This window comes from Castanea sativa, chromosome 8, assembly GCF_040712315.1.
Source record: "Castanea sativa cultivar Marrone di Chiusa Pesio chromosome 8, ASM4071231v1".
Lineage (NCBI taxonomy): Eukaryota > Viridiplantae > Streptophyta > Magnoliopsida > Fagales > Fagaceae > Castanea > Castanea sativa.
The window spans coordinates 22324917-22383095 of NC_134020.1; the positions used below are offsets into that span (position 1 = coordinate 22324917).

The 58179-nt window shown below is 36.0% G+C and overlaps 4 protein-coding genes across 4 annotated transcripts; 3 read left to right on the top strand and 1 right to left on the bottom strand.

Moving 5' to 3' along the window:
* The first annotated feature begins 19873 nt into the window (after positions 1–19873).
* LOC142607433 (V-type proton ATPase subunit a1) lies at positions 19874–35560 on the top strand. Its single transcript, XM_075778926.1, has 18 exons — positions 19874–20252; positions 21388–21432; positions 21988–22110; positions 22303–22410; positions 23162–23272; positions 23432–23605; positions 23805–23942; positions 24328–24435; positions 24586–24693; positions 24830–24978; positions 25097–25250; positions 27069–27229; positions 30987–31193; positions 31282–31465; positions 31555–31638; positions 33032–33225; positions 33317–33376; positions 34843–35560. Exons 1-18 carry the CDS (start codon positions 20109–20111, stop codon positions 35045–35047), a joined length of 2457 nt encoding a protein of 818 aa, XP_075635041.1. The 5' UTR covers positions 19874–20108; the 3' UTR covers positions 35048–35560.
* A 532-nt stretch (positions 35561–36092) lies between these two features.
* Positions 36093–37145, top strand: LOC142606011 (uncharacterized). The gene is made up of 2 exons (XM_075777430.1): positions 36093–36100; positions 36461–37145. Exons 1-2 carry the CDS (start codon positions 36093–36095, stop codon positions 37143–37145), a joined length of 693 nt encoding a protein of 230 aa, XP_075633545.1.
* Positions 37146–39161: 2016 nt separating this feature from the next.
* LOC142606012 (putative F-box protein At1g44080) lies at positions 39162–40139 on the bottom strand. Its single transcript, XM_075777431.1, has one exon. The coding sequence runs from the start codon at positions 40137–40139 to the stop codon at positions 39162–39164; it is 978 nt and encodes a 325-aa protein (XP_075633546.1).
* A 2801-nt stretch (positions 40140–42940) lies between these two features.
* LOC142606013 (F-box/kelch-repeat protein At1g57790-like) lies at positions 42941–44107 on the top strand. The gene has a single exon (XM_075777432.1). It carries the CDS (start codon positions 42941–42943, stop codon positions 44105–44107), a length of 1167 nt encoding a protein of 388 aa, XP_075633547.1.
* Positions 44108–58179: the final 14072 nt, after the last annotated feature.

Here is a 58179-nt window from a genome sequence, read left to right on the forward strand (position 1 = left end):
CCAACAATATTTATAGTTTACAATTTACAAATGTCAATAAATAAATAAATAATTGGCAATTTTTGTTTTCTTTTTCTTAAAAAAAAATTGTTTGACATTTTTTTTTATGGGTTAGTTATAATAATAGTGTTGAGTATACATATATGTGAGTGAGTATGAATGGTTAATATAACATAATTGAATTCATACCCATTAAATTTAAGTCTTTTAGGTTAAATGTTGCCAGTGAAGTTTTTACGACAAGGGCAAAAAATGCAAGATTAGTCCAAATCTCCCATTGGATTCTTTAGAAATGTTTATTTTTGGAGAATCAAGTTCAAAATTCCAAATATATAATAAACAAAAGGCTAATGATATTTTAACAAGAGAGAAATCAAAATGTCATAACTGAAATACAAGAAATTGCAGAAAAAGTACACATATCCAAAATTTTGACTCGTAGTTAGCAAGAAGATAAAATTGGAAGATGTTGTGAGGAAGAAATGGAAGGTTCACCTATACCCATTTACCCCTAAACTTCAGAATTGTGAGAATGTTGGCTACCTGAATGGGCTTTCACTCTAAAGTTTTAGTTATGTGGGTAAAACGTGGTTGATTGGTTTTTGAGCTGAAGGGAGAGTTTTATTTTGAGTTTGGGGTATTGCTAATGACTGGCTTTTGGTCAATAGAAAAGGCTTCGGACCCCAAGGTGTTAAGCAAGTAGTAATTTTCAAGTTTGCTTTTGTTTTGATAAAAGAAATGCTTACTTTTATCATCATTAAAGGAAATGCTTGACTAAACTCTCATTGGCTCCCACTTTTCAATTGTTTCAAATTATTGGGAGGTTCACCTATGTGAGGGCTAGTAGTTGGAGTTGGCCAATGAGAGCCAACTGTGTTTAAAAACAAAAATGGGTTAGGATAGAAATTTTGGGCTGTAAACAGCCAGAGCATGAAAGCTCTTTTGGAGTGGAAATTTTAGGTATAAGACCTCTTCCATGAACCTAAAGTGCTACCAATGTCCATTGCGCACTTGGTAGCACACATGTGCTGTGCTCATGCAAAATGTCCGAAAGGAACCGACTCATACCTTTCAAATCACACTTTCTCAATTTTCCCAATATGTCGCATGGGCTTTGGCAATGCTTAAAAGAATAAAATAAAATAAAATAAAATATATACATAAATTAAGCCCACAAGGAAGTTGGGCTTGGTTGAATCAAGCTTGTAAAAAATGTGTCGCAGAAATGGATATTAACAAATGTGTAGAGATATGTAATATTAACCACTTAAGAAATCTTCCCTAGGTGTTTATCTCCTCAACAAATAGTTACAATAACATTGAAATTAGAAGAATTTGACACTCTATTTTCTCTTTTTTGTGTGGATATGTTCATGTGTATTCTTTTTGGTATTGTTTTAAATGGACCAACTAGTATAGGTAATAGGCTAATGTGTAACTTAATGGACTCGCCACGAAAAAATAGACGGAGGGGCTATCTATCAAAGTGACTCATAATGTTAGGGATGCTGATCAAAATTGTGAAATATTAGACATCAAAATCCAAAAACTCTCAAAACTATAGGAGCATGTTTTTCACTTTAGCTATAAAAATTTAAAAAAAAAAATTAAAAACCCAAAGTTTGCCATTGAAGATTGACTTTTTTAATTTTGCATTGTATATGTTAGGTGTAAGAACATTAGTATAAGATGTTCTAAAACTTATATTTTAACACACTAAAAAGTTAGTTTATTTATTTAAACATAGCATTTAACATTAAATCATACATCTCATCTCTTATTTTAAAACATCACCCATTAAAATAACCTAAAATAACACCCACTATCTATTTTTAAAAAAGTAATAAGGTGAGAGAGGAGGGAGATATATGAGAAAAAAAAAAGAGAGTTAGTAGAGAGGAGAGAGAAATTATTAAAAGAAATTAGAACATAGCTACATTACACTTCTACTAGTAGTAGTGTACAACATGTGTTAAAAATAATTTGACATATGATATATGTGATGAAAGTGTATCTTTGGTATTTGATGTGACAAATGCTAAAATTTTAGCATTTGGCACACCTTATGCCAATAATATATGCTAAGCAAAATTTTCCTCATATGATATAGGTTGTTACATTAATCATTTTTAATAGATGTGGAATGAGTCCTCAAATTATCATCGTTCTAGATTTAATTTATCACAAGAGGCAAAAAGTATACGGAAAATGTTGCCTTAATCCAAACACATCGAATTCCGTAACTTGGGAACAACTAAGGGTTAGATTTTTGTTAAGGTTGCCTTAATGGGTTGGGACCAATAGTATACGGAAAATGTTAAAGCTACAATGAATAGTTAAAAATACTAACAATTTTAGAATATAAAGTTATAAACTAATGTGATTAAGATTGTGATAAGTGTTATTTAGACAACATAATAAAAAAAATAGGTGCTACGTCCACAACATTTTTACAACAAATCATAGGTGGTTAGTTATTACTGGTTTAAATTTGAACCTAACACTAAGATTACTTTTTTGCCTCAACAATAACAACTAGTAACAACTTGCCACTTATGATTTGTTGTAAAAATATTGTGGACATAGTATTTCTCAATAAAAAAATATCTATTTATTTTATTTGTGATATTAAATCATTGTTTTTCTTTTGGGAGAAAGATTATAACTCATTGTTTTCACTATTTTTTTTTTTTTGATAGAATTGTTTTAACTAAATCAAATCTTCTTAATTGAGGAAGGTTCATAGGAAGCTTTGACTAAGCGATAACTACCATCCTGGTAACACATATTTATTACTTGGCTTATTTAATTTCTACTAGCTTTAATGGGCAATAATTTGAACTTACCCTCACGGAACACCAAGCGTTAAAAACTAGAACACAATTTATGGTTGCCCATTTTGCAGGCAATGTTGGTTGGTTGCAACTTGCAACTCAACCCCGCTACTTGAAAGTGCTTATCTGAGGGTGAGGTGATTTAAGGCTTATCATTCTAATAATATTTAATCTTAGGATCATTCTACCGTACCCCCTCTCAAAAAAGGGGGGGGGGGGGTACGGTGCCTCCTAAATCTGAACCCTTTCTTTAGAATTGTTTTAATCTTGACCGTTGATGTAATTTTAATGGGTTTTGGTTACCGGCAAAACAGGTTTTATATATAAACTAAAAATTATAACATTCATCAAACTTTTCTCCTCTCGTTTGCTTCTCTAATTCTGCTTGCTCTGTCTCTGTTTGCCTCTCTAAACAAAACCCTTAAATCACAGCTAAAACCATACAAGAACCAAACAGCCGCACACCCACAACCTCAAATTGGTGGCGCTTCTTCTCATCCAATCTAACTCGTCGGTGTCACTCTCTAATTTCGTCTATTCCAATCCATCCTCAAATCGGCGGCGCACTTATATCCAATCCAAAGGTGAACTGTCAAAAGATGATTATCCATGTCTGAATGACCCAAGTCAAACTTTTCATGGGACGTCTCAGATTGCTGTAGTAAATCATGCTTCAATTGCTAATCCAGCTCAATCAAACCTTCCCTTTTTGAAATTAAAATCATGCAATTTTCAACAAATTCCTAGGGCTGTCTCTTATTTAAAGACAAAGGTTAATGGGTCTTAACTATCCGATCTCATCACTAAATGAGAAATGCTTCTATTAGAATATTTTTATAGTCTTGGTTAACAGATGCCCTTATGGATAATATTAATTGACAATTTTATAAAAGTTTTGATATCACTTTTATGGAAAATATAAAAAATTATTAAAAATTAGGTACTTTTTTTATTTTCCCATATTAAAATGTCTAAAAATATTTCATAAACTAGTGTTGTTAGGGCATTTATATACTTTTCTAATTTTTATATGAGGAATGTAATCATACAATTATACCCAACAAGTATATTTAAAGCTCCGTTTGTTTTGAGGTAAAATATTTTACATGTAAAACATTTTCAAGAATATATTTTTAGATGTTTAGTAAGACAAGTAAAATTTTTCAAGCAAATTATCAAAACTGATGGCTCAACATTGAAGCTGTTGTTGGAGGTCCTGTGACCGGACCATTAGAACTGGTAGTTAGAGTGGTGGTTCTAGCGACCGGACTATTAATGACCACTATTGGAGCAATATTTCTAGTGACTGGACTACTAACACCAGTTGACAAAATGGCTTCTTTGGTTACCGGATTTTTGGCATCGGTTACGGTGTGATGTCTCTGGCTAGCCACCGCCACTGGTCGTCGGTGCGACGTCTCTGGCCATTGAACTGCAGGCACTGGTCACCAAATCGGTGTCTTTGGCTATCAGACTGCCGTCACTAGTTGCCAGAGCGGAGTCTTTGGCCATTGGGTCATTGGCACCAGTTGTCAAATCAATGTCTTCGACCATCGAACCACCGGCTCCGATCGTCGAATTGGTGTTTCCGGCTACTAGATCGGTGACCTAGCAACCAGATGAGAGAGGGGAAGCCGTTGTGTGTTTTTGGAAAATGTTTTACTAAATTTTAAAAGGTAAAATATTTTATAACTTTTTATAAAAAGATTCTATGGTCAACGGAAAATATTTTACAAGTTGACTATATTTTATCTACAAACAAAACCTAAAAATGGGAAAACATTTTATTTCAAAATAAACAGAGCGCAAATCTATATTATAATCAATCAAATGAGCATAATTTCAATTTCGTACAATCAATTAGTAACTTTACTAACTTCGTCTATGTTTATGTTTAGTGCCATATATTTAATCATAGTCGGTCTGAAGCCCAGGATAAGGAGAAAGGTTGCGGTAGATTGATGGCCAACGGGAAAATTTATTCGCTTTATTATAAATGGACCTAATACAATCAACTAGGCTTGGCTCAATACATTATAAGGCTTAAGGTGAAATATTTTAGTGAGCTTTTTAAATACTAAAATTAATATATGCATTTTTTCTTGTTTGAAAACAATTCTTGAATTTTTAGTGTACAGTTGCTAATTAAGTTTTTGTATTATAATTATATTGTCATATTTTTTTCACAAGTTGTAAGGAAAAATTTGTCAACAACTATTCAACAATACACATTTATAATTTTTTTTTTTGGTGAAATAGTTTGTACTATATAGTTTCAATTGAGTTAAACTTCTATTTGCTAAATATTTTGAGGGCCTTATAGGAGGTGGGAAAAAAAAAATGCAAAACCCAACTATATTTTTTTCTTAAAAAAACAATTATCATTTTACAATTTTGAGACTTTTTTAAAATACAATTTTGGGGACTTTTTGCTCATGTAATAGCCTAAGAGCATTCTCATCAATACTCTTAAATGCTATAAATCCTATTTTTTAGCATCTAAACCCCAAAAAACCATCTCCATCAAAACTGGTATATGCTATTGAATTTACAATCTTGCTACAGTGTCCTCTCATTTATGAGAGTGCACTGCAGCTGTATTGTAAAATAAAAAATAGTTTTTTATTCACCCAACGGCTCTTTCTCATTTCTCATTCTCTTTCCTCTCTCACTTCTTTCATCTCTATTCTCTGTTCTCTGTTCTCTCTCCGTGGTTCATGGTTTGTTGGGCTCGTCGCCGATCTCTACTTGTTGCTGGTCTCTGCACGTCGCCGATCTTTGCTCGTCGCCAGTCTTTGCTTGTTGCCGATCTTTCTGCTCTTAGTCACTCGATCTACTCTTTGGCCTCAACGTCGCCAGGTCGCCGTTGCCTCCGATTCGCCCTCCCACTCGCCCTCACCGGTTCAGATCTATGATTATCTCTATCTCACACCTTGGGTTCCGATTTGCAGGTTGTGGGTCTATACAGGGGTTCCGATTTGGGCATATTTTGGTGGGTTTGTGATTTGGTATTGGGTGGTGGGTTTGTGATTTGGTTTTGGATGGTATGGTTTGTGGTGGGCGGGGGGTGGTGGCGATGGTGGAGGTTTCTTCTTCTTTTTTTTTTTTTTTTTTTTCCTCCTGCTGTGGGTGGTGGTGGTGAGTGGATGTGGATGTGGAGGTTTCTTTCTGCTGTAATTTTTTTTTCTTTTTTTGTTAGTGGTGGTTGTGTTATGGGTGGGTAGTTGGGTGGTGGGTTTTGTGGTGACTGTTGGTGGTGTGGTGCTGCCAGTGCTGTGAGAAAGAGAGAGAGGAGAGAGAAACAGAGGAGAGAGAGGAAAAATAAAAAAAAATTATTGAAAAATAATAAAGAAACAATATTTGAATGAAATGGAAAAAAAATAGAAGTTTTGATATAGGTTGTATTGTAAAGTGATGTGTCATATGTTATAAAATTGAATTTTGAGATAGTAAATGCTAAATTTTTTAGAACCGTTGATGTAAATGCTGTAATAGGGACTTTGAAACCCTTTAAAATTTGTTAGGACAAGTGGGCTTAGGACTTTAACCGGCCTTGTAGTGACCCTAAAAATTTGGTATCAAGACTCGGTATTGTTGAAACAATAACTTTACCGTGAATATTGTGATGATGGGCATGCTTGGTTATGTGCATTGTCGACTGTCCACTAATAAGCAATAACAGTAAAGGGCCAATAGCATTTTAATGCAAAATGTTTGGTAAAGCTAATAAACAATAATAACTTTGAGGCCAAGAAGCTTGTTGGGGAAACGAACCTTGAGTGAACTTTAAGCTTGGATTGATGGATGCATTCACGGCAAAGCATCTATAAAATTTAGATTTTATTAATTCAAAATACTATTTTATCTATTTTTAACACTCCATTTAATAATACGCCCAATATCAAATGTTTTTTTTTAACATTCAACACATTAAAATAGTATAAAAAACACAATAAAATAATATATCCAATACAATAAACAACAATCACAATCATCAAAACATTAAAATACTACTTTTTTTAACAACCCACGTTAAAGAATTATTTTCTTTATTTTGAGTTTGAGCTACAATGAACTACTATCTCTAGCAGCTTCACTTTAGCTCAAAGTTAAATTGTTTTTAGTTTAGTTGCTTTGGTGTAGCCACAATTTTGGAGAATGGATTGCTAAATTGACTTTTTTGTCAATTTAGTGACCTCCTTAGGGATGCTCTAGAGAGAGAGAGGGGACCTCATTTGAATTGTTCATACAGGCCTTATATTGACTTTAGCTGTTAGGCAATCGCACCGAAATGCCCAAATTAAATTGTGTATTTTTTTTTTTTGTTGATAGAAAATTAAATAGTGTATTATTCATGAATTTCTAATTGCAGTGATAAGGATATCAATAATAATAATACTAATAAATCAATGATAACTCTGTGAACAAAAAATAACATTGATGCACACAAAGGAGCAAATAGTATGATTTTTTTTTCCTATAAAGGAGAAAAGTAGATTGAGTTTGGATTAGTTTCTTTTTTACCCTCTAAGTTTTTAACTTGTTAATTTGTGTGAAATAGTGCAATTTTTTAAGGGTCTATTTGGTAAGAGTATTTAAATATAATTTTTTGTTTTGCAATCCATAAAATGGTGAGTCTCATGCTTAAATTTATTGTTTGACTAATATTTTCCTAGTTAGAACATGATTTTGAAAATGGCTAAGGGGGTGTTTTCGGGATAAAAAAATGTTTTTAATGACATAGTTGTAAATAGATTGAAAACAATAGACCCCACATATTAGTCCAAACTCTTTTATTTCTTAAATTAAGTAGCTTATCTTTATCATAAAAAGAATTCTCACACTTCAAATTTGAAACTTATCATTAAAATACACATATACACACACACACACATGATGAGCATTATTCCCTTATCATTATCCACAAAAAAAAGTAATCTATAGATTCTGCATGTTACTTTTCGTAAATATATATATATATATATATATTTAAAAATCTCAAAAATAGAAATGGTCTTCTAAACAATTATTTTTTGTTTTTAGTATTTTGAAAATTGTTCTTAAAAGTGGGAGCCAAACATGTATAATATAAAAATTATTATTTGAAAACTAGTTTCAAGTTCAAATTTTTGAAAATTGTTTTTGATGATGCGAAGAAAACTAGTAGGCTGGATGCTTCGGACTTGAAAGGACTACTTGCTGTCTTGGTGGTCTGAAAAAAAAGAAAAGAAAGGCAATCAAAGGTGACCGAGGTTGCCGGCTAGAAACCCTCCGATGGCAAAGTTAGTTTTCTCTCTATAATTTCGGAGTTCCAACTTTTTGGGAAATGTAAAAACGTACCTTTGTTTGGTCTGAATGACCATTTATATAGTGTCCTAAAGACAACTATCAAATTTGCAACTTCCCCTGGATTTGAGGAGGTGTGAGGGTTCAAGGATCACTTCTCCAACCGTTTAGGAGTTACATTTTTCCTCACAAAACGGTCACTGGAAGTTATGCGTGTGATACAGAGCTGTTATATTCACTTAGGAATTTTTCTCAAGTGTCAAGGGCTCGTCCAGGGATCCTCCAGTTAGGTGCATCTTGCTCCCAATGCAAGGTCGTTCCCTTCTGGACGATCCCCCAAGACGAGGCTGATGGTTTTCTTTGGACGACATGGCATGGTTATAGGACTGTCCATGCAAAGCCCCATCTGCGCACCTTACTGCGTGGGCGACCTTATCCTGGACGAGGTTCTTGCAACCTTTACCTACTTGGTTTTGTCTAGGATGACCTCCATGGACGAAGCTGGAGTTGTATTTTTTATACCCCATCAGTTGCCCCTTGTCCATAGGTTGTCCAGGGAGTACATTAATTGGTGTCATTTTTTGGACGCGTGTCATTATGTAAGCTGTTGTGGGTGCCACGTGTCATGATTTAATTGGTGATTGGTCATGTCAGCTCGTTTTTCGAGGGACGTGCCATTTGTCACATTTTGGTTGGTTGCGTCGTTTCGGGTATTAGGGTTCATTGCCTATAAATAGTGGAATTCCTCCACTACCCTCCTCATTTCTGAAATTTTCTTCTTTGACATCCCTCGTCCTAGCACCTCGTCTAGAAGTTTCTTGCTTCCATAGTCCTTCTTCGTCTAGATCCAGGTATTTTCTCCATCTTCGTCCTCAGGTTTTTACCTTTCTTTAAAAAATGTCTGAGGTAACCTTTTCTTCGTCTAGCGATAGTGTAGTCAAAGCCATAAACGAGTATCATGACCCTAGTAGTTTTAGTGGGTCTAGCGATAGTAGTAGTGATTGCAATAGTAGTAGCGAAGGAAACACTACGGATGAGTATACGTCTGGCATCCCTGGGGTTTCCATAGAGGTACTTCAAGAAAGCCTTAGGACGAGGGCTGAGTCTGGGTCTAAAGCTTGTACTAGTGCTCCGTCGTCTTCTGCTCAGGACGAGGAAGAGGTAGTGTATAGTTGCGCTGTCGGGGTTCCTTCTAAGACAGACGAGAGAAAGTTAGACATTCTTAAGACTTGGTATCAAATTCCTGAGAACTTGAATCCCAGGGTACCTGTGTGTGGTGAGTGGTGTTGTCAACCCCGTTTTGGTGTTGGTATTTATGAGTCTTACCTCCTGGGAAGTTTGAGGTTGCCCTTTAATGCCTTTGCCAGGGAACTGCTTTCTAGGTTGAGTTTAGGCATATGTCAGTTTAACCCTAATGCATGGAGGCTGATTGTCACCATGCAAGTTTTATGGAGGGGAGTATTTGAGGGGGATCGTCCTCTTACCTTGGACGAGTTCCTCTTCTGCTATAAGCCCTCCGAGATTAATCAATCCCTTGGCGTTTATCAATTCACAGCCAGAGGGAGAGATTATAGACTGATTAAGTCCTTAGTCACCTCAGATAGGAAATGGAAGATGGAGTTTTTTTCGTCTCTGGCTTTTGGGCTGGACGCCCTCTTGAGGCTGACAGAGATCCATTTCCTCCCTACACAGAAGAGATAGGGAACCTTCGTCCTGAAGGTATGTCTATGGCTAAAACTTTATTTTTTGTTACTTTTGATTGTAGTAGTCTAACCACTTTCCTCTCCTTTTTTTTTTTTTTTGTAGGTGCTAGATGGCCTCAGTTGAGTAGGTTTTACCTTGGACGAGTCCAGAAAGCTCGTCTTCACCCTGAAAGGGACTTCCTTCTTTAGTCACTTATCAACGCCTTGCTACTTAGGGACTTGGTCCTGAGTCTTCCCCTCAAGCTACTGCCCACGAGCGTATAGTTCGGAGACGTAAATTCTTACTTAGATTAATCCTTTGTCATTTCTAGGAGTGATTCTAACAAACTTCTTTGCAAGAATGACTACCATGAAGGAGAATAAAGGGAAGGAGGTTATAGACGAGGATGTGGGGCCTAAGGTTCAGCCTCAACCTCGTCCTGCCCTTGGTGAGTCTCCTCGTCCTGTCCTAGAGGAGTCTCAACTTCGTCCCTCCACTGGGGACAAAAGGAAGAGCTTATCCCTTGGGGTGGACTTGGAGAACCTTCCAAGCAGACGCAAGGAAAAAAGGGCTAAGCATAGGTCGTCTAAGGCTAAAAACGCCCAAACCAAAGACGACCAAGCCGACCCTGTCCTCGTCCCCCAGGGTCATTCCGTCCAGATAGTGGATGTTGATTCTGAACCCAAGGACCCCTTATCCGCGCAAGTCCCATCCAAGATCGTTGCTTTTGCCTCGTCTCAACCTGCTCAACAGGTGCCTCAGAACCTTCTCAAGGACGAAGATCTCGCCTGGGAAAGGTTCGAGAAAGCAGTGACAGACGAGGACGTGATGGCATGCTATGACATGTCTTTGAAGGATTTTGAACATTCTGGCGTTCATATCTCTTCAAGGTACACCTTTCTCTTGTATGTGCCTCGTCTTGTCAATTACATATATACACATTCTAATAAAATTTTAATTGGTGTAGGCAATGTCAAAGTTTATCGCCGCGTCTAGGCAAGCAACTGAACTAGACAAGACGAGGATTCCGCTAGAGAGGACGGTCCAAAAGGGGAAGGACGAGTCCAAGAAGTGGGCTGAAGCGGCTGCCAAGGCCAATGAGGATGCAAGGAAGTTGAAAAGCAACGTTGAGGGGTTGAAGACAGACGTCAAAGAAAAAGACGCTCGTCTGGAGCTTCTCCAAAAGAAAAATGACGAATTAAGTGCCCTTTTTGCAAAGGCTAGAGAAGACGCAGTTGCGGATTTTTAGTGGTCCAAACAATTCACTGATTTATTGGATTCCAACTACACAGCTGGGTTTGAAGATTTCAGGATGGAAGCTGTGGAGAAGTTCCTTGAAATTGACTTTAGCCTTGTTAAGCTTAACCTTGGTGGGGCTGCTTCAAGTTCCCTCCTTCAAACAAGCTCAGAAGACGTGAATATTAAGGACGATGCCTCTACAAGGCCAGCTCAGGACAACCCCAATGCTGATACCCCTCCTGCCTGAAGACGAGATTTTTTATGTTTATTTATTCAAAGTGTTTATTTTGTTTCTTTGTTTTGGTCCTCTGTTTTTAAGACCTTCTTTAAGATGTATTTAAATACAATTCTCTCGTCCAAAGTATTCTGGACGAGTTTATTAACAATTGCATTTTAAGGCTTACTTTGTAAGGGTTTTTGGGCGGTGGTCGTCTACCATTTTTAATTTTTAACGAATGTCTATTTTCATATGTTATTGTTGTTGCATGGACGAGATTATGCTTTGTGATGATGCCAAGAAAATCAGTAGGCTGGATGCTTCGGACTTGAAAGGACTACTAACTGATGATGCCAAGAAAATCAGTAGGCTGGATGCTTCGGACTTGAAAGGACTACTGGTTCTTTCTACGGCCTGAAACAGAAAGAAAAGCGTATCAAAGGCGACCGGGGCTGCCGGCCAAAAATCCTCCGATGGCAAAGTTAGTTTTTTCCTCTAAGTTATTCGAATTCCAACTTTTTTGGAGTAAAAACTCAACCTACCTTGGCCTTGTCTGAAGCAGCCTTTATATAGTGTTCTTGTAGACGGTTATTGAGACAGAAACCTCTCCTGGATTCAAGGAGGCTTAACGTAACTGCCATAACCGTTAGGAGTTACACTTCTATTCCACAACGGGTACATGACCGTTATGCGTGGGATAAGGGATTGTCACATTATATTCGGAGATTCTCCTAAGTATGATACCCTCGTCCTGGAATTCCTTCATCGAGCGCGCCTGTTAATTCTAAGTGTAACATCCTAGTCCACGAATCTTTATATGGACGAGTCCTCATAAGGTAGGCTGTGCGCATCCCATGGACGAGGGATGTAGCTTCGCTATCACCCTCTGGACGTCCTTGTCTGTTACTCTCGTCTTGAGGATAACTTCTGAACGGCTGCGAAGGTGGTGACCGTCCAAGGACGGGTTGAGTGTTTTCATCCCACATCACTTTGTTTTCTCCATTAAATGTTATTGGCTTTTAAACAGTGAGCATTCCAAGTGTTGTATGGTCGTCCATGCATTTTTCTTATGGACGACCTACCTATGCATGGACGTCTTCGTTAGCCATTTTAATTTTTCTAAGTGTAACTCGCCTTAGAAATGACAATGATGATCATGCGTCTTTTTCCTTGTCCATGGGCCAGACAGTTGGCATTTGTCTTTCATCTAGATGTTCTTAGTGTTTTCGTCGTCCTAGAATACCTGGGCGTCTTAGCCAGATGCTCGTCCAAGGACTAGTTTCACTCTATGCCCTTTTCTCATCCGTTTATTTTCAGACGAGCATACCTTAACTTAATTTTCCTTTGCTTTATCCCCATTTCGAGGAAAGCTTGTGAATGTTACATCCCTGCGTCCAGAGATTTTCATTCGTCTTGGGCTTTTGCCCCCCTTCTGGGTATTATTATGGAAATTAGATTTATGCATTAAATACATAAGAAATCCAAACCTTATTATTATATTGACATTGTTCACAAGTATGGCACATGCTTAGAAGCTAGTGCCTTAAGAAAATACTTAAGAAAATACTTAAATACATAACCTCGTCTTTCACAAACTTGTCTGTAGATAGTGCAAAAGTTTAAGAACTGGTGCACTTTTTATTCTTAATACACACCATAGTAGTAATAGAAACACAACAGTAAATATTAGCAAACATCATAACTGTGACCTCGCCCATATCTGTAACCTCGTCTTTGGTGAATCTCGTTCAAGCTCATTATTGATAGTACCTCCTCAAGTGCTCCACGTTCCAGGGGTGCTCTAACTTTCGTACGTCTAGAACTTCTAGGTAGTACGACCCTTGCCTTTTGTAGTTGATTACCCTATAGGATCCTTCCCAATTGGGTCCCAACTTTCCATGAGTCGGGTTCCTGGTTGCCAAGGACACCATTTTGAGAACGAGGTCTCCGATGTTGAAACGTTTGGGTTTCACCATGGCATCATACTGCCTAGCCATAAGGTTCTTGTACCTTGTTGCCTTTGCTCCGCATCCATCCTTACCTCGTCAATGAGATCGAGGTCAAGATGAAGTTGTTCCTCATTTTCTCTCTCCTGATACTTCATCACTCGATGGTTAGCCATATGAACTTCTACCGGTATGACTGCTTCACTTCTATAGGCTAGCTTAAAAGGGGTTTCTCCTGTCGGGGTTCTCACCGTCGTCCGGTAGGCAAAAAGAACATCTGGTAACTCGTCTAGCCATATCCATTTTGTCCCCTCGAGCCGAGTCTTGATGATTTTCAGCAGGGATCGGTTCGCTACTTCTGCTTGTCCATTTGCCTGTGGGTGGGAGGGTGAGGAGTAGTGATTTTTTATTCCAAATTGTTCGCAAAAGTCCCTGAAGGGTGTGTTGTTAAACTGACGTCCGTTATCTAATACTAGTACCCTAGGTACTCCGAACAGACATAGAATATTCTTCTAAACAAAATTCTTGACATTTTGTTGACTGATTTTTGCAAGAGGTTCGGCCTCCACCCACTTGGTAAAGTAATCAATCCCTACTACCAAAAACTTCATTTGTCTAGTTCCCGTGGGAAAAGGTCCTAGGATATCTAGTCTCCACTGTGCAAAGGGTCATGGGGTCATTATTGGGGTCTGGTACTCCGACGGCTGCCTAGGGACGTTGTTATAGCGTTGACACTAGTTACACACCTTGACATAGGCCTTAACATCTACCTGCATTGTGGGCTAATAATAGCCTGCACGAACGACCTTATGGACAAGCGAGCTTGCTTCTGAGTGATTTCCACATGCTCTTTCATGAACTTGCCTTAGAACATAGTTTGACTCGTCCGGAGCCAAGCACCTTAGGTAAGGTTAAGAAAAGCCTTGCTTGTAAAGGACTTCGTTTATGAGGACATACTTTGCTGCTCTGACCCTTAGCTTCCTAGCTTTGTCCTTATCTTCTAGAAGCCTTCCTTCTTTAAGATAAATTATTATTGGATTCATCCAATTTTCTCCCCCTCTTATTTGCTGTATATCTGGCAGGTCTATGCTTGGCATGTACTAGATTCTGTCGTATGCGTCCATTATTTCTCCTCCCGAAACTGCTTTCGCCAAGGCATCCGCTTCTATATTTTCCTCCCTTGGGAGTTGAACAAAACTCACTTCTGTGAATTTTTGGACAAGCCGTCTCACTTTGCTAAGATATTTCTTCATTCTATCTTCCTTTGCATCACACATTTCATTCACTTGATTGATGACGAGTTGAGAATCCCCTTTGACTATTATTGATTCTGCCCCTAAGGACTTAGCCAATTCTAGTCCTTTAAGTAGAGCTTCATACTCTACTTTGTTGTTGGTGGTTTGGTACTGCAAATGGGCTGCGTACTTCAATTTGTCACCGTTCGGGGATTTTAGCATGACTCCAATCCCTCCTGCATATAATGTGGACGACCCGTCTACATTAATAACCCACCTTTCATCTCCTTCGTCTTTGTCCAGCTCGTCCTGGCTAGGAGTGAACTTCGCAATAAAATCTTCCAACGCCTGTGCCTTGATCACGCTCCTTGGAAGATATTTGACATTAAACTCATTAAGTTCCACCGCCCACTGGATTAATCATCCTGTAGCTTCCAATTTGTTCATTGCCTTCTTTACGGGGTGATCTGTCAGGACGTTGATAATATGAGCTTGGAAATAATGCCTATAATCAAGGCAAAGACTAGCTTCTCTATCATCAGGTATCGTCCTTCCGCTCCTCTCAACGCACGGCTTGTGTAATAAACTGGTTTCTGGATCCTCCCTTCTTCCCTGACCAACGCAGAGCTTACTGCGTGTGGGGACACCACCAAATACAAATATAGTTCCTCTCTAGGTACAGATGGACTTAGCAATGGCGCTGTCATGAGGTAAGTCTTCAGGTCTTGGAAGACCCTTTGACACTCGTCCGTCCACTCAAATGCCTTCCTGAAGACTTTAAAGAATGGCAAACACTTGTTAGTAGCTTTCGAAACAAACCTGTTGAGGGCGGCAACTCGTCCGGTAAGAGACTAGACTTCTTTGATGTTCTTCGGTGGTTCCATATTTAGTATCGCTTGGATTTTGTCCGAATTTGCCTCAATTCCCCTGTGCGAAACCATAAACCCCAAGAACTTCCCCGACGAAACTCCGAAAGCACACTTGCTTTGATTTAATTTCATATTATACCGCCGAAGTGTATCAAAGGTCTCTTGAAGGTCATCTAGATGCTTTCCCTCGTCCAAGCTCTTTACCAGCATATCATCCACATAAACCTCCACATTTCGCCCGATTTGAGGACGGAACATGTGGTTAACCAGTCTTTGGTAAGTCGCCCCTGCGTTCTTCAGACCGAAGGGCATTACCTTGTAGCAAAATAACTCTTGGCTAGTAATGAATGAGGTCTTTTCTTGATCTGCCTTGTCCATCTTTATCTGGTTGTAGCCTAAGAAGGCGTCCATGAAGCTCAGCAACCTATGCCCTTCCGTTGAGTCTACCAGCTGGTCAATACGTGGCAATGGATAACTGTCCTTGGGGCAAGCCTTGTTTAAGTTAGTGAAATCCACGCATATTCGCCACTTGCCGTTGGCCTTCTTTACCATGACTACGTTCGCCAACCAGTCCGGATAATAAACTTCTTGGATGAACTTCGCGGTAATCAACTTTTGGACTTCTTCTTTGATGGCATTGTCTCGCTTAGGAGCAAAAACCCTCTTCTTCTAACGCACTGGTTTGGAGTAGGGACATGCAATCAGACGGTGAGTAATGACACTCGGATCAATACTCGACATGTCTTCATGACTCCATGCAAAGACATCAAGGCTTTTCTTCAAAAACTGGACCAAAGTATGCTTTGCCTCTTCTTCCATGTTCGCTCCAATTCTAGTGAACTTCTCGGGCCTACTCTCGCCCAAGGAACATCTTCTAACACCTCAGTGGGTTCGGCTGCGATCCTTCTCTCGTCTATGCTCATTGTCTGTACAAGCTCGTCCATCGACAGCATGGTTAGGTAACACTCTCTGGCGGCCAATTGATCTCCTTGTACATGGCCTACCCTATGCTCGGTTAGGAATTTGACAGACAAATGATAGGTAGAGGTCACAGCTTTCCAACTATTCAAGGTTGGCCTTCCAATAATAACATTATATGATGATGCACAATCGACAACAAGGAAGTAAACCTCTTTGGCTATTTGTTGTGGATACGCTCCAACCACCACTGGTAATGTGATGGTGCCCATGGGCTGTACCTTCATACCTCCAAATCCCACCAAGGGTGAATTCACTAGTCGAAGTTGATCTCGTCCTAGCCTCATTTGTTGAAAGGCGGGGTAATACAGAATGTCCGCCGAACTGCCATTGTCTACCAACACCCTTCTGGTCATATAATTAGCAATGAGTAGGGTAATGACTATCGCGTCATTGTGTGGGTGGTGAACTCTCCATCATCCTCGTCCGTAAACATGATGGCTTGCTCGTCTGTTTCCCTCGTCCTGGGAGATCATCCAGACAGCTGGACATTCTGCACCACCTTCAGATTTGTCTTCCTCGATTTGGACGACTGAGCTACTGAGGTTCCTCCTATAATGACCCTTATCTCTCCCAACGAGGGTCATGATGGCTCCTCTATTTTGGCCTTCAGTTTCTTGTCCTTGTGGTCTCGTCCAAGGAAACTCCTCAATTTTCCTTGCTTGATAAGATTCTCTATCTGCTGCTTTAGATCAAAACACTCGTCCGTGTCGGGCCCATGGTCTTTGTGAAAAGCGACAATACTTGTTCTTATTACGCTTGTTGGGATCACCTTTCAGTTTCTTTGGCCATTTCAAGGACGGATCGTCCTTGATTTTCATAAGTACTTGCTCTAGTGGCGTATTCAAAGGAGTGTATTGTTGGTTTCTCACTGAAGAACTGACCTTCTTACTGTCCCCATCCCTTTTCTCTTCTGTCCGAGCCTTCTTGGGACGAGGACCTTGATCAGGATAATGCGGGTGGCCCACTTCCGAACGCTTTGCTCTCTTCCTCTTGTTGGCTATGATTGTGTCCTTAGCATTCATAAAATTTCGGGCCGAATGGACGAGTTTGGCCATAGTTTGTGGTTCTTGCTCGTAGAGCTTATGGATGAACAAGTCAGAGTTGACCTCATTATGGAAGGCGGCCAATAACAACTTGTGATCCATTTCGTCCACCGTCAAGGCTTCTCTATTAAAGCAGGTAATGAAGGACCGCAAACTCTCATTCTCCATTTGTTCAATAGTTAGCAAACTAGAAGAGGAACGCTTGTGACGTTGTCATCCAATGAAATTATTGACAAACATCTTACTTAACTCTTCAAATGATCCCACCGAGTTTGGGGGTATTTTGCTGAACCACACCCGCTCTGGTCCCTTAAGTGTGGTAGGGAATGCTCTGCACATAATCTTGTTTGGGACCCCTTGAAGATGCATGGTGGTCTTAAAGGTAGCGATGTGATCACACGGATCTCGGTTTCCATCAAACGAATCCAAGGAAGGCATTTTGAATTTCGGAGGTAGGGGTAACTGTTGATGGAAGCCGTGAAAGGGGAGTCCGTTCGGTGAACTAAATCATCCACAGGGTTCACCCGCCTCATGTTTTCCTTCATCTCATCCATGGCTTTTCTCATCTGGTCCATCTCCCTCTCCAAGTGTGGCACTCTTTTTGAAGCAGTATCCCTTGTCTGATTTTTAGACTCAACATTTTCTTCTCCACCTTCCTGACTCTAGGCTTGTCCTTCCGCGTGCCCATCATGACGTTGCCTCCTCAAATTGATCTCCCTGTTCAACTCTTGATTCTGACGAGTCAATTCCGCCATAGCGGCAGCCATAAACTGTATATGTTGAACAGAAGGTGGTTACATGACAAGCGCTGACTGACAATCGCGGAGGGGATTACTAGAAGCATCCCTACTCTCCTGGTGGCCTGGGCTGGTAGCCCTTGATCTTGTTCGAACCATTCAGCCTTTTGTCTAGGAAAGGCTAATCGTTGAAAACAATCAATCGAACGAAAAGAAAACACTTTCCCATAGACGGCGCCAACTGATGATGCGAAGAAACCAGTAGGCTGGATGCTCTGGACTTGAAAGGACTACTTGCTGTCTTGGTGGTTTGAAAAAGAAAGAAAGACAATCAAAGGTGACCAGGGTTGCTGGTTAGAAACCCTCCGATGGCAAAGTTAGTTTTCTCTCTATAATTTCGGAGTTCCAACTTTTTGGGAAATGTAAAAACGTACCTTTGTTTGGTCTGAATGGGCGTTTATATAGTATCCTAAAGACAGTTATCAAATTTGTAACTTCCCCTGGATTTGAGGAGGTGTGAGGGTTCAAGGATCACTTCTCCAACTGTTTAGGAATTACATTTTTCCTAACAAAACGGTTACTGGAAGTTATGCGTGTGATACAGAGCTGTTATATTCACTTAGGAATTTTTCTCATGTGTCAAGGGCTCGTCCAGGGATCCTCGTCCGGGGAACCTCCAGTTAGGTGCATCTTGCTCCCAATGCAAGGTCGATCCCTTCTGGACGATCCCCTAAGACAAGGTTGATGGTTTTCTTTGGACGACATGGCATGGTTATAGGACTGTCCATGCAAAGCCCCGTCTGCGCACCTTACTGTGTGGGCGACCTTATCCTGGACGAGGTTCTTGCAACCTTTGCCTACTTGGTTTTGTCTAGGACGACCTCCATGAACGAAGCTGGAGTTGTATTTTTTATACCCATCAGTTTTTATACTATTTTGAAAGAAAAAAAAACAAAAATCCTCCTACCAATCAAGCCCTAAATCTCCCTATTTTTAAGTATAATTGTATTTTTATTAATTTTAACAAATAAACAAATAATCTTTGAATAAAAAGCTAAGCTAAACGTGCAATAAATGCTTGAGGGAAAGAAAGGAACGTTTAAGGTTATTTAAAATACTAAATCCATTTATAATATCAATATTTATTGCTCGGAAATCTTATTTAAGATGTTTTTTAATTTTTTTTTATTGCAACTTAAGTTGAAATTGATGGGATGAGATTAGGGAAGATTTTAAATTTGAATACTACCAAACAAAACAAAGTTTTTTTTTAGTTTGCTAAAATTGTAATTTGAGCTAAAAACATATCTTTTTTTTTTTTTTCCCTCCTAAGTCCTAACACACTTGTCAATATAAAAAAACTTAGCTCCAATTAGGCAATTACAATTAGCCCAAAATGAACATTTAAATAATTATGTATTTACCCATTTTGACTTTTCAAAAAAAAAAAAAAAAACCCATTTTGACTTCAGATTTATTTTTGGTTGCATTTGAAGCAAGCAAAATCATTGTTTATTGCTTGCAATGATTCTTGAGCTATGTATTTGAAGGCTTCAACTTTCTTCCGTGATCTTCAGATCTGCATATTAGAAAATACTAGTACTCTGAAGTGAGATCTGGTGGTTTGTATTTTATAGCTGTTTTTCCTGGTAAACGGTGTAAATTTCAAGTTGGGCTCACTGGGCCCACCCACTAAAATTTCAAGTTCGGTACATCTTAAAAAAAAAAGAAAAAAGAGAAGAAAAAGAGTTCCGTCCACGAACAAGTGCGTATATTTTTCTTTTTTCAACTTCCATCCAATAAGCTTTAAAAGAAATGCGAATTTTCCGATTCTAATGGCAGATGCATGTTTTAGCATTGCCTAGAAAAAACTGAAACCAAAATGCACACACTCTCACACACACACAGAGTTAGTTACGCAAGCATATAAATTTGAAAGAGTCTGTTTTCAGATCTGAGAGGAAATTCCGATCCCCGATCAAAGCACAAAAAAGAAAAAATATCAATTTCTGTTTGTTTCCCGGGAAAATTTAGAACCATGGAGAAGTTTATAGAGAACTTGCCCCCCATGGATCTGATGCGCTCCGAGAAGATGACCCTTGTCCAGCTCATCATCCCCGCCGAGTCCTCTCACCGAGCCGTCTCTTACCTCGGCGAACTCGGCCTCCTCCAATTCCGTGATGTAAGTTTTTTTTCTTTTTGACTCAGATCCGACTCGGTCTCTTTCCGAATTTGTGTTTTTGCATTGGCATTTTTTCGTTTTGGTTGCCGAGGGAATGAGAAATGGCTATGAAAGTTTAATTTTTTGAGGATTTAGGTTTGGTAGAATTAGCAGAATCGGAACTTTCAATTGCTTTGCTTCGCTTCGTTTTCTTAGTAATCGAACAGAGGATTTTTGAATTTGGAGTTGAATTGTGTATTTGTTTAGGCATATGTAGTGATTGAACTTGGATTTGTTGTCAAGAAGTGGATGTCAGTAACATTGATTGTATTGGTTGGCAATTTTTGAAGGTAAAGTTAATTCCCTAGGAATTTCATAATATGTTGGATCTAGTTCTGGTATCAGAGGCATGAATTCTCAGTATTAATTTCGAATTGCATGGAATGGAATTGTCCATGATTGAGTGAATTCAAGCTCAATCTTCGTGAAAGTACCTTTTGATTGGAATAAATGCTCCATCAGATATTCAGGTATGGAAGTTGAGAAGTTCTGTCCTTCATCATGGGAACATTGGTACAGAAGAGCAGATTCTAGAAAGGATAGAGAGAAACGTGAGGATTAGAATTGAGCATAATGGAAAATTTTTGGATTCTGACATCTCTGCAACAATTGGAGAATTGCCTCCTCTGTTTTGCAGTAGCAGTAGTTGTTAGATCTGAGGTTCTTGGTTGTTATGATTAGCTACTGATCTGCATGTACAGTTGGCTTTGTATTTGTGTATGGTTGGGATACTAGCTTTCCTTGATCCTGATGTGTCTATAGGAGTTGTGTAGTGCTGGTTTACTGCCCATGGATACGTTCTTGTAGTTTGCTTGCTGTTGAGTCTCCCAGCTTGTTTTAAACTTTTAATAAAAATTTCTTACTTAACCCCCCCCCCCTCCCCCCCAAAAAAAAGGCTCTATGAGATATTAGAAAACAAAATGTTACAAGCAATTGGTTTTCTTCTTGTAACTTTTTGTTTCCTGCTGTATTTAGTTTTGCAGAATCAGTTTTGGGCCTTTTGAAGATCATTTGTGGTTGTATTGAATGGATTTTATGCTCTATTCATGTAATTGTTAATCACATGCACTAATGCTCGTATTACTTTTTTTGGCAGTTAAATGCTGATAAAAGCCCTTTCCAACGAACATTTGCTAATCAGGTACCTACTTACCACTTGTTAAAGTTACTATTGCAATTTGCATGTTTTAGACTGCAAAGTGTTTCTTATGGTTAATCTTGGTAACTCAAATGTGCGAAACATTAGTTGTCACATTAGTAGGTCTTCTAGAGATGTTTGCTGCAGGAGGTGGTATTATGTGTAACTGATGCATGAAACATCCCTGCTGCAGCCAGTTCTTATTGTAAGTGTGTTGTATGTACAGGTTGGTAGTTTTAGTAAATAGGTTAAGAAACATGTGCTAGTTTTTACATGCTTGTTGTGTTATAGTAGTGAATTGGTAAGCATAAACATTTTAACGTTAAGCTTTGATTTTATGTCTTTTAGTAACAGTTTCCATAAGATAAAATCCTTAAAATTTGTATTTGAAAAGAAATTTTATTAGTATTCTTTTTTCTCTGGAATCTATACCTCCTAAACTTATGTCTTACAACTGAATGGTGATTTGTTGAAATCATTGATCATCTAGGTATTATTTCTAGTTCTATTTTTTTATAGTTTAGAATGGTCCTAACTTCAATTGAGAGCTTTTCACAGGTGAAGAGATGTGCAGAGATGTCAAGAAAGCTACGGTTCATTAAAGATCAAATTAGTAAAGCCAATCTACTATCTTCTGTGCGTCCTGTTATGCAACCCGATATTGAGCTGGAAGAATTAGAGGTTATTTTCACTAAAAACTGGTCTTATTAAACTGGGAGGGAGATTATTTATTTATTTTAATTTATTTATAAAAGGCTTTGCCTTCAATTTTTTGTGGTGTCAGTCAAAGCATGAAGCTTTTAACTTATTGTAGGGAACACACTTTGTTGGAATCTAATAATGTGTATTATATGCGCGTTTTCATAATTCCAGATACAGCTTGCTGAGCACGAGCATGAGCTAATTGAAATGAACTCTAATAGTGAGAAACTTCGACAATCATATAATGAGCTCCTGGAGTTCAAGATAGTTTTGCAAAAGGTGATTTCTTGGCATATGCATATACAAGTGCATGCACACAATCACATGTAGACACATGTAAATACTTGGTAATAGTTTCGTGCTAGGAGCATCTTATCCACTATGTTTCTTGCCTTTTTTATTTTATTTTTTTAATTTTTAGTTTCTTTTAATTTTATTTTTAATTTGGGGGTGGGGTGGGGTTATGTTAGCTATAATGTGTCTATGACATTCTATCTCCAACCCCCATTTTTCTTACTTAGACTGATGAAATTGAAAACCCAATCCTTTTACATCATCTGTTGGGTGCAAAAATATTACTAGGCTACACGGCTGGTGGCTTATCCTGTTGCTATAATCTTAAAAAAAATATTTTCCTTTCACAAAGGATATTTATAGTTCAGAGAAATACTGCCATTATATATTGTCTTTTTTTGGTGCAATGGCTAATGTTTGGATTAGATCTTCACATGATGCACTAGTGCTAAGCATTTTTCTTAAGACGGGATTAGCTTTGCATTCAATTTTTTTTTTTCTATTGATTGTACTAGTGCCTATAATTTAGCATCTGCACTTTCTATATTCTGTCCAGTATTCTATATTGTTTACTGGTTTATGTAACTTTTCCCTTCAAGACTTCTATTTTTTTTTTTTGGGGGGGGGGGGGGGGGGGGGGTGGGTATAATTTATAACTTTTGCATTTTTGAATTCTAATGTTGAATGCTTTTTTTTCCACCCCTTTTCAAAAATGGATTTTTGGGGGCAATTTTAGGCAGGAGAATTTCTTGTATCAAGTGGTAGTCATGCAGTTTCAGAACGAGAATTAGATGAGAATGTATACTCAAACAATGACTATGTTGAGGCATCATCATTAATTGAGCAGGTACTTATTCATTACACCTTATAATGCTTGCTCTGTTGTTTGGTGTACTTCTTTGTTTTTGTTTTTGTTTTTGTTTTTTTTTGTTTTGGGGGGGGGGGGGGGGGGGGGGGTAGAAGCTATTACCATGTTTGCGTATATCATAAATTCTACATTTTACAGGAGATGAGACCTGGAAGATCAGACCAATCCGGTTTGAGATTTATTAGTGGGATTATATGTAAATCCAAAGCTCTTAGATTTGAAAGGATGTTGTTTCGTGCGACGAGGGGCAATATGCTTTTTAATCATGCACCAGCAGATGAAGATATTGTGGATCCTGTATCACGTGAAATGGTTTTCTTCCTTCTCATTACCATTGAGTTTTCTGATAATTTTTTTTGTCCTGTTTTGAACTTTATATCTTCTTAGTACTTGGCTTTCTCCATCCGTGTTCCTTCTTGTACTGAACTTGTTGTTCTTGTTTCTTTAAAGAAACAAGTAATTGAATTATCTTGTTCAGTCTTACTGATTCCAGTGAGTTGGACCTTTGCAGGTTGAGAAAACAGTATTTGTAGTCTTTTTTTCAGGGGAGCAGGCAAGAACAAAGATTCTTAAAATTTGTGAAGCATTTGGGGCAAACTGTTATCCTGTTCCTGAAGATATTACTAAGCAGAGGCAAATAACTAGAGAAGTAAGTACTCAGATGTGGACTCTTTATCTTTCCATATATTGGAATAAAGTTAAAGCTCACAGTGACATTATGGTTTCTTCACTAGTGGTGACTTATCATTCTGCTGCAGTTTCGTTTTGGTATACACTAGCATTGTAAATGATTTGGTTTTTATACTTTCAGGATATCCAGAGTCATGAGTCTTTATTCAATAATAATAGTAATAATATGCTGGAGTGTTTAGAAGTTAATAACTTGAATTAATTTCAAGTTTGCCTTTCCCCAACTATCACCTAATTTTGCCTTTCCCCAACTATCACCTAATTTTGCTTAATTGGTAGTTATTGAATATAATAATAATGACCACTCTATTGTTTTGGATATAAGTTTGGGTTTTTGGTTGCAGGTTTCATTACGTCTTGCTGATTTGGAGACCACTTTGGATGCTGGGATCCGTCATCGAAATAAGGCCCTTACTTCCATAGGCATGCACCTGGTGAAATGGATGAACATGGTAAGATTCAGGTGTTTAGCAATTGTTTTTCTTCTTTACTGTCATTGGTGATTCTATGGAATTTCTGAACTTCATTGCAATGGTTGCTTGAGAGTAATTTAGCATTATCTTGATATTGATAACTACTTCATGCTTCCCATCCTTTCCCAGGTAAGAAGGGAGAAAGCTGTATATGATACGTTGAATATGCTAAATTTTGATGTGACAAAAAAATGTCTTGTTGGAGAGGGCTGGTGTCCTATATTTGCAAAGTCTCAGGTAACTTGTTTTGCTTTCTCGTTAGTATTGATTTTGTTTTGTTTTAAAATATGCTCCACAGTTAAGGCAAGTTTTTACTTGTAGAGGTCCTTTGCAAATTAATAGGTTTACTTTTATTTTTTTAATGACTCAACAGATTCAGGCTGCACTGCAACGTGCGACATTTGATAGCAGTTCACAAGTGGGCATTATATTTCACACAATGGATGCTGTAGAATCACCTCCCACATATTTCAGAACGAACAAATTCACAAATGCATTTCAGGAAATTGTTGATGCATATGGGTGAGTCAAATATGCTGCTCATCATGGGGAAAAAGGGTTGGAATGTGCCTCTATCATTTAATACTGGACAGGCCTTCTCCTTTTTTATCAAAGAACTAATAAAGAAATTTTTTGGCAGTGTTGCAGGATATCAAGAAGCAAATCCTGCAGTTTACACTGTTATTACATTTCCGTTTCTTTTTGCTGTGATGTTTGGGGATTGGGGTCATGGAATATGCTTGTTGCTGGGAGCATTAGTTCTTTTAGCCCGTGAAAGTAAGCTTAGTACACAGGTATGTTTTTTTGGAGTTTAAACAGGTGTTCTTTCAGAAGAAGCTACTGATGTGATTTAGGTTCCTACTTTAGTAAAAAGGAAAGTTAGTCATGATATCTTGTGTGTTATAAACTTATACTTTTTCCTTATCACAAATAATTGATTACTAGAGGCTGGTACAAATATAATACGTATTCTTTTTATAGGTAATAATTTTATTGAGTATATATGTCATTATTTGATTCAGAAGCATCATTAATAATGATCAAAGAGTGCTAGAACCCCAACTATGACAGTCATAGCAACCACTAAACTATCATTATGACCGTTCTCCACATTTTTGATGGCAGTCAATAGTATTGTTTCTACTTCAATTAGTAGGAGGTTACGTAATAATAGCAACAACATGCATATGGGTATTAATAAGCAGCACAGAGATGATGGCTTTGACGTCTTTTTTTTGAGAGGAACACCAGAAAAAGAATATGCTGCTGAACCATTTTTTAAACAGATAAGGAGACAAGGCTTTGGAGAAGGGTTGTAGCTCTAAAGTTTGTGGTAGAATGGGGGGGGGGGGGGATGGACCTCCAAGCTAGATAGAGGGGTTCATGGGTGCGGTTTGTGGAGAAGTATACGTATGGATTGGGAGGAATTTAGCAAAAATATTCGGTTTGAGGCAGGGGCGGGAGATAGAGTTAAGTTTTGGACAGATTAATGCTGTGGGGATTCTCCACTTCATTTGATTTTTCTGAGTGTGTATGGGATTGCCTCCAATAAAGAGGCATCGGTGGCCTCTTCTCTTGATCGATTGGGGATAGAGGAATGGAGAAACTGGGGTGTTCAGTTTATTCGGAGACCAAATGATTGGGAAATGGGTGGAGTGGAGGAATTTCTCCGTACATTGGCTTCATATTTACCTCCCAATGAGAATGGTGATCATTTGCGATGGAAGCTGACAAAGAATGAGGATTTTGATGTCCGATCGTTTTATAATAAATTACGAAGTCCCTTACCCGTAATTTTTCCTTGGAAAGGAGTCTGGAAGGTTAAGGCTCCTCGGCGTGTCTCCTTCTTTGTGTGGACTGCTGTATGGGATAAGATCCTTACAAGTGACAATTTGAGGGGTAGAGGGATAAATTTTGTTGACTAGTGCATTATGTGCCGTTGTAATAGGGAGACGGTGGATCATTTGCTACTTCATTGTGGTAAGGCTTATCGGTTGTGGAGTTTGGTCTTTAGATTGTTTGGGATTTCTTGGGTCTTGCCAAGATTGGTTGCGGATACGCTCTTTGGCTGGCGGAATTGGCTTGGAAAGCATTTGTCTAGCATTTGGAATTTATCTCCGTTGTGTTTAATGTGGTGTCTTTGGAGGAAGCGAAATAGGAGGACGTTTGAGAACATGGAAAGTTCGGATGACCAGTTATTGACTTCTTTTAGTGGCTCTTTGTTTGATTGGTCTAGGGCTTGGGGACTCACCTCTAGTGATTCTCTCCCCATGTTCCTTAGCTCTCTCCTTTGTAATTAGTTTCTTCTCCTTCTCTTTTCCTCTATTGTGTTTCTTATCTTTATGTAATTTTCTCTCTGCCTTATGTTTTTCTGCATAAGGTAGTGTTTTTGAATATACTTTTTTATTACTTATCAAAAAAAAAAAAAAAAAAAAGGATGACATTGATGATCACTACTTATGTGGTGATTTTTCTTACTTAAATACCTGAAGTAAATATGTTATCTAAAAGTATAGTCATTAATGTTTTATGCTCTGGAATTGCATTTGAAAAAGGGGATAATGTGTTAACCATGTGAATCTTATTACCTTTTTGATATATGCTTCCTGCAGAAACTTGGAAGCTTTATGGAGATGCTATTTGGTGGGCGTTATGTACTTCTTTTGATGTCACTATTTTCAATTTACTGTGGGTTGATATACAATGAATTCTTCTCGGTTCCTTATCACATATTTGGTGGGTCTGCTTACAAATGCCGGGATACTACATGCAAGTATGTTTTATCTATTCCTTTCTCAAATTTTTGCATAAACTAAAACTAATGGTTTTAGTTGCAAACATTCTTGTTCAACATATATTATTTGAAGAAAATTTTTTATATTCGCATCTTGTCTATGCCTTTGGATCATTTTAGTGGAGATATATGTTGAATCACTCATATATTGTAGCAATTCTCAGGCAGAAATCTTTAGTTTTTTTTTTTAAAATAATTTTTTTTAATTATAATGTTGTTGCTATGCGTCTCAATTTTGAAATAAACATGTGCCTATAGGAATTTTTTTTTCTTTGTTGATGTGCTTGTAGGTGTTAGTATTTACAATTCTAATCATTTATGGATAAAGTCAAATCAGTGATTTGGGACTTGGGATGCTGTTGTCATAAATCCCATCCCAATAAAAGTGAATATAGGCATATTTAAAGCAGTGGAGAACTTTCTAAGTCGCACATATATGCTTGATGAGTGGTTGTGATTAAATCATTGTAAGTTTGAGCTTTCATTAGATAGCATGTTGGTTCTTTCCATGGTGAATTAGGGGTTTTGCTATTGCTGCAATACTAGGAATCTTAAACTGCACTGCTATTTAACCCTCAACAAGGCTCTTTTAAATATCATTAAGTTTGGCATTAAGTTATAACTTCTTTTGAGTTTGATAGTTTTTCAGAATGATTTTTTATTTATTTGTCATCCAATTTTTTTCATATTCTTTATCTGTTCTGAAACTTTCTTATCAGTTTTTAGGCATATCCTGACGCAGGACAACCAGAACAAAAATTGAAACAACAAAAAAATAAATGGATATGACCTAAGAGTCAGCACTTAGGCCTTGCTTGGAGTCAGCACCAAACATGGAAACCACTAGGAGTCAGCACCTAGGGTAGACCTGAGTCACACTGACCGATCAAAGAAAGACTAAACGACCATTGTTTTTATTTATCAAAATATCAACTAGCTCCTCAAGGAGTACAATAAGTTGCTTATAAAGGATTGCTAAACCCTAGTTCTAATTGGCTAGGAAACCCTAATTGCCTTATTACAGAAATAACCCTGCTTCCAAATTAAAATACTAATAGCCCAATAAACTAATAGAACCTAAAACATAAAAATACAAATGACTTGCAAACATAAATAATATTAAATAATAATTTTCTTGCATATCCTGCATCATTCTCCTCTGGTTGGAGAAAACTCGTTCTAAAGCATTGAAGGATTAGGATGCTGACAAGTAACACTTGCTTCCAGTCTGGAATCACTTTAGGTAGCATAGAGAAAAGAAAAACCTTGAATTCCATCATGTCAAACTCTTCTGGAATAACAAAATCAATGTGTGGAATCAACATAATCTTATCTTGAACCCGTGGAAGCACTATGTTATCCACTTTCTCCACTTTGGCAAACTGTTTTTCTTCATGCACCATGGAAGGCTGATCAAAAGCAGATTCATTAGCTTCCAATATCACATCATGGGCACCCTCTAACATAATACTCTCTTTAGAAACCATATCTTTACCTTGCTGCACTTCAATAGATTCATTTCCTTGCACACATGTGAGAGCAATACTTGTCGAGGCATGAATGTTTGTGTCAACATTAGGCTTTGGTGTTGCTTGAGGATCTTCCACAACCAAGATATCATCATCAATGTTGTCTTTTATGGGGGCAGCAATAAGTTCATTATGATGAATTATTATTGGTTTCCCAAATGAATTGGTTTGAGTCTTCATTTGCTTCATTTGAGCAATTATGTCTTGAACATTTTTCTTGATCTTTTCAGATAACTCCTTTAATTCCTTGGTAGATTGTTCAAAAGTGCATTGAGGACATGAAATGGAATGAAAATTCATCGTATTTGCTTCAACTTGAAAAGTACCACATTGAGATTGGGGTAGATATTTAGCTCGATAGTATGGTGACAAATACTCATCACAAAGCTTTTCCTTCATATCTTCCCACACACTAATGGCAGGTTCATTGTTTAGATAGCGGAAATATTCAAGCTTTTCCCAAAATTTTTGTGCTTTACCTCTTAATTTCAACTTGGCATACCTAACCTTTTTGTTGTTTGCAAAATTTGCTTGCTCAAAGAATTGCTCCATCCCATTCGTCCAGTTGACAAAATCTCGTGGATAAGTTTCATAACCATCAAAATAGGGTGCTTCTGATATTATCATAATTCTCTAAAATAGTGCTTCAATAAATAGTTGGAAGTTGGAACAAAAACCTGGATTGTTGTGATGTTCTCTGGACAGGTCTTTGGAATAGGCTCCGAAGACTATTCTCTCAAATAGTTGCTGGACTAGGCTGGTTGACAAGTTTGGATTTTGTGGGCTGGGCCTTTCTTCTTCTTCTTCTTCTTTTTTTATTTTTTATTTTTTTTTTAATAATAAAATACACTGTTGGACCTTTTTTTTTATTTTTTATGTGACATTGTTGGACTTAAGAAACTACAAACAAAAGAAGTGCAAACTACAGACTAAAAAGAAAGACCACGAAACTAGAAGAGAAAAGGGGCGGCAGAGCAAGCACGAGGTGGCGCTGGAGTTAACGGCGGCGGGGGCTCACCGGCATCACGGTCAGCGGTGGCCGATGGTGCAGATCGGAGCTCGCTCGTCGGACCACGGTGATAAAACCGGCGAAGCATGAGGCGGCACGGTTGAGCGGTGTGGACGGCGAGTTGGCGTAGGTGGTTCTCGGCGGCACGAGCCCGGTATTTACGTCGGCGGCTCTCGTTGGTTTTCAACTCCTCTGTCTTGGATCTGGTGGCTGGCGGCTGTGGTAGCTGTTGGGCTTCGCGGCGGCTGGTGGTTGTTGGGCTTCGCGGTAGTGGGTGTTGGCGGCTGGGTTCGTGGGTCTCTGCTTCTTCTTTTTTTGGGTCAAAGGGCTTTGGTTGTCTTCTGGTGGCTTGGTACGTGTGGGTATTGAGAGATGGTTTTCTGTTGTTGGTTTGGCAGAGATGTTGTGAAGAAATTTTGAAGGTGGTGTGGTGGCTGAATTTTTGGTGGTGGTAGAGCTGTTACTTGCGGTGGTTGTTTATGGTGTGCGGGTTACTGTGGTTTGATGGGATGAGATACACTGTTGGAATTTTTTTTTTTTTTTGGGTGATATTTTCTGGTTCTTTCCTGCGGTGATACTACAACAGATTGAAGTTTGCTCTGATACCAAAATTGACGCAGGACAACCAGAACAAAAATTGAAACAACAAAAAAGTAAATGGATATGACCTAAGAGTCAGCACTTAGGCCTTGCTTGGAGTCAGCACCAAACATGGAAACCACTAGGAGTCAGCACCTAGGGTAGACCTGGAGTCAGCACCAGATCAAAGAAAGACTAAACGACCATTGTTTTTATTTATCAAAATATCAACTAGCTTCTCAAGGAGTACAATAAGTTGTTTATAAAGGATTGCTAAACCCTAGTTCTAATTGGCTAGGAAACCCTAATTGCCTTATTACAGAAATAACCCTGCTTCCAAATTAAAATACTAATAGCCCAATAAACTAATAGAACCTAAAACATAAAAATACAAATGACTTGCAAACATAAATAATATTAAATAATAATTTTCTTGCATCTCCTGCATCATATCCTGCTTTCTTTTGCATTACCTTTTTCTCCAGTATCCACCCTTTGTATTTATATAGGCTCTTAGTTTTTTATGCTATCCATAATCTGTTGGGATATTTTTTTAATTAAGAGGAATTTAGCTGTGCAATTATCTGATTCTATAATCTACTTTTGTTTTTCTGGTCAGGGATGCATACACTGTTGGCTTAGTCAAATACCAAGATGCATACCCATTTGGTGTGGATCCCAGTTGGCGTGGAAGCCGTTCGGAGCTGCCTTTTTTGAATTCTCTGAAAATGAAGATGTCTATATTGTTGGGCGTGGTCCAGATGAACTTAGGAATTATATTAAGTTACTTCAATGCACGTTTTTTTAGCAGCTCACTGGACATAAGGTTTGTCTCCTCCATCTTCCCTCTATTTCTCTCTTTCCTACATCCTTGGAAAGTTGAGTGTCAAACTTATTCTGCATCTTGTTGGTAGGTACCAGTTTGTGCCACAGGTGATCTTTCTTAACAGCCTTTTCGGGTATCTTTCGCTTCTTATCATCATAAAGTGGTGCACCGGTTCTCAGGCAGACCTCTATCATGTAATGATATACATGTTTTTGAGTCCCACTGACAATCTTGGTGAGAATCAGTTATTTTGGGGCCAAAGACCGCTTCAGGTATAATCTGCGCTCTTCTGAGTCTCACTCTGTATACTGAATTATATTTACTAGTCTTCTAGACGATAACTAAAGCTCAACTTTTGCAGATTATTTTGTTGCTTTTAGCTCTTATTGCAGTTCCATGGATGCTTTTTCCAAAACCTTTTATTTTAAAGAGGCTTCACACGGAGGTACTGTCATTTATTTGCTTGCCTTATCTATTTTCCTGTTCAAAATGATAGCCTTATCCACAGGCCCCTTTTTTAAAGTTTTATTTCTTATTTTATTCCTTTGGATATCTTGAACTTTATAATATTGAAAAAAAATTTATATTATGATTATCACAAGCATCTTTCTTCCTCAAAAGTGGACAGTTTTGGCCTGATTTTTTTTGTTGTAATACCAGAACATTCCCACTGCTTAACTGAATACATATCTTTAAAATCTCTATTATCTGCAATTGTTTAGCTCATTTTAAAATTATGCTTATAATTGTTTCTTAACACACTTGTTTAGTACTGGATTTTTTAGTTTACATGCTGGGCCATTAATTGAACATAATAGTAGTTTGTAAATGTGTGTGCCCTTGTATGACTCATTATAAGTTTCCTCCGATGCAAAAGAAAACGTTCTTAATTTCTCAAAGTATTGGACCCACTTTTGGATTAGGTAGCTATGTCATGCTCATCATGTGCACCTACTATTACATGGATGATGGATGGGATATCAATAGTCATTTGTCCATCAACTCATACACTATGAAAATTACAATGGAAATTTGACTTTAGAGCTCATTAATGGATGGGCCAGTGATTCCTGCTTGATGATAATAGTCCACGATGATGATGCCTCTTTTCCTCAGATTATCCATAGTCAAGGTCTTTCCTAACGTCACACACCATGAGAAGAAGACACCAAAGGAATACATATAGGGATTATGAACATGAGCAGGAAAACTTTAGGCTTCACCACCTAGAGTTTACCTGGCATCAACCAAGCTATGGATAATTTCTGAAACATGTCCATTCATCAATATCAACACATCGACAATGTTTCGACAGGGGCTTACATCAAACAAGGACGGAAGATCAAATCATAACTATCTCTTAAACCATCAAAATAAAATAAACTTCAAATCATTTAAATCCCATAATTGGGACCAATGAAATCAGTCTGCTTTAATTTGGTGTCTGCACCATTGTTTAATCATATGATTGATAGAGACTAGTTTTCTCATGTTTTCGGACGCATCTGAAACTTCCTGTGGGAGAGTAAGAAATGTATGAATAAAGATTTGGTTTGAGCTTCTCCTTACATAACTTTAAACCTTTACAAGCTCTTCTTAAGTGTCACTGGTATTTAAAGAATCCTTCATAGTTAGGAAAGAAATGAATTTATTCAGGAAATATGATTTGCTTGTCACTTTTCTTCATGAATTGTTAATTTCAATCCATATGAGCCTCGGTCTGTGGACCTAGAATCTCCACTCATCTAGTATATTACTCATATGAGTCAAGGAGACAAAATTTAGGGGCTTGGGAAGATCTGAGACTGAAGCTGATTTTTTCTTGATGATATTGCCAGAGATTCCAAGGTCGCGCCTACGGCATTCTTGGTACCTCTGAGATGGATCTTGATGTGGAACCTGATTCTGCAAGGCAACATCATGAGGAGTTTAATTTTAGTGAGGTCTTTGTGCACCAAATGATTCACTCCATAGAGTTTGTTCTTGGTGCTGTTTCAAATACGGCATCATATCTTCGACTGTGGGCTTTAAGGTGCAGCCAGGATTTTACTCTCGTCTTCATTAACTTCTTTCTTTGATATTTACTATAATTATCTAATTGGTGTCTGTTACTGCTATTACAGCTTAGCCCACTCAGAATTGTCGACTGTTTTCTATGAGAAAGTCCTCCTCCTTGCCTGGGGGTGAGTTTTTAGTTCTATACTGCTGCATAAGAAACTATCTTTTTTTGCTTCATTCTCCTTTCTCTCTCTTTTTTTTTTTTTTTTTTTGGATAAGTAATAAGTTTTATTGATATAAAAAAAGGAACACCCTAGTACACAGGGAGTGTACAAGGGTCAACAAATCAAGCATAAAAATTACAAGAATAAAGAAAAGAAGAGAATGATTGGTTTCGCAAAGCAGGTAACCAATCCAATAAAGTTCTAAAGAAAAATAACTTGAGGTTTGGTATGGATCTCTCATTATCTTTAAAACACCTACTATTTTCTTTCCCTCCAAAGACACCACATTAAATAATGAGCAACAATTATCCATATATGACCATTTTGATGACAACCAAGCCAGCCTTGCCAGCAAGCTAGGAGACCCACAACTGATTGCGGCATAACTCAATTTACTCCAAACAAACCCAAAATCATAGAGCACAAATCCATAGCAACTGGACAATGAAGGAAGAGATAGTCAATTGATTCACCATTACACTTGCACATATAATACCAATCCAATATCCAAACCTTCCTTTTTTGTAAATTGTCAATTGTTAAGCATTTTCTTAACGTAGTAGTCCAAAAAAAGAGCCACTTGAGAAGGGATCTTCTGCTTCCAAATGCTTTTCCAAGGAATACAATAATCATTAGAGCCCACTAGAAGACTATAATAATCATTAACCATGAACCCCTATCTATATCTGATTTCTAGCTCATTTTATCCTCTAAACTCCCTTACTAAGAGCCATATTTGGTATCCATGAAGCTCGACACAGCCTCTAATTTCTGAACATAAAAACCCCTATAAAGAAACTCACATCCCAAAAAAGGACCCCATTACAGGCAGATTCTTCATTGGACTCATGACATATAAGACTGAAAACCCACCAAAGTTTTGGGGAGAGGAGAGAGAGAAAAGCTTTAGAACCTTCCTCCTCTAAATCCAAAAAAAAAAAAGATGCTCCCCACATTTTGTACGTTGCTCCGCTCCCAATTTCACTCCTGTAGGGATTAACTTTATCCATTCTGCTATTGCATGATTTGGAGCAACTCATCCACACGGTTTGCACAGGCCATACAGGCCATACGTAAAACATTGAAATATGGTTTAGATAAAGAGTGGTAGCCCGAATCCAGGTTTGATTTCCTTGTAGGACTGATTGAATCACTTTGATCAGGATCTTGTTTTGGTCTAAAATTGTTCATGAGATTAATATTGGTTTTGGATTTGATGATTTGTCTGTCTCTTCGTTCAAATTAATACAGTTCCAAAAAACTCTGGTACAACTTACTACTTGGTATAGTTGATTGACAACATTTTCATGTCTATGCTTTTTAAACCATTCTGTGTGTAACTTGTATAGTACTCTATACTACACTCAGCATTTAATGTTGCTTGTTCTTTCCTCAGTATTTGATATTATTAAGGATGGTTATGACAGGTATGACAACATTGTCATCCGGTTAGTGGGGCTAGCTGTTTTTGCCTTTGCGACTGCTTTTATTCTACTCATGATGGAGACTCTTAGTGCTTTTCTTCATGCCCTGCGTCTTCATTGGGTGGAATTTCAAAACAAGTTTTATCATGGTGATGGCTACAAGTTCAGACCTTTCTCTTTTGCCTCGTTAACTGAGGATGAGGATTAATTCACCCATCCATAAATCCTTTTGCTTTTAGTTTCTGGAAAGAAATATAGTATAGAGAGGCGGGAGCATCTACGACAATAGAAGAAGCCTAATTGGACAGTGGTCCTGTTTTGGCTGGCAATGAATTGGCACTGCTTTGCCAACACTGCTTGATTTTGACTAAGTAAAATCGTGGCTCATATTCTTTGGATTTATTGCATAAAAAGGTTCTGCTTAACCTTCCTTTGAGAGATCGTTCTCTTCTCTTTCAGATGAAAAGAAATATTTTTTTGGGGGGTTGAAGGGTTAGATTCGCTTTTTGTAAAGAGGAGTTGGAGAATACATGTAGCATTTCTGGATTTTGGGTCTTTGGGGATATGCAGGTTTACAAAATTTTGTATACACACACAAAAGCTGGATTCTGTTAGGATTCTTTGTAATTTTTCAATGTACTGGTTAATCACACAGTTCTACTAAGCCCCATTTTTGTAAGGATCTATTATTTAGAGAATCCAAGTTAATTCCATCTGCCTACAACCGGCTTGAGATCCATTTATAATGTCATACTCACCATCATTATAAAGGATAAATGATTTTTTTTTTAATGATCCATAAATGATAAATGATGATGTCAAAAAAGAAATGAGATGACGAAAATTTTACAGTTGTCATGACTAGTTGAGTCTTGCTACGATATTGTGAAGCTTTGCAGACTGCCATGTAGCGCAGTCACTAGTTGTAGCATGCTTTTATACTTGCCAATATGACATCACATAAGTAGGGTATTTAATTTATAGAAGGTGCCCGTGAAGAAACAACATGTCAATGAAGTCAATTTTTCGTAAGATTTTTGACCAATTTTATAGGACGTAGAGTTAATAAAGTCAATTTTTTGAGTTTTACTTGTTAATTTAGTATTATTATTAATTATTTTATCAATTTATACTAACTTTTTATTAGGTAGATTTTACAATATATTATCTTTAATGGACACTTTGTAGTGTCCGTTAATATTTTCCTTGTTTTATTTAATTTATTTGGCATAAAATTTAGGAATGACCACGAGATGTTGATGTGACATTTTGTAATTGACTTAGGATTTTTCTTTCTTACAAATTTAATTTTTAAAACTTTTTTTTAGAAGAATTATTTTTTAAAACTTTTTTTTTTTGGAGAAAAATTATTTTTTAGAACTTAAATCTTAAGTTTTAAAATATTTCATTTAAACTTCAGAATTTATGAAACGTATCATTTAAACCTCCATAATTTTCTAATATCATTATTAAAGCATCACAGGTTTAACTGATAAAAATACTTAGTATTATAAATAAATAAAAAACTGTTTAATATGTGGTTCAAATGAAATTTTAGTGAAAATTATCAAGAGTTTAAGGTTTTATTATCTATACTACTATTGAATGAGCTCTTGTTTAGAGCAAAAGAAACAGCTCTTCATGCTCTATGGGAATGCAGTGTGGCTCAGGGAGTTTGGGCGGAGAGTATAAGGAAATTGCAGAAAGGTGTTGGTGGACAATCTGATGTATTGCAGCTTGCAGAGGAGTTACTGAACAAGCTAACGCAGGGAGAGTTTGAATTATTCCTTGTCCAAGTTTGGTTGCTCTGGAACCAAAGAAATTCTATCACACATGGAGGAGGTGCGCAGGAACCGACTCCGCTGGTGAGAAGGGCAGTGGAATTTTTAGAAGAATTTAAGGAGGCACAACAGCATTTGGTGGTTCACTCGACTGTAATGAGAAGTGCAACATGGACTGCTCCACTGGAGAATTGTTTCAAGCTCAACTTCGATGCGGCGATATTCAAGGATATTAACGCCTCTGGCTTTGGCGTGGTAATCCGCAATGAGATGGGAGAAGTGATGGCTGCATTAGCTAGGAAGGGTCCACTGGTGCATGACAGTGAGGAGGCTGAAGTTTTAGCATGTCGAAAAGCGCTAGAGTTTGTAGTTGACACGGGCTTCGTGGAGCTGATCTTGGAAGGGGACAATGTAACAGTTATGCAGACATTAGAAGCCTCAAGGAGTACTCTGTCATGTCTGGGCCACCTGGCTGTATGGAGATTTCCAATGTCTCAGATCGGGTTTACATGTCATATCTGTTAGTTGTGTGAGTAGATCAGCCAATTCCGTGGCTCATCCTTGGCCAGATTTGCTAAAGGAGTTGAGGAGGAAATTGTTTGGTTGGAGGAATCTCCCCCGCCAGCGTTGGAAGCTCTGTACTGTGATTCATTATAATTGAATAACAATGATTTCACCTTCAAAAAAATGAGCTCTTGTCTAGATTCCTCAATTTTGATGCTTAAAATACCTTTAAATTTACCGGCTAAACTAATAGAGTTATACATGTAAAATTACTAATTTAAAAACTTCTAAATTTTAGTTAAATTTTTTTTGAAATTTCATTTATCTCTAATTTGAAAAAAAAAAAAAAAAAAAACTATCCCAGGATCTATGATTCTATCCAAAAAAAAACTTACCCAGGCCACCTTTTTTTTTTTTTTTTTTTTTTTTTTTCAATTTTGTGGATAACTACACCTTTAAAAACTAAAGTTTTTTTTTTTTGGGGTTCCCTTTAAAAACTCAAGTAAAATACTAATGTTCAGATAAAAGTAAAACTACCACTCTCCAACAATCACAAGTTATTTAATTAATAATTCAATAAAAAAAAAAACCTGCTCCAAGTTAACTTTTTATGTTCACGTTTCTCCTCCCTCACCCTCAAAAATAAGTTCCACAACTATTTGCAATGCCAAAAATTTCATAAAAGACAATTTTGATCTTTGATGAGTCTCCACTCTCAACTTCCCACTACCAAAAAAAGAAAAAAGAAGAAGAAGAAAACACTACTGTAAGTTCCCTTTTAGATATACACCACTGTAAGTTTCTTTAAAAAACTTTCTCCCCTTTCCCCATGGTGAAATTATACAGTACTCTGGTGGACCACATCACTTGTCTACTATTATACAAAAAGACTCACACTTGTTTAAAATTACTGAGTTAGTAATCAGTTTTTGTTTTAAAAATCTTTTAGTGGAATGGTGGACCACATCACTTGTCCACCACGTGGACCTTATAATTTCTCCTCCCCATGTGTGTGTGTTAAAAATATTTAGTATTCTCAAAAGAAAAAACAGTGAATTAATCTCGCATTGAAAAATGAGTGTGAGTTAAAGAGGTTTAAAGCTTATGCTGTGTATCCAAGAGTTAAGCTCTTTTGGATATACACCACTGTAATTTCTTAAAAAAACTCTCTCCTCTCCCCATGTGTGTGTGTTAAAAATATTTAGTATTCTCAAAAAAAAAAAAAAAAAAAACTTCCCACTACAAATAATCCTAAAATGTAGCTTACCTCTTTAATTTTTAAAAATTAAAATACTCACTTCTACCTAAATAAAAACTTCTCACCACCAAGTAGTTATTACTATGTATTATTCTCTATATATTAAGAGGATTTTTAGAGTTAGTTATTGCCTTTTGTACTGTCAAAATTACCCTTCTTATAATAACACTACAAAATATACATACTACACTTAAAATATATATATATATATATATATATAAGGGCTCTTCAAAAAAAAAAAACCTAAGGGCATATAAGGAAATTTGAATATTTATTTTAGTAGAAATTGATCATATCCAAAAGAAATCCAAAAAATTTCAAATACCACATTCAAACCCACGTTCAACTTTTCCCTAAAAAAGAAACCACTTTCAAATTTATCCAAAGAAAACCCCTACTTTCAAATCTTTAACAAAACTTTCGGATAGCTACAGCTAAAATAAACTAAAGTTAAAAACAAATCCATAAAATTTTAAATACCTCTACCAACCCACCCACGTTCATACACACAAGTGACGATACAACATGAGTATACAAAATAAATATATCCATGAATTAGAATACAGGTGCTGGAATACAAAAGAAATCTGCAACTCCTTAAACAAGATAAGCATACTAGAGCAACCTAGATACGTTACATGAATTGTGTATGGATAATTTTAATGATATGTATATGGTGCCCACAATTAATCGCCATTGAGCTTCAATTATTCCAAGAAAGCAAAAAATGACATCAAGTTTGTTGACTACATAACAATCAAAATATAACATGAATTCAATTATATCATAACCCAATCGAGTTCTATGCCACGATAGCTTGCGATAGAACATGGTAGGAACTTTGAAATGCTACAATCTTCTAGGTCAAAAATATAGAGAAATCGATCATCACTCTTGGTAAAGTAGATTGAGTTTCGGTTAACTCCTTGCTCTGTTGCAATACAAGAGATACCACTATCGTTGGAAAGAAAAATAGTCCTCTCTCCAATACTCTTCACTTGCATCCACATCTTTTCTATAGGATCCGCTCGAAAAATAAAAAAACCGTAAACCCTGTGAACTGGAATGAACATCTTGTGAACATATAAGAGCTCTCCACAAGATTCAATTAAATATGTTTTAAAATGGAATATCTCTGGAGGTGATGGCTTAGCTATTTGCCCTCCTGTGAACTCCATAAATCGAAGCTCTGACCCTACAAATTCAGCAGTGAATAATGCATCTTCGAACAAAAGGAAAACAAGTTTTCCTTCAAACATTGTTGCATACGTTATGTAGTAGCTATCATCAACATGACGAAATTCTCTTTTATCAAATTTGTCCTCACCAGGCTGACAAAAGTAAAATATGCGCTTATCAGCATCAATGAAGAATACATGACAAGGATTGTTAGGGTCACTTGGTGGTGAAGACAAAATGCAAATACTCCAATCAGTAATAGTTTCCAATCGAGGGAGTTGCATCACTTCCTTAGATGAAAGATTCAAAAGGCATAAATCCAGAGACTCAACATCCTTCAACACCAACCATCCATTAGTGTGAGTGCATATCTCTTTGTTGTACATCTCCGGAATGGACTTTTTGTAAAATCGATTTTCAGATATGCTGAAAAATAATTGTCTTTCTAGATATTTTCCATCACGAACCAGAAACCAGGGATATGATTGATGGATATTAGGAGGAGAGGATCGATTGAGTTCTTCCTTTTCATTTGCTACTTGCATAAAAGGTTTCTTTTCGATTGTAGCTTCTGTCATCCTAAACTGTAAAAATAAAAAACATATAAGCCCCTACAAATTTTCAAATATAAAATGAATAGAAGTTGTACAATTTCAATAAATTCAAATTGAAGCTATTTTATTGTAAATCAGCTAAGAAAAATCTTATGAAATATCTTGTAGTATACTAATTGCATCTATTATATAAAGAAAATAATCCAATAACGAGCAACTACATCAAAATTAAGCACACTAGGCAATTAATCGTATATAGTCAAGACCAATCAGAAGCTTATTGTGATGTAGAACACCTATTTCAAAGCATGCAGTTGAATTTGATATCAAAGTTCATCAAGAAATATTCACGATGCTCATCAATCATATCTATGAAAACAATGGGTCCAAATTTTGTTTGAAGTAAGTTAGAATGGTAAGGACTTAACTGTCTTAACTTGTAACCTATATTAGGTTTTCTGGCTTGTTTTTGAGGTAACTCGCTAGGAATAAACTATATATGATTCACACATAGTTCGTAACAAAGAGTGGCAATTTTTGTTTGCGTGTGGGATTTTGTGTCATGCCGATTATTGAGTATTTCACTATATAAGTCAATATTAACACAACAAGTTTATTACACGAACCAAGATTCTTTAACATTGACATAACATGTTTATTAAACAGGTTAATTGTTTTGAGTTGTTTATCAAATTCTATCAAATTATTAACCAACTATATTACAAATATCTCAATATCACAAATAATCAATCACAATAAATATATATAAATATATATATATATATATATATATATATATATATATATATATAACACGGACCCACCTCAATCCATAACACTACAATTTATAAACATGGGTAACATAGTCCTCCACGAACTTTATTAAAAAAAATTAAAATCCAACATAATGTTGAACAGTTGCTAATAACTATATATCATCCATAGACAAAGATGAACACTCCCAAGTCCTAAATCCTAATACAAAACAGAATTAAGAGTTTAAATCATCGAGTCCAACAGGTTTGACTAGTGCTAATTCTGGGCCCAAATGGCATGTACAAATAATTTTAAAAAAAAAATACATAGACAAAAATATTTGAAGCATTCAATTCAGAGTAAAAACTGCAATTTTAGGATTAGAAACATCCCATATATATATATATATATAAAGTTCTTTTTGCAGTTCAATGTTGGTGGAGAAAAAAACATATTATCCAGAAAAAAAAAAAGTACAAACCAATTGAACCTGTTCTTTTTCCAAAACCGATGGAGTAATATTGTTGGCAGCCATGAAACCTTCGAAATAGCGAAGCGAAAGAGAGAGTTACGGAGGTTTGAGGGTTCAATCTATATTACCTCTGACTCTGTTAAATTTTTTCCGTGGGCTAATTATTGTGTGGGTACATATATATGTACGATGAATAGTTTTCCAATTCGAGAAGAACTAGTAATCCTTGACCTAGGAGACTTGAGCATCACGTGAGTCCCCATCTAATATCGGAATTTTTTTAGAAGAGCATGTTATTAATTTAATATCGTCCTTTGAGGTCACGTCCGATTAAATTGGAACTGTACTTAATTTACTTCTGCTAGGACTAGGAGTCTAGGAATCTGAAAAACGGACTATCTAATTTTATTTTTTAAGTAAAACCGACATAACTATTTAGTACTTAAGACTTGGCATTGGGAGCCTCTCGCTCCAAATTGAAGTCCCACGTCCCACTACACTAATTCATCTGACTCTTCTTCTTCTTTCTCCAACAACACCACCGACGGTAGCAGTATCACTCCTTCCCAAACAAAAGGTAAAACCAATGCTATGTTGAATTTTTTTCCTTATATTTGTTCAACTCCACTTTTGCTATTCATATTTCTTGGTTTAATAAGTATATATATATATATATATATTTTTTTTTTCTGAGATAGATTGAAATTACATCTGGTGTACAAATAGTGTAACTTGAACCTGTCTCTCTTTTTCTTATGGTCAAATTTCTTTACTTTGCGTTTGTTTGTTTGTTTTTTTGTTGTAAAACCTTCTTCCTATAAATGTAAAAAGCACAAAATTTAGCTACAAAATTGATTTAGTCTTAGGTTACAACTTTACTCAATATCTTTTTATTAGAGGTGAATTTTGACAAATTTACCATTGGATTACATATTCTTCTTAAATTCTCCATGCTTGCAAAAAATTTTGAAAATTATAAATCAATAGCTATGTCATCAATAAATTGTTTAAATTGCAATTTTTTGTAGTTTAAAATTCTGTATAAAGTATAAGAATATTGATCATATAGTAAATAATATCTTATTGATACAAAATTTGACGTGTATTAAAAGTATAAATAACATACAATTCAAATATGTAGTAATACTTGTTTTATTGAGTAAGGTTGTAGTTTTAGATTACAACTAATTTTGTAACTAAACTTTGTCCAAATGAAAATATGTTATCATGAACATTCAAATTTTATCTCTCTTCTCTCAACTATCAAATCCTAAAAAAAAAAAAAAAAGTAAAACAAGATATATATATATATAGACACACACACATTTATTGATACAATGAAGGAGAGATATTTAAACCTTTGATATTTATGTTAAAAACACTCGAAAGTAGTAATTATTTAAATATAAGGTTCTTAACATCTTTATAATTTTAGACTATAGAGTTGAGGGGTTCTCTATCATAGTTTCATAGACTATAAAAGTTCATCTAAAAAAACTTCTACTAATGTGCCCTTCATATAATTTATTTATTTATTTTTTTCAGTCACGTACAAAAGATAAAAAGGGAAACTGAAGGACGCATCTTCTGACTTTATATGGCTGAAGAAATTGTCCAAATTAACCGGGAGAAAGACCAAGAGAAGAAAGAATTTGATAAATCTTGGGCTAAGCTTCTACCAGAACTTCTTCAATTAGTGTCAGCACATCTTTTTGTCACGGACTATAGTACTTTTCGTGCCATTTGCAAATCATGGCGATTAAGCACTCCTATTAGTAAGCCGCTTCTACCGTTATTGGACTCCCCACATTCACAGTCTCCATGTTTAATGTCTGTGGGCAACTACAAATGCAGTTTTTTTCACCCAATATATAACAGCACATATCATATGGAGATTCCAGAATTGTTGGGTGCAATGATTAGGTATTCAAAGTATGGTTGGTTACTCTTATCTCGAGCTGACTGCAGCGTCTTTTTCTTTCATCCTTTTAGTAAGATTAAGATAAAACTTCCAAGTTATCATCATGAGTATGCATTTGAAACGATGTGTTTTTCCTCACCTCCAACTTCTGGAGATTGTGTTGTTATTGGAGTAACATTTGCAGGAATGCAAGTTGGCTTTATTAGGCGTGGTGAGTTGGATTGGACGATTTGCCAATTTAAAAGGGACTCTTGTTCTGAGCTATCTGGATGCACTCCCGTATTATACAAAGGGAAGTTCTATTGTTTGTATAAGCTAGGAAGGCTGGCAGTATTTGATCTTAATGAGTACTTAGGAGCCCCTAACCAATACTCATGTAGTTGGACTGTTTTTTCTACTGGCCTTCCAGAGCATATATGTGATTCATATGAACTAAGTTACCTGGTAGAAGATAATGGGAAGCTTTTTGCAGTTTTTGAGATGCATGATTGTGAGCCATCTGTTTACATTTTCTCATTGAACCTCTCCCCAAGAGGTTCACGGTCACGGATGACTTGGTCACACATGAAATGGCATGAAGTAAGGAATTTGAGAAATAAAACGCTCTATGTTAGTCCCGGAGGTTCATTCTTGGAATTAGCTGCAGTGAAAGGAATGAGGAACAAAATTTACTTGCCAAAAGTTCAGGACAATAGCAATGTATTCTACTCTCTCAAAACTAAGAATTACCACTCATTTTTCAGTGATTATTCAACCAGAATTTCATCTTATGGAAGAGAACTAAACAACAGCTCTTGGATTATTCCCATGTTGACAACAGCGGAGGAGGAGTTTAGTTGGTGATATCAACTGAATTGGCTGGATGAACTTTAAATATTTAACGTCTTAAGTTTTTTTCGTCTTTTTTTTTTATCTGTATTTTTTTATTATATTTTTTTAATTAGTTGTATTGTGATAATCCAGGTCTCGAACCGTAGACCATGCTCATCCCTAGCCCCTGGGTAAGGGAGGTGCCATTAGATCACTAGGTTATTGTCAAGACTATATTATTAAGAGTTCTTGATTTTTCTCCTTTTGTTTTTGATCCAGATAAAATATTAATACAATGTTATATTTTCTTCTGAATTTTGAAATATTTGACTTAAATCATTGCACTAGGCTAAGCATTCTTTTTAAGATAAGGGTGTTAGTTTTGCATTAATTTTATTGTTCTGTTGGTTATGTACTAAGTGACTATAAATTAGCATCTGTACTTTCTATATTTCATCTAGTATTCTATAATGTTAACTGGTTTCTGAATTCTTTCCCATTTACTAATTTTTTTTCATAAAAAAAAAAAAATTGGGAGGGGAGGTACTATTTGCAACATTTTTTGGGTAAAGTTACGGAACTAGAGTATCCAACTTTAAACTTAAAACCCTAAAATAATTTTAGACAAAGTTAGCAGTGTAAATTACAATTTTTCCAAAATTTTCCTAGCTTTGTTCATTTTGATAGATATTATATATCATATATTGTCTTTTATTTTTCTATTTTTTAAAGTATTTGCTTTTGTTATGAGCGGTGACACTTTGGCTATGATTTCATTTCATTCAAAATGTTGTTTCCATAAGCATTGTAATTATAAGATGAATTTCTATGGCTATTATTTCATTCCATTCCAAATAATAATCAGATACTCAAAAAATGTTTAAATACTTTCGTTTCAAATAATAATAATAATAATAATAATAATGTTATAATATCAAAATCATTGTTATTATTAACTGGACTTTGTTAGAAGGTCGCAAGTTTTATTGTAATTGCCAAAAGATCTAAGATTTTAAGGGTAATTCTACCGTGATCTCTTTCAAACACTTTGACAAAAGAAGAACCCGTATGTTTTGTTTTGTTTTTTTGGGTTTTATACAAAACCTAAATGATCAGTAGCAAGTATCTTAATAAAATTAAATAAACGGACCAGATTAAAACAAGCAAGATCTATGGCTAAGATTTAAGTGGGTAATGTACCCCCCTCAAAAAATAGGGGTACATTAGATTTAAATAAGGTGGGTAATTCTATCGTACCCCCCAAAAAAGAGGGGGGGGGGGACGATACCTACTAATAGGAAGCTTGCTATACCAGGTTACCAAATCCTCATATTTGACGGTTCTATCCTCATATTGTGCAGTTCCAACATTACATATGACAGTTCTTTTGTCACATTTGGTGGTTCCCTTAATTTTTTCTCACATTTGACGGTTCCATCATCACATTATGTAGTTTCAACATCAAATGTGACAATTATTTTGTCACATTTGGTGGTTCTCTTACTTTTTTCTCACATTTGACAGTTCTATCATCACATTGTGCAGTTCTAACATCACATGTGACAGTTCTTTTGTTACATTTGGTGGTTCCCTTACTTTTTTATCATATTTGACGGTTCTATTATCACATTGTGCAATTTCTAAAGGAAATATGGATGTGCGCAGTGGAAAACAAACGGATCTACTTCATTCATAAAAGTTAACATGTACTATAAAAGTTTCAGAATTAGAGAACAAGAGAGTGTACCTTGAAGCGCTTGGGAACACTTTCAATCTTCACTCCAATTCCACTAATGCCCAAGATGTGTGGTCTCTCAATCAGTTCCAAAAGGAGAATGTCAAGGAGTGTCTAACACTTCTTACACCACTTCACAATAGTGTTCTTACAATTCTCTACAAAAAATTCTGTATGTTTCTCCCTTTGTGTCTAACCGATTATCTAATTGGGCTGGCCTTTTGGGTCTTTCCAATTGGACTTAAGTGTGTGGCTTGAAGTGGAACCAAAAGAGACCAATAAGACACTAGCTCCAATGGACCTTGGACTTTTCTGTCAACTCTTGACAAGTCCAAAGTTACCATTAATTATATTTAATACCACTATATAAATATAGTTGCACTCTAGGCCTTATTTATAAATTATATCCAAGACTTTATTGTACATACAATCCATTCATAAAATATTCGTAGTAAAATAAAGTCATGAATGTAGACTGCCACTTTGTAAATTACTACATCTTATCATTGAATACCCGGTTTAATCCTTTAAAGTTATTCATTATATATTTATGAAATCAAATTCCATAAATATATATACTTTAGTAACTCCTTACTAAAGTGGTTAGGCCTAACTTTCTGAATAACAATCTCATTAAACTTATCTCAAGGGAATATTTTGTATCTCCGTTAAGAGACTATGAATTCCATCTTAAGAATATATGTTCCATCAACACTAAATGTGGCTGTCCAACATATTGAGGTTTTGACCGTTACTCTAGATCTCACTCTTGATACATCAAAGTAACCTACACTTCATGATCAGGTCCATTATTCTCTCAGGATTAAGAGTTCATGCAAATATAAGTCGTGAATTTATTATTCATTTGACAGTTGTTGGAAGAATAATAAATCTCACACGGTCCAGTTCAATATGTTTTAACTCTTAAAACATATCAACATACTAACTAGAAATTTTCATTTCTACGATCAAGACAAATCATCTTAGTTGATATGTTATAGTCTTCGCAGATGAAATGTCCAATTTTCATCACCGACTACGAACTACATTTTGAGTTTACAAGGAACTTGCGATTTACATCTTCTGTGACTAAATCACATAAATCACATACAATGCATCTCATGGACTATATGATAATGTCTCAATATTCATGCTACCATTATTTTTAGATAAAAACAAAACAACTTTATTAAACACAACATTAAGTAATACATAATAAAATACATAGTATCATACAATAGGATTTAAGGGCACACATCCTAACAATTTCAACATCACATAAGACTGTTTTTTTGTCACATTTGGTGGTTCCCTTATCTTTTCTCACATTTGATAGTTCCATTGTCACATTCAACAGTATTAATATCACATTTGACAGTACTTTTGTCACATTTGGTGGTTCCCTTATTTTTTTTTCTCACATTTGATGTTTCCATGCTCACATTGTATAGTACCAACATCACATGTGACTATACTTTTGTCACATTCGATGGTTCTTTTATTTGTTTTCTCACATTTGATGGTTCCATTTCACATTAGGTAGTACCGACATCACATCTTATTATACTTTTATCACATTTGGTGGTACCCTATTCTTTTTTTCACATTTGACAATTTCATTATCACATTGGGCAGTACTAACATCGCTTTTAGCCGCACTTTTCTCACATTGGTGGTACAATTATTTTTTCTCACATTGGACAATTCCATCGTCACACTGGGTAATACCAATATCACATTTGACCATCCTTTTGTCACATTCGGTGAGACTATTGGTTTCCTTTGTTACATTTGATAGTTTCATCGTCACATTAGGCAGTACCAATATCATATGTGACTACAATGACCTTGTAACCTAAAAAGTGACTGAAATACCCTTATAACCTAAAAAACGACCATAATGCACTTGAAACCTAAAAAATGTCAAAAATACCCATAGAACCTTAAAAATTATCGAAATGACTCTAAAACCTAAAAAATGACTGAAACACTCTTAGAATCTAAAAAATCACCCTGAAACCTAAAAAATGACTTGGCCGTAGTAATGCCCCCAAAACCTAAAAAATTACTAAAATACCCCTGAAACCTTAAAAATGACCAAATTACATTTAGAATCGCAAAAATAACCAAAAGACCCTTAAAATCTAACAAATGACCAAAATACACCCCAAAACCTTTATTTGCAAGACCGAAATGACAATAAAATTTTATAACTACTCTACTTGCTTTTCCCTCCCTAAAAATCTCAGTGGAACTTATAAAATTTTCTTTTGTTATTAAGTTGTTGTATTTTGATGTATACTTATTGGAATTTAAAATATGATTAGTTATCTAAAAAAAAACTATCTAGTACACACACACACACATGCATGCATGCATGTATTTATGCATGTCTGTGGGAGGTTTGTCTTAACTAATATATTTAGTATTTGTACCACAATTTAGTGACCTATTATTGACCTAAACCTTATGATTTTGTAACCTAAATGACCCTGAAACCAAAAGATGACCGAAATGATCTTGTAACCTAAAAAATATCTGAAATACCCTTAGAACCTAAAAAATGACAATAATGCCCTTGAAACCTAAAAAAATTACCAAAATACCCATAGAATCTTGAAATGACCGAAATGACCCTGAAACCTAAAAATTGACTGAAATACTCGTAAAACATAAAAAATGACCAAAATGAGACCTAAAAATGACTAAAATGACCTTGTAACCTAAAAAGTGACTGAAATACCCTTAGGACTAAAAAATGACCTTAATGCACTTGAAACCTAAAAAATTACTGAAATACCCTCAAAACCTATAAAATGACCAAAATACCCCTAAAACCCTCTAAAATTACCGAAATACCCGTTGAACCTAAAAAATGATCAAAATACACTTGAAACCTAAAAAATGACCAAAATGGCTCTAAAATCTAAAAAATGAGTGAAATACCCCTTAAATCTAAAAAATGACCAAAATACCTTTAAAATCTAAAAAATGACTGTAATGCATTTGAAAAAAATAAAATAAAAACACCGAAATACCCATATAACCTAAAAATTACCAAAATGACCTCGAAACCTAAAAATTGACCTAAATACCCCAAAAACCCTTTAAAATTACCGAAATATCCTTAGAACCTAAAAGCTTATCAAAATACCCTTAGAACCTAAAAAAGACCAAATGACCCTAAATCCTAAAAAATAACCGGAATACTCAATTGTGATGAGTTATGCTCAGGTGATTCACAAATGAATTTTTATCTTTTTCTTAGAGATGGAGAATTGGAGATACAAAAATAAGGTGGTTTCGTTTCCACCTCTTATAGTCTTCCTTGTTAGATCACTTATTGAATAAATTTACATAATAGAGCATTAGTATTGATGGAGGCAAATTTCTAAAATGCTAAATTTACTAACCAAACATAACAAAATGCTAATGCATTAGTGGAGGCAAACCCAATTTTTTCGGCTTTTGAGCTACGGTGCACTGTAGCTCAGATGCTTAAAAAAACAATATTTTTATTAAAAGATATATTATTTTATTGTGTTATTGGTGGTGGTTGTTGTTTATTGTAGTTGATATATTATTTTATTGTGTTAAATACTAAAATAAAACCACTGATGTTGGGTTCTTTGTAAAATGAGATGGTAAAATAGAAAAAGTCGCTTTTTGTAATGCCAAATTGCTAAATTTTTTACTCCACTAATGTTGATGCTAAGGGCATCTTTTACATAAGTATTGTTGCAGCACAAAGGTGGAAAGAGCTTTATAATTAGTCATTTTTCATATCAAAATTCAAGGCAATTTCTTTTTCTCAATCTTTTAGTTCTCCACATTATATTAGAGTAATTTGCATTTTGCATTACCACCCTGGCGTATCAAATTAACTGAAAATTTTGCTGAAATGCCTTATTAGCCTTAGCATTTACAGAAATCTAAAAACACCTCAACTTAGTTCAAGACATCTACCCTATTGGTCAAAAGAAGAAAATTAACTATTTTATAGTTGAAACTAACTAGATAAAGCTTCTAATTGCAAGACAATAACTTCTTAACAAATATATCACTCCAGAGCCGCTTGACTCCCTGAGTCATTGCATGTGTGATCGATCTTCTGTGATTTTCTCTTGACAATTTTTATATTAGGATAAAACTTACCTAAATCCTTACTTCAAATCCAAGAAAGTAGGAAAACATTGGACAAAAAATTGAAAAGAGACATCTAAGAATGCTAGGAATAACTGAACTCATGCAAAATTGATGCATACCCCAAATGCAAAGAAGTGTCTGAATGTTCATTTTCCTCAGATGCAGAGGTAGAAACAACTTTGAACCTGAGAGTAAAAACTTCCTCTCCAAACGGTTGAATTCGAGGAAAGGTGACTTTCAGGTTCACCGTATTTCATCAAGCTTTTTATGATTTGAACATGAAAAATGAAGGCCATAGATTTTTGTTGTATGCAAAAATTATTGTATAGAAGAAATGGTTTTGATCTCACCTATTTGCTCAGAGCCTCATTCTCTAGCAGGGCCTTTTGTTGCTGAAGGTAAATAAAGCCAAAAAGAAAATAAAAGACATACCAAAGTTATTTATTCAAAAATGGAATGGTAATCCAATGAAGCATGCTCATTGGGTGCTACACTACTATTTTCATTAGCCTGAGTTTGTTTCTTGCTTTCTATGATAATACAACCATGGACACTTTAGCAGAAGATATCATTTAATTACTAATTCCCTAGTAAATGCTATGCCAAATTGCCCCCCCACCCCCTAGAAAAACGTATGAATTCTTTAAAAAAAATTTCATCTTTCCAACTTTGGTCAAATTATTTCAAACCGAAATTACATATTTTCTTTTATGTGATTTCAGTTGAGCCTATATGTTGACCATCACCACAAGGGAGCAAACTGTAAGTGTGCTTAGGTGGAACCAATACAGAAGCTATACTAATTACTATTCCTGAATCCCAATTGAGTTCTCAAACACCAAAAGAATGATTTTTAAAAATAAATCTCCAAATTGATATATGACATAACCAAAAAACAGATCTTACTAAAGAGGTTATAAATTTATTTTACTTTTTCATACCAAAGGGAAACATTCAAAGGCACCCTCTTTTTGGACCTTTGCTGGTTGGACCATGTTAGTGACCTACCAAGTTAATAGATGAAAACTTTCTGTTCTATAACTCAAAGCGTCAATCATAAACAACCTTTTGTAGAAAGAAATGCCTTCTGACTGTTGAGACCCTTTTTTTTATTGATACTAATCAAGATGCTCGTTCATAAAAGCAGCCAAAAGAAAAAAAATTAAAGAGAATATTTAGTTTACCTGTATTTTGGACTTCTTAAGTTGCTCCAAAAGAACTTCCTCCTACAATATTAAAATTTAAATTCAATCTTGTGGAAGAAGCCACATAATCACCAAGCTTTATTAAATTGAAAATTGGTTGCCATTTTGCTAATAATTGAGGGACTAATTACAACTTGGGTGATCGCCTATATGAAAGAAAGCAGATCTTCTATATATACATGTAACACAATGCAGATTTTTCTTAGAAATTGGTAGAAATTTCCACAGTTTTGGTCTCTAAAACTTTCGGTTTGCACTTTCTTACCCAAAAAAAAAAAGGTTTGTATTGTAACGTTTGGACTAAAAATAAGAAAGAAAGGAAAAAGATTGACGTTTTCCAGAAATCCAAATCTTCCATTATGAGTAATATGACTAGGGGTGGCAATTTTTATCCATATCCATGAACTCACCCATTACACACCTAATTTGGATAGGTCTTAACTCAACCTATTTGAATATTTGGGTTAAATAGGTAAATACCCATTAGTTTATTTAATTATATGGGTCTTAATGTATAAACCCACTAATACCCTCTAAAACTTATCTAAAATTTAAATAAACAATATAAAATCTAAATTTCTAGAAAATGACTAAAATACCCCTAAAACCTAAAAAATAACCAAAATACTCCCAAAACCCAAAAAATTACCAAAATACCCTCGAAACCTAAAAAATAACGAAAATACCCCCAAAACCTAAAAATTACCAAAATACCCCCAAAACCAAAAAAAGGACCAAAATACCCCCCTAAAACCCAAAAAATGACCAAAATACCCCAAAAACCCAACAAATGACCAAAATACCACTGAAACCTAAAAATGACCAAAATACCCCCAAAACCTAAAAAATCAAGATTTTAAAACCCGAACCGTTTATTGAACCGTAAAAATGAGAGGTTTAAGAATTTTGAAGTCGAACCGAGGTTGAACTAGAGTCGAACTGTGATGATGTTATAATTAATTTAATAATTAATTAAAGCCTAAATATAGATATTAAATTAATAAAACTTGCAAAATTGACTAATATATCTATATATGTGAGAAAAATTTAATGATTTTCAAGCATATATTTAATAAATAAATAATAAAATAATAAAATAAAATAATAACCATGAAAACATTAAAATTTATGATTAATTTTTGAAGTAAAGTTGAATATCTTTGAAGGATTTTAATTATAATTTTTTTTATTCCTTGTAAGAGATGGATAATTTAATTAAGTAGAATAAAATGTTGTTAAGTTGTTTTTATAAAAAAAAATTGCTAAGGGGTTGGACCGCACGGTTCTTGACCGATTCATGCAGTCCAACCCCGGTTTTAGGGGTTCACGGAATTAACTAAAAATACGGTTCTTTATACTTAAAAAACCGATTTTCATCTCGGTTCGTCCGGTCTAGTTCTGAAAACAGTGCTAAAAATCACCAAAATACCCCTAAACCTAAAAAATGACCAAAATGCCCCCCAAACCCAAAAAATTACCAAAATACCACCAAAAACCTAAGAATGACCAAAATACCCCCGAAACCTAAAAAATGACCAAAATACCCCTGAAACCTAAAAATGACCAAAAATACCCCCAAACCCATAAAATGACCAAAATACCTCCAAAATCTCTAAAATGAGCAAAATACCTCCCCCCTCCCCCCAAACCTCTAAAATGTCCAAAATATCCCCAAAACCCAAAAAATTACCAAAATACTCTCAAAACCCCAAAAAAATGACCAAAGTACTCCCTAAACCTAAAAAATGACCGAAATACCCCCTAAACCTTAAAAATGACTGAAATACCTTTGAAAGCTTAAAATTACCAAAAATACCCCAGAAACCTAAAAAATGACCAAAAGACCTCCGAAACTTATAAAATGATCAAAATACCACTGAAACCTAAAAACAATTACATGTATCACAATGCAAATTTTTCTTAGAAATCGGTAGAAATTTCCACAGTTTTGGTCTCTAAAACTTCCAGTTTGCACTTTCTTACCCAAAAAGAAAAAAAGTTTTTCTTGTAACGTTTGGACCAAAAATAAGAAAGAAAAGAAAATGATTGACTTTTCCAGAAATCCAAATCTTCCATTATAAGTAATATGACCCACAAAAACCAAGTTTGTTCACAATTAATATAAACCAAATTGTGCCACTTTACAAATAACAGATTAGGGAAGAGTAAAAAACAAACCCAAACATTAAATTAAAATGATTAAGTAAAAGAAAAACTATCTAACCATTCTTCACGACTCGATGAAGGTCATGTAGGTGTAGGATTTGATCTTGATCAATAGAAAGGAAAATGATTAAAAATCAAAATCCTGATTTGAATACCAAACACAAAAGTAGAACACAGAAGCCATGATGGTTTGAGAGAGGCGGCTAGACAGAAGAACCCGTGATCTATCTCAAACGCTTTGACAAAAGAAGAACCCGTATGTTTTGTTTTGTTTTTTTGGGTTTTATACAAAACCTAGATGATCGATAGCAAGTATCTTAATAAAATTAAATAAATGAACCAGATTAAAACAAGAAAGATCTATGGCTAAGATTTAAGTGGATACTGTACCCCTAAAAAACATTGGGGGTACAGTAGATCTAAATAAGGTATTTTCGACCAACGTCTATTATCTTATTTTTAAGATTTGATCTTGGTTTTTAAAATAGTTGAATTCTGTTAAATTTGCACGCCTATTCCATATTTAGGAAAGAATTGATTTAATTAGCTTTAAAACTTCTTTGAATATGTATTTAATTCATTTTCGTTGGAGTCGAGTAACTATAAGCGGATGAAATATCTGGCTCAGTACATCAATACTCAAGCTACCTAGGTCCCAATTTATTACTAGCCTTGTGGATATTCTAGTGGTCTAAGATGCAATTGGTTCGAGTCGATGATGAAAATCATGACTGTTGGGTTAAGTATCTAGTTGTGACCTTTTTATTACTGTAGTCCAGTGTTATTAAACTCGATCCAGCCTGGCCGGTCAGACTTGTGATCTGGCGCATTGACCAGGCCAAGTGATCAATTGGATCGGAAAAGTATGGACTTGGTCAAAACCAATGGAACCCGGTGGGTTTTAAGTAACTCGTATGACCCGGTTGGGTTTTATTATTCTGGTCGGGTTTGTGAATTGTGTAAAATTACATTAATAGATCCACTTTATTAACACTTTTATTATTTAAATGTGTGATAATATGGTAATTTAAATAAGAGAAAACCAAAAAAATCCAAAAAACGCATTGTTCCTAATGCTGCCTTGCGAATTCACACTTTGTACTAGGGGTATTCACGGTGCGGTGCGGTGCGATTTTGGACCATTTTTAGCACCGCACTTTGCGGTGCGGTTTAGCTAAAACCATAATTGCACCGCACCTTATTTTTGTGGTCATATTTGCGGTGTGGTGCGGTTTAGAGTTTAGCTAAAACCATAACCGCAATGCATCTCTTTTTTGGGATCGTATGTGCGGTGTTATGTATAAGATGCGATTTGATTTCGGTATATTTTTCAAATTTTGGGCTTTTCCTACCTAGCCAAAAACTAATTTTTCTCTTTTTTTGGGCCAAGTTTTAAATTATTGAGTTAGTTTTTCTTTATTTTGGGTTGACTAGAAATAGTCAACCTTTGCTAAGACTATCAAACTTTTAATTTTTTGAAAACTAGGAATATTAAACTATTAATAATATATTTAACGTTAAAAATAAATAAATATATTAATATATAGAGAGGGTGCGGTGCGGTTTATGCGGTTTTCTTATTATAAAACCGCAAACCGCATTGCACCATGCGGTGTGGTGCAGTGCGATGCATTGTTACTTGTGGTGCGGTGCAGTTATGCCATTTTGCGCGCAGTTTTGGTACAGTTTTTGATGTTTGTTCTGTTTATGCGGTTTGGTGAACACCCCTACTTTGTACTTTGTATTTTGTACATGTACCATCACTTTTCAATTTTCACGATTCTCAAAACCTACTGCTACAGGCTGCTACTATGCATAAATTTTTTGATGCTTTGAAGTCTAAACAGATGTACTTGGCCAACAATTAGCATGTAAGTATGACCATATAACTCTATGCCACCAACTATCTTCTTTTGTTTAGGTTTTTTTTTTTATACTTTATTTCTTGATTGCTTTTTAGTTTAAGCATCTTTGGTTTTTTTTTTTTTTTTTTGTCGTGTACAGTGTGAGTGTGTTTTAGCTAACCTTAACTTTATTGACAAATATAAATTATTATTATTATTTTTTGTTTCTTCTAATGCTATTGCTTATGAAATATTGATTTTGAATTATAATAGTGAGTTTAATTTAGGCATATGCCTTTTTTTTTTTAATTTACATATTCAAGTTATGATTTCTCAAACTTAATTTTATATATATTTAATTTTTTAAATTCCTTTATTTGACCCTGCTATTCGATTGATGACCCTCTGGTTGAACCTGTGACCCAGCTCATAGACTAGGTCAACGTCCGGTCCGGATTTAATAACTATGTTGTAGCCTATTCTACATTTCAGTGGGCCAACAACCAAGCTTCGTAGGTGTTCTAGTGGGCTTAAAGATGCAAATGATTGATTTGGCTTTTTTTTTTTTTTTTTTTTTTGTAAACACAGAAATATTTGATTGAATATTAACCATATGTTACAAACGTGCTCAGCCTTATCAAAGGGCTAGCAAATGTTCCATCATATCTAAAGGTTAATCAAAAGATACATAAGAAGATAATAACGTAGTTCCCAGATTAGCAAGCATATTTGCGCATTAATTAGCTTCGCAACATGCATGCTTAATTTGCATGTTGGGGATGACTTGGAATAGGTTCTTGTAATCAGTCAATAAGGGTTCCATAAGAACCTTGGATGAGGAATTAAGCATGAGTTTAACCACTGATAAGGAAAATTTTGTAATTAGCCTATGATGAAACAAAGAGCGACGAATATAATAAGGTCGTCAGCTTCACTCAAATGAAACTACCTTCTTGCAAAGTCTACAGCTTCACCTCATGCCTGACAGCTGCATCTTGAGCACAGTAAGCTTACGACAGTAAGCTGAAGACAGTAAGCTGAAGGGATAAGCTGAAGACAGCAAGCTGAAGGTAGTAAGCTGAAGACAGTACGCTGAAGGGATAAGCTGAAGATAGTAAGCTGAAGGTAGTAAGTTGACAGAAGTAAGCTGATGGAAGTAAGCTGACGGAAGTAAGCTGAAGCTAGTAAGCTGAAAGGGATACACGAATCTTCGATGAGTCTGGCATCGAGCCCAATGATTCCGTTGGGCTTGCTTGTCGCGAGGGACTGCATCTCAAAGTTTACAGCTTCATAACAGAGCTGACGACTTTAATGATAAGCTGACAACCCTGAAAAGGGACGATGCTGTAGGCTGACGGGAATAAGCTGAAAAGGTCAATTAAACCTCCATCCATAACTTTACTTGATCTCCATGCATATGTGTATAAGGAGAGTTCTTGCGCCACATGCTTAACCCTAATTAAGAAAACTCCTATAAGGAAAAGAACTCTAGGAGATATGCAAAATCCACAAGCTACTCTCGTAGAAGGAAAGAACTTCTTGACCAAGGCATAAATTTCGGCCCTACGCTACTATAAATACCCCAAAACCCTCACAAAGCAAGGTACGCATTATTCACCCCAGCTCTGGCATTCTAGAGTTGCGAACAAAAGATTTCTCTAACTTGATCATCAGAGGGTATTTGGCCGGTACCACACCAGTACCTCTCTTAAGGTCTTCAGCTTTTGTGTTGTGTAGGTATTTCATCGAGAGCATGTAAGGACCATGTGGCTTACTGACGATTTTCGACATTATCAACCACAAAGCTAGAATCAAGCTCAACAATTAAGTTAACAATTCCAAGATCTATGGCAAGAAGAAGGCCACCTCCGAGGGCCCATGTTTAAACCTTCAGGCTGTTAGTGAATCCCATGTTCCTTGCATACCCCATAACCCACAGCTTGTTATAGTCTCTAATAAGACCTCCACTGCCAAGGGAAGCCCCGTTGATGTTGAGCTTACACCATCCCTTAGGGGGTTTACGCCAAGAAACAGGAATGGTTGTGTTGTTGATGAGAGGTTTTGGGTTAACTCCAATAGCAAAAAATTTAGCACTCTGTTTAACATAGTTTTCATGAATTTTCAAATCAATTCTCCCCAAATCTAAATATGAAATTTTTTTTATGGCTCGGAACTTTTGAAACAGCTGAAGACGTTGCCCTGGCTTACGACCAAGCCGCTTACAGGATGCGCGGCTCACGCGCCTTGCTCAATTTCCCACTCCGGGTCAATTCGGGCGAGCCCAACCCGGTGAGGGTTACATCAAAGCGGTCATCGCCCAAACCCACTTCCTTGATTTCATCGACCGATAGCGAGTCGCCGAAGCGGCGGAGGAAGGCTGACGGCACGGTGGCTTAGAAAGTGGATCAGGCTCAGGCTCAGGCTCAGGCTCAGGCTCAGGCTCAAGCTCAAGCTGGATTGAGAATGGGAAGTGGAGTTGAGAACTTGCAAGTGGCACAACAAGTGGCACCATGTACACGTGGCGAACAAGTATTGGTTAGCTCATTTTGACAGTGGAAGGAAGTACTCTACTTTCCTAGAATTATTGAGGGACCTTGTAATTATTATATGAGCCTCCGAGATATTAAAAAATTCCTAGTATGTCTTTGCAATTGCAGATTGCAATTTCAGTTTTGGGGTGGTCCCATCATTTTGATATATGTTAGGGGAAAAAAATGAAAATATTCGAAAAGACATATAATAATAAGTAAGATTGAGAGATAAGGTGTTGTTTGAGTTTTGTGAATACAAGATTTGTTGTTTTTTTTTTTTTTTTTTGCTGAATACAAGATTTGTTGTTAGTGTTTGGTGAACTTTATCAGAAATGGAAAAAATTTGTATTCTTTGCAAGCAACATGTTGATAAGGTAGATATGTATTATTGGCTCTTTTGGGTGTCAGCAATTGCCTGCATTTTTTTTTTGGTAAAATTTGATATCATCTGTGATGTACTTTTTCCTCTTTTAATATC

What these genes read in the sequence shown, in the direction of transcription:
- LOC142607433 (XM_075778926.1), top strand. Translation starts at nt 20,109, where the DNA reads ATGGAGAAGTTTATAGAGAACTTGCCCCCCATGGATCTGATGCGCTCC. An exon ending in GCCTCCTCCAATTCCGTGAT is followed by an intron (nt 20,253 to 21,387) that starts GTAAGTTTTTTT and finishes TTTTTTTGGCAG; the next exon opens with TTAAATGCTGATAAAAGCCC. An exon ending in GAAATTGTTGATGCATATGG is followed by an intron (nt 24,979 to 25,096) that starts GTGAGTCAAATA and finishes ATTTTTTGGCAG; the next exon opens with TGTTGCAGGATATCAAGAAG.
- LOC142606013 (XM_075777432.1), top strand. Translation starts at nt 42,941, where the DNA reads ATGGCTGAAGAAATTGTCCAAATTAACCGGGAGAAAGACCAAGAGAAG.
- LOC142606012 (XM_075777431.1), bottom strand. Translation starts at nt 40,139, where the DNA reads ATGACAGAAGCTACAATCGAAAAGAAACCTTTTATGCAAGTAGCAAAT.